The sequence below is a fragment of the Ammospiza nelsoni genome, chromosome 4 (assembly GCF_027579445.1).
Source record: "Ammospiza nelsoni isolate bAmmNel1 chromosome 4, bAmmNel1.pri, whole genome shotgun sequence".
Lineage (NCBI taxonomy): Eukaryota > Metazoa > Chordata > Aves > Passeriformes > Passerellidae > Ammospiza > Ammospiza nelsoni.
In genome coordinates this window covers 75,977,086-76,049,174 of record NC_080636.1, presented here as the reverse complement: position 1 = coordinate 76,049,174, position 72,089 = coordinate 75,977,086, and positions in this window count along the sequence as shown.

Below are 72,089 nucleotides of genomic sequence, written 5' to 3'. Positions count from 1 at the left end.
AACCAGAGGGTGGGTTCTCTCCACTAACAAGTCCATCCATTATTCTGACGGGATATTAAGTTATCATTAAACTTAGCACACCACATGACAGACATTCAGATATTATTTTTTGAGCACAGACACCATGGAGCACCCACACAGAACACCACTATTGACATTTTAATATGTTGGAAAGCATAGAGCATTCCATTTGAATTCCAGGACAGAGAAAACCTGCGTTGAATGTGTCTAACACACTTGAAAATGTCTGTAAGAATGCACAAAACTATAGGATGGGGATAGGTTTTCACATACTTTTTCCTATTCCACATCTACAAGAGTATGAAAGTCAGTGCTGAATAGTCCTTAAAAAAATTCCCTCAAAGCTTTCTTCTCATTCACATATATTATTTCCTTCATGACTCTTGCAGTCCATGGCAATCAAACTAATATAACTCACACTTCAGTGAGACCTTGTATACTATGTAGCCTTGGTCCTATAATTCAATGATAAAAATAGTAGTAGAGGCACCATTGATTGAAAAAGTCTGGTTCTGGGTAATTGTCAGAGAATCACAGAATTAAATAATTAATAAAATCTACTTTATTTTATAAAATTATAAAATAATTTCTAAACTTTTCCTGCTCTGTTTAGGTTGTAAGTCATCCAAGGAAAGAATAAAGAAGGAATTTAGTGTTTGCTTGTAAAATCACTGGAAACAGAAACCTGAGCCAACTGAAGTTTAACAGTAAAGAAATTTACTCACCACCACATTGCTACTGTTTAATTGTTTATTACTTTGAAAATGTACTCCCAATAGTAACATTAAAATCTGGTTCTAGGCCAACCCAGGCACACAAGGTAGAGCTGGAAAAGATCCAGTTAGTTTACAGCATCACATTTTGCAGTGTCAAAGCAGCAAAAATTTCCTTTAGATTCAAGGACATTATAATACCTTGTTTAAATTAAATGTTGAAAATATAAACAGACTTAGATAATTTTTCTCTTTTCTTTTTTTGGTTAGACTCATGATAGTGGAAACAGCTTCCAATATATGGATAAAACTAAACAGACACAGTGATATTATTCTGGGAAAACAAGCTCTTACCTTCAAGATCCTGTGCCTACCCTGCTGAGTCAGTTGAGAAGTTCAGCTGATTAAACTTCAGCAACCAAATTTAAAGAAAAACTTCCAAAAAAATGTCATCAATGCAAAACAGGTGTGGGGAAACCAACATTCACATAAAGAGCAATTTTCACAGGAAATGTAGGCTGTTTGACTGCCAATTCTATTTATGGCATCTGCAGGTTTCTCCCTATTCCATTCATACTAAAAGTACCAAGATTAGTGTTTGGTTGCCCAAATCAACTCCATGCCTTTTTGGAATCTTGTAAAGCAGTCTCCTAGGAGACAGCTGTGACATTTCCCTCAGCTCCTGATCTCACAATTCTAGTTACAAACAGAGACAATGTTCCTTGGCTCCAGTAACAATTTCTTCCCCAAAATGCTGGTATTAGCACCTCCACCATTTTCACAACACGGCATCAGAGCATGGTGGCTTGTCCACTGTGTGAAGAAAGCAAGCCATTCTTTGAACATCCATTTTGCTCCCAAGTTAAAAAATGTGTTGAGGAGTTCTTTGTGTAACATCATGTTCTGCAGTATATTTCATTCAACATATGGGCTGGCAAACATTCCCCAATACTTTTCATCGAGCTGTGGCTTCAGTTATTCTCAAAGAGCTTCTCTGTTCAGCTTCTTAATCTTCCCATGCGCCCATGGTGTTATACAGCCTTGTCCTAAGCAGTGAGACTGTTTCTATTCTATGGCTTAAATTGAATTTAACTGCACTCCTCTCCTCTGCTTGTTAGCCTGTGTCCTAGCCTGCAGTCTGTGGGAGAAACTGCATTCTTTTGTGGAGGGATAGCACTTTTTAATAATAATTACTAAACTACAGGACAAGGTTATATTTATTTTAGACCATATTATATTTTATGAAAGAACTTGACGTTTTTCTTAACGGCATTACTAGACACATGCCTGTACATGAATGGAATGTAAATACATGCAATTATTTTACCCATTTTTTAAAATCACAATATTCTGAATGATCTCAGCTTTCCAAACTGATCTAAAACGGTTTACCTGCTAAAACCACAGAAGAAACTCCTGTATCACAGAATGGACTAGCACAGCTTTCTTTTCCTGGTAAATTGTGTTTGTTCTGTACTATCAACAAAATATTTTATTCCACAATACTGCACTCTTAAGAATACATTAGCAAAGACACAATCTCTGTCTTCCAGCCAAAAAGCCCTTCAAGCCATTTAGAAGTTAGTATTGTATTTTCCCTTGGTTAATGCAGTATTTAGGGAGAGTGTTATTCAAAAGGTATCAAGCAGGAGCAAACGTCTCTGTCTTCAAGCCCCAGGAAATCATGATGGCATTAGGAGAAATTTGACATTTTAAAATGCTCCATAAAATCAATTCCTATAAAAATGTACCTAGAATTATAATTATGGAGAAACCATTCAGAACAGAACACAAAAAAGGACTGACAGAAGAAGTCTACACAGCATCTGCTGACTTTACAGAAAACCAAGCTGATGAGTCAGGAATAAAGAAGGGCAAAAAGAATCACAGTATATGGTGGAATAACAAACATTGCAATACTTGCTGGGTGCTGGCTGTTGTCACCTTAAAGCAAAAATTATTTAATTTTTATTTGACTGGATAAAGTGACTATCTTTGCAGAGATGTACCCTCATTTTTATTCACGTTTCAAACACACAGATCAAAAATCACTGTCATACTGTTCATGCACAGAGTTTGGTAAAACTGCCCTAGAAAGCTACACAGACTGATTGACATATCCTACAGCTGCCTTTGGCTGTCCCAAATGTCTTCTGTCCTGCTGCAAATGTTTAAATCTGTGCTAGAGGGGGCCAGGGAGTCACCCAGTGCTGATGTGGAGTCCTAAAATTCTTGTTTTCATTCCTACCTTGCATAGGTAGCATAGAGCTCAGAGGCTGAATTGGCCTGCAACGTAGGGTTTTAGGGCTTTCCTTTAACACACCAGCACATAATTCAGAGTGGAAAAAAAAAAAGGAAAAGTAAAATTTAAAATTTCAGCTGCTCTTGTAATAATCCTATTTCCCAGTTTACAGTACTGAAAAAATCCCCAAAAATCAGATGCCATACTGCTGTTGTGTCATGCAGGATGCTCCATATCAGAATACAAACCTTTTAAAGAGCAAAGATCAAAAATAGCAACTTTGTTTGGATTCACTGTGGAAAGCCACCATAGTTTATAGATCCCAAAAAAGCAAAATGTTGAAAGAGAGTGCCTACCTACAAGCATGTGATGTTACAGGCCTGGTGACATGCTGAAAGGCCAGTGCATGCTCGTGCACTTACTTTTGTCAACCTTTGAGTTTGCTACTCATGTGATAACTAGCACAAAAGACACTTCAGAACTGCGGTGAATTTTATTTTTATTTAGATATGATCCCCATATTTTCCTGCTGTTCTTATTCAGAAGATACACCTCTGTTGCTTCTGTGTACGCAGCATAAATCAAAGATGCCAAATGGTGGCTGAAAAGACACAACTTAGTGCTGAAAAATGCATGAAAAATGCATTCTAATATTTAGTCCTCCAATATTTTGTCCCATCCAGTTTCATCCACAAGGCAACCAATGTCATGAGTTTAGGAAGTGATTGAAGTTGCATGTGAGCTCAGGGCAATTGTGGTCTAAGGGGAAACAGAATCTTCTGACACCACATCCCTTGCGTTAGAAGTCACATTTATCATCTCCTTTCCCCTTGAGATGCGCTGTCTTTGAAAACAGAGGAAAGTACATTTATTAATGTTGCTGTAAATAACCTCAGCCATTCTCTTTGCTGTTCCTTAGCAATGAATCCTATTTTGATACTAAATTTAAGCAAACTCTTTAAGGGAAGAAGACCAGAGTACAGCAGGAAAAGTAGAAAGTGCCAAGTTGGAGGAAAACAATTTGAAATTATCTTTCTAGCTTAACTCAGAAAATCAGAAACATTGTTTAAGTCTGAATTTTCTTAACAGTATTAAGCAAAGATAAAGAATTCCAAACAAAACCCACAGAATATTAGAGACAGACTTTCTAAGATGCTTCCAAAGAAGCATTTGCTAAGCTCATACACACACTTCTTGCCTAAAAGCTCTCATGTTTACACAGATCATGACAGTGCACACTCCACACATAACAGGAGCTAATTTTTCATTTTAATCAGCCAACACACAAGATAGAACTCCAAAATGACAAGTTCATGTGGGGTTTTCAGTTGGTTTTTTCGTTTGTTTTGGGGTGGATATTTTTGGTTGTTTTCTCTGTTGCTGTTGTGTTCTGGGTTTTTATTTTTTCCAGTTTTGGTTTTTTTTTGTTTTTTGTAAGAAAAGAGGACATATCATTTGACCAAGTATTTCTCACATGAAGAAAAGAAGACCACAAGAAAGAGTTGGCCAAGGAGGTAAATAAGGCTGTTTCAGCCTCATTAAAGTCAGGTGCAGTTCATCCAACATCTTAATGCCAAAGTGGTGTTCTAGAATAAGTATGATGCACAGGATGATAGAAAAACATGATTTCAAGGATTTAAATAGAAATTAAATCCTGAATTTGCTATTTTATGAAAGAGCTCATAATGTTATTTAAAAGTTTGGTTCATAAATTGATTTTCATATCAGAATTTACTATGGGAATTAGAATTATGATTGAAGAACTTTGAAGGAAATACATTGTAATTCTATGAGGAAAAGGAAAAAATTTGCTTCATCTTCTTGCTTGCATGGGGGGGTTTCAGGTATTTTTCAGTAAATATGCAGTTTGACCAATTGATCAAATAATTCTTTTTTTTTTTTTTTACTGTAAATAGAAACTTATCTCTAGTTGGGACAGTCTCTCACCCTTTTTTTGGTCCTCCTTCAAGTTCTTTTTTTAGTCCCCAGAGATTAGGACTGGTTTCAGTCCAATCTTCTGAGAATCCTTTCATGTTACTCACATTTGTATGCAGTCATTACATAAAGATTTTCTCAACCCTTACCCCCTGATACCTAAGAAGAATTAGGAGCAGCTTTTCCATGAGGACTCCAGTCAGCTGTTCCTGCAGACCACTTTCTAATGTTTTCTAACCTTGTGTCATTCAGACTTCCCTCTCCAAACAGACTCATTTCAGTAAGTGGCTCATTAGCATCACACAGGAGAAGAATCCTTACTTTTTTTTTCCTTTTAAAACCACCATATCCTTAGCTATCTATCTCTGGTGTTTGTACTGATATTACAGCCACTTCAGTAAATTGAAGCTCTTCCACAGATCTCTACTCCAAATCAGCGCCAGCCTCAATTCTTTGGCTGAGGCAAATGCCAGACATTGTTTATACAGTGGTAATCAACATGGTAAATTTAGAATATACCAGAATAAATTATGATAAATTTGCTGCCTCAGGATAAAGATAACATACGGGTAGAGTCAGTGGTTATCTCTTAAAAAAAGGGGAAATTGATGAACAGACATTTTTTTTTCCTTCCAGGCTATCAGAATAAATGGGGTTTTTTCCCCTCTGGGATTTGTAGAAAAAGAAGATGGGACATGTGGATCTCATGAACTCTGATGCTAAATACAGCTACAACTTTTGAAAGGGTCTCTTCCCTATATTTCAAGTTGAACTCCATGTTCGCTCCTTAGCATTAAGAGTTGCTTTCTTCCTTTCTTTTTTTATCCCTGTCATCTCTCCAGAGGTCAGGAAATGAACTGTGTGTCATCAGAGAGCAAAGCAGTACAGAACCCAGGGGGCCTGATAGCAATGGTGCTTTTTTCCTCCCCACTTCAGCAGTTTGACTTGCTGTTCCCAGAGCAGGTTTCAGAATCATCAACTAGTGAAAAATCAGTGGCGGTGTTGGTTTTGGGGGTTTTTGGTGAGAGGTACTTTTCTCACCTAAGAAAATATAATTTTAAAAAAATTCATAACACATCTCTTCTTTCAGTGTGGGATTTCATTTCACTTTCCTTCTAAAACTTAGTACTTGAGAGCTTTTTTCAGCAAAATTTATTTACCTGCAGATAAATTTTCTGAAAAATATGTATTCCAAATGCAAACTATCTTCAGAATAGACCAACATTTCTCCCTCTCTGTCAAATACTTGTAGGGGGCCCAAAATTTGTAGAAGCAAATACACATTCTTTTGCCTAGCATGTAACTTTGGCAAATCACCTGGGTAATGAAGGCAATAAGGATCTAAATAAATCCTGATCTACTTGCAAAGATCTATGACAATCCTCTTACAGATATTAACTGCCTGTATCAGGACATTTGTGTAAGTAAAATACTGCAGCTAGAATCCACACACACACAGAGAGTGCACAGCCAGCCTTTTGTTAAACCAGCAGGCAGAGCTGCATTTCCTCCGTTTCATTTTCCACTCCTGCATTTCAGCTCCACCTCTGCCTTTCAACTTCACCAAACTTTCACTGTGTGTTTAAGTCCAACAGGCTTTCATAGGATTTAAACACATGCTTTGCCTCACTGAGGAGGAAGGGGGTCACTCACCTGCCTAGTCACTTAGGTTATGCACTTTGCTGGAGACTTCATGTCCTTTGACATCAGTACTGAGAGAAGGTGTGGTGGTGGAGGCCTGAAGTCTGATAGCAATTATTTGTTCATTCCCTGGGTCATAGTGAGGACAATGAGCAGATTTCACCATGGTGAGGCAGCAGATCTTCCTCTTCATCTTCCTCTTGGTATCTCTTTTGAGCAGGGGCTATCCCAGGCAGAACCCAAATGAACTGCAGAAGGACTGTGCTCCCCAGAACTACCTAGGAGATAAACTACTCACTGCCATTTGGTAGCCCATGCATCTTAGAAGCTGCTGGAGTATTAATTTTAATTTTAACTTCTAAAACGATGGAAGAGAAGCAAAATTCCATGATCATGTCTATTTTTGTTAAGTAAAATAGTTTTTCTCATTTTCTAGAATGTCCTCAACCATTAAGAAAATATTTGCTGCAGACAGCATGGTATGGTTACTGTAGAAGGGGTGTCTGGTGAGGACCTGCAGAGGACCCAATCATGTTGCTGTGCAGAGAGGCACAACTCCTGAACTTGCCTGAGCTCACCCCAGAGGGCTGTGGTGCTGAGTCTCTATGCCCACTGCAACCCAGAGACTCACAAAAACCCATCATCAATCACTGAGCCTGTTGGAGAGCAGCTAGAAGCGCTTACTTCTCAGTATCTCAGACTGCTCACTCTTTTCCCACATGCCTCATTCTCCTTTTTGCTCACTCGCTGCAGACACACAAAACATCCTAACGTTTCAGAAAGATATTTACAATCTCAGGCATCCAAGTGACCAGAGTTTCCCTGTGACCTCCTCACCCCATCAGGGAGCTGTCGAGCTTTTCTAGGTTATGTCCTCACAGAAATCTTTCTTAGGCTTCTGTGGCTTAAACAGAGCCATTCCAATGCTTGCACATGGAAAGTTTACATTTGTCTGGAGTGTGACTGCTCTGTGGGAGCAGGATACCAGTTACCTGGCACAAGGGCCTAACCCTGTAAAGCACAGTTTAATCTGGCAGCACAGAGCACTTGGGAGACATAACACATGACTGAGCTGTAGCAACGACTTCACATCCCCATTGATTCCTGTCTTTAACCAGGGAAATTGTTCAGTTGGCTGCCACCACTCCTAAAACTAAGGTATTTTTACTTTTCACCATATTGAAGCACAACAGATGAGTTTAAAGGTTTGGAAAAGGCTTTTTCTTGTGTTAATTGAGAAAAAATACCCTAGCCTTTGGAACCTATGTTTCCCATTAAAAAAGAAAATAATCGGAAACCCTCCCCAAAAACCAGGCAACCAACCAAACAAAAAACCCCAGAGTTTAAATTTACTCAGAAAAATAACTGAAATATGATATAAACAAACCACTTAGTGTGTACTTCAAAGATGGTTATTGCATTAGCATAAGCAGGACATTCAGGAGAAAAAAATGCCCCTAGAGTGAATTAAAAAAAAGGGATCAAAATGCAAAAATCTGATATTAAATGTATTTTCTTACTAAATTGTATTGGAGTGATAAAATTTGAAACACTTGAAGAAATAACGCAAGAGAACGCTGAAAATTTTCCCTGTGAGCCATGAATTTCAACAACCGTTTCCTGGTTTAAATGTTTATGTAAATACACATATATCTAGGTAGATAGATCCATTGCATTTAAGTAAGAAACCTGGAACTGCAACCCACTGATGGCTCTCACTGGCTTCACTTTCCCTGAGGAGTTGCTGGAGTTGCTACTGCTCCCAGGGACGCCAGCGCAGCTCCTGCCCTGCAGCTGCCCAGCCAGCATGGGTGCAGGATTGGCAGAGAGCCCTGCCATACTCCCTGAGGGGTACTGTCTCTTCCATCAGCTGTGCTCATTTTTTAGGGCAGAATCATTGCAATTGCTCATTCTGCAATTTGAAGTTTCAGTGTGAACAAGCCATACTCAGTTTGAAGAATGACCACTCACATTGCTTTCCTGTTCTATTTTACTGCTTGAAACGTGGCAGCGACTCAAAGTCTAAACCCAGCACGGGGCCTCCTCGGCTTAACTGAGGTAGATCCTCTTGTGGGAGGACAGGCTGAACCTCCAAGAAGTTTCAGGCTTTCAGAGGGATTTGCAGAGACAAAAGCCAGGTAAGTGCTTTGCTCTTCCTAAATACCCTCCACAAACAAGCACAAGACAGGGAATGCAGGTGCCACGGTGGAGCAGGCTATTTTATAGGCGGGCAACTGAGGCAGAAGAGCATTTTAAAAGTACCTCTTAAATGCTTTAAAGGTGTTGAAAATCTGAGCCTAAGCGAACTAGTCAAGGTTACAGAGGAAGGCTGTGCCTGAGTGTGAATATTAATGCATGTCTCCAAGTTCCATGTCAGGCTCCTAGCAGTCCTGTTCCCGGCCAATTTGTGCCTTAAAAATATTCACAGAAGCCTCCATTTGTAGGAAGTCAAAGTTTGAGATGGGCAGCTCTTGTGACTGAAAGACATACCAAGTCCAGGGGGATGAATCATTCACCAGAAAAGAGTTAGCAGCGTATTCACGGAGTAAAAATAGAATATATATCAAAGCCTTCACACTTCTTTCCATTCTGCAGTTTGCTCCATACTTTTAAAATGTGTTTAAACTGAGTGACCACGTATGCAAAGGAAAACTTTACAAGCAGATAAGTCTTCTAGAGCTGAGTTTCTGCCAAGGCAAAAGTGTGTGGTTTATTTTAAAAGGAGGAGTGGTTATCACTCAGAACACACTTTCTGTTGAAACAGAGAAGGAAAAAATTAATCCCCACGATTTTTATTTGTCATTAAAACAGAACTTTCAAGAAATAAAATCGCATTTTTTAGTCTATACTGGAATTTTAAAAAATTGCAAATTTTTATGGAGGAAAGTTTTTAATACAAGAGGAAGTATATTTTGAAAAACTGTTTCATGGAGAAGTGAAACTCTGATACAAGGAGCTCTTACATACAGGTGTTATGTATTATAATCTACATTACAGTACTGTACTATCCACATGAGACCAGGTACAATGAAAAGCTTCTGGACTTTATTCAGGTTTGTGGGTTTCAATCTAATTTAATTTACAGCAAGTCTTACCTCCATAGACATGAATACCTCCACTGGCTTCAGGGAAACCACAGATTTTATGGTGGCATAAGTATGAGGTATTAAGACTCTTACTCATTTCCATTTTAACTCTCAGATGTCAGCATGCAGGGGTGAAAGCCCATAAAAATTTTTACATTTACCATTATCAACAAAAAGCAAAGAAAAATTAAGACGTTATGTTTCTTACAGTTTATCTCAATGTTCCCTGTCACGACCAACATCGAGTTCTACTTCTTTATAGAAGAGTATAAGCAGGTTTTGCTCCAGAGATAAAAATGTATCAATTCAACAGAAATCAGTGAGATCTTCAGGAGACTAAAACTCAGTCAAGACAGAATCAAATCAAATCTACATAATCTGTTTCAAACAACAGCTGCAACAAAAAGCACACTTGTATGAACTTCTCTTTTTCAAAGTAATGTTCATTACTGAGTTACTGTATGGTTCGTAATTTATGTCAGCAGGGGGATATCTTAGTTACTCAAAGAATTTTTTTCTTCTTCTTATTTTTTTTTTTTTTTGTCCATATAATGAGGAAATTTAAATTCAAGCTTTCCTTTTTGTTACGTCTAAGAAGTTTAAAGAGCTGCACCTCTCTCTCCTGTCAGCTAACGAAAGCATTTGCTCCCGACAGCTGAGAAGCTTTTTGGGAGCCGGGACAGCGCACGGGGCAGGGGAGTCGCTAGGTGGCAATAGAAACCCCTCAAATAAATTACTTAAATTACTCCTCCCCGCAGTTTTTGTGCTACCCAAGAGCTGATAATTGCGGACAAGAAAGTGTTGATTCGAAAAGAAGCAAACAGAATTTCATACTGATCATTGAACCCCCTACGATTTCAGTAAAATTTTCTGTGGGATTAGTAGGAAATAAGTGATCTGTCCCTGTATTATGTTAATTTCTCCTACTTATTTTCATATTTTCTACCAAGATCATTATTGAACATGTCATACGGTAAAAGAAATGTTTTCAATTATGATTTCAGCATTATTGAAAATCTTGTGATCATTTCAGTTGTGCTTAATAAATTTTTCACTCTGCCATCACTATAGAAGTCAGAGGGCTGAAATTATTATTTTCTCAATTTGAATAGCATTAACAGGCTTAAACTACTATTGGCTTATCTTCTGATTGTATCACATACTTTTTTTTCTCAAGTTCTAAAATCTTGGTGATCCTTATAGGGGAATTAAGAAGAAAATTAACCTTCAAATTAGTTCTGAAGTTGCATTTCAAAAAGCAATGTCTTTCAAAAATGTCTTATAAAGACATCATTGTTTCAAATTCAGCACAAGTGTGTCTGTGCTGGCAAGTTCCTTGTTTGTATATGTGGACCTCACTACTATACTAAAAATGTCACACTAGTAATTTTCAGACTTGTGAGTTAGCAAAACTAAAAGTCACATCTTAATGCTCATGCACACTATAACAGGATTAGGATTGTAGAGTCCAGACTGCAAAAAAATATAAGTCTATGAATTTGGCGTTAGATTTTTGGTGTCAGAAGCATAGATTTTTTCAATTGTAGCATGTCTTCAATGTTGCTCTTGTATATAATTTGTAAGATTTATTTCTGTATGGACAACAAAACCTGCAGTGAACTCCTCCTTGCCATTATCACAGTGGTTCGACTGAGCACTGAAACTGATACCCCAAAGTGCCAGGGCTGCAGGGGCAGGACCAGCGCTGCTTTCTGGTCGGCGATGGCCACCAGTGCTCTTGATTTATCTCCTTTTTCCTCCTCCCTGTTCCACGGAGGAGGGGGGCAATCTGTATGTGTAGTGCCACAAGACATGGAAAGAAATTTAGAGGGGGCTGATGAGATTTCTGTGCCTCCAAGCCCCTCTGCTCCCCAGCTCTCACTCTCTCCCCTCTGCTGCTGCTCCCTTCGCTTTGCAGCACTGGGACCTTGGGGTTGTGCTGTTTGTTAACATCCCTGGGTGCCAGCATTTCCCCAGGGGATTGCCATACGGGGAGGCAAAGGGTAATAAAACTAGAATCCAGCTTGAATTAAATTCTAAAGGAAAAGAGCTGAAAAGTAACTGCTCTTTAGGTACTCTGCTGCTGGAGGATTTTCTTAAATGAGTCCTAACAGACACAGCAAATTATCTCCAAGAAAATAAATGCGCTGTGGAAAAACTCAGCCCGCCAGGAAACATTCTTATAATTTCTTACAGAACAAGTTCATCAGAGCGCAAATCCAAACACCCCAGTCAGGGAAAATGATGTGACAAGCCCAGGTGTCAATTGTGCCAAAATTTCACACACTAAATTAATCTCTAAAGGGGATAAAGGAAAATAAATTATCAACTATTGCAAAAATTGAGTCCAAATCTGGAGTTTGAAAGCTCAGCCTGTGTTCTGTTTACAATGCCACTTATTTTACATAGAAATATATATTTTTTATTAATATTTTTGCCTACAGCTTTGGAATATTAAGAAGCAAAATTAAACTCTTAGCAAAATAGAAATATATTCACAGATCTGCACATGAACACTGCCTGACATCTGCAGACTTTCCCCCAAAAATATGACTAAAAATGCATTTTAAGAAAATCTGGTTTAAAATTTGAAACCATTATTTTCCTGCCTTCAGATGGTACAGACATACACTTTTTATTCTTTACCAGAACAGTTAATTTTAGGGAGGACCTGAAGGTGACATAACTGAGTCATACTTTACCTACCTAACAAAAATAGGTAAAAGGATGCAGTAAACATAGGTATATCATTTTGTTTCCAAATATTTAAATAAAGTCTAAAGTGTTCGGGGTGTAACTACTTTTTCTTGTACCTCTCTACATAAACACAATGCAAGAAGATCTTTTACATATCCTTCCTGCCACTTCTATTTTTGTTTAGTCCCCCTGGTTGCTCAGGTCTTGTTGTTATGGAAATATACAACATCTAGGGATGCTGGTTCTAACCAAGACAAAAAATTATTCATCAAAGTTACTGTACAAGTGATGAATATAATAATAAATTAAATACTGGAAATGTTGCATAGGTTATTGAGACAAAGAGTAGCAAAACCCCATGAAACCAATATTTTCTTAGATTTGCATCAATCAGCTTAAAAATACACATATCTGACAAGTGGACGACAAGCCACACGAGGAGATCTTGTAGGCAAGAACTCATTGAAGTCTTCAAACAAGCTTGTAAATTCACTTGAAGTGTCACCTATAAACAGCCTTTGTTCAGCCCATGATCCTCTCCTTTCTCTGGGAGCACAAAGAAACTGATCCTAAGGAGAGGAAGCTTCTGGTTCTTAAGCTGAGATCAGCTAACATATTGTTAAAAATTTCTTATAATTATGCCCAATCCACAACTCAAAGAAAGAAAAATGAGGAGCGGAGTACTGCTGACCTTTTATAGTAGCATCTCTTTTCAAAATGCTTCAAAATGTAGAGCCTATAATCTCGTTTGCTGCATTCACTTTGTTCTCTACCAGAGCTCTTGGAGAAATTGGGGTAGGGGGAAATAAATTATAGTTCTTCATTGTCTTATATTTAATCACTGTCCCAGTAGGAATTCATTCTTCCTCGGACCTGGCAGGCAAAAAGCAATGGCAGGAAACAGAGCAAGAAAGAGAGAAGCAGAAGGAGCAGCTGTTCTCCAACCATCAGGCAAAGATGTTCCGTCTCTGTGACAACTGGAGTGATCTCAGGTGAGGAAGCACCTTCCTTCTTTAGGTAGGGATGGTGAATGGGTACTTGAGTGGTCCCTTGTGAGCAGAAGGTTTTGTCATAGCGTTTGCAGATCCAGCACATCTTCCAACATTAAATGTTTTCAATTTTTAGCCAGGTTATGGCGTTTTCTGCTCACTTAAATGGTGAAGAGCTTTCTAATTTGTGGGAGAGTTCTGTATATGTTTTCTTGCTGATAAAGAAAAGCTAACAAAACCTTTTGCTAAAGTGAACTAGCTCACAGGAGACAGGATAGAGAAGGATACTGAAATCTGAGCTCTGACCAGCTCAGTAGAGCAAGATCCCCAGTCTGTAGGTTGTGATACCACAAGCTGAGGGAGTTTCAGAGGTGACTGCCTCACCTGCCCACCTGCTTCTCTGCTTCCTTGGAAGCAAACCCTCCTCAGCAGAGCCCAGCTTCTCCACTGCTGCAACTCACAGCCCACTGTGTCAATTAAAACTAAGATCAGGCTGTTAGCCAGCTCCAGCACACACCTCTGGAGTTTGGCTGCAGCACTGTGGATTTCATAGGACCCCCTGGTGTGCCCTTCTCTCTCTGATAGAAAAAATTCAATTTAGAGACTTCTTTGCTTCTAAGAGGGTTTTAAAGGTTTGGGTTTCTTTCCGTTGGAGTCTGCAAGTTGTCATAAAAGGGAGATGTGTTCTGGAAGGAGGGGCTACAGGTGGTTTTCACCCAGCTTCTGCAGACCATCTTGCTTAATGCCCTCCAACCCTGCTTTTGCATCCCTTGAAGTCATTCTTGGAATAATATCCTGGCTGCTCTTAGAAGGGTTTGTTATTTTCTTCCTTGCACTCGGCATAAAACACAATGCACTTAACATTTTATTCTATTTTAAAGTTTATTAATTTATCTATTTATTTCTCGCTCAGAAAACATTCAGAACATTTCTCCAGTTCAATCTTTCATTTTGTTCTTCAGGGCTGGCCCAAATAAAGCATGTGCCTTTTCTTGAATGATATGACCTTTAGTTCCCTCTTCTTTTCAAGCACATTTCTTTTCTGCTTTGATTTATGTGAAAAGTAATGGAATGACAGCTTCCAAAAAAATTATCCAAAACCTATTGTAAATAAAGATTATTTTCAGCTAAAGAGCTTGAGTTCATTCTTTACATTGTCATTTCTATCTAATACAGTTCTTTAAATAGAATGGCACAGTTGCAATAGAAGAACAACTAAAACATGTTTTTGGCTTTCTGTTCATTTTGGAGTGAGCAAGACTTGGGAATTTATGGAAGTTCAGATATGACAAAAAAAGTTATTTACCTGTGGAGGAAAGGAGACATTTAGAAATAGTTCATCATCAGTTTTGGTAACTACTTGAGCTATTGTGGAAAAACTAAAATCCCACATATACAGCACTAATATAATTTACTTTTGATAATATATCCATTAAGAATGGTTTCACATGGTGGTAGACTGAATTTTCTGAAAAATACTTTTGGAGAAAATTTTGGCAGGGGAGAAAAAGTTAATTGTCTAATACAGACACTTTCCTTTGTCCAGCTTTTCATAGTTCTGACTGGTTTTGGCCTGATATCCCTTCACATACGAGTCTTGCATTTTGCATCCTCACAGTCTTTGGTGCAGTCAGGCCTGATTTACATCACTTGAGACCAAAGGTGGATACCTGGGTAAAATCCAGGCCATGTGGAAGCCAGCAGCAAAACTTCCACTGACTCTGACGGGGCTAAAATTTGATTCTTTTCTGTTTAAACAAAGGCTGTCCCCTGCTCCAGCTACCCCTCATGCCCCGGAGAAGCTTTAGCACCAGATCATCAGTTTCACAACAGTTTCACCAATTGAAATCGTATAAAATATCTAAAAAGTGTGGGGATGGAAGGTGAATTATTTAAAGCTATACCAAGTAAGTATGGGCTGAACTTTAGAAAGGTAATGTTTATAGGCAGGCTGTATGGAAAAGCATCCTGAGTGTACATTAATCAATCCACAATAGGAATATGAAACAAGGCAAACACTTTCAGGCTCAGATGCCTAAAGTTCAAGTCTTAAACAACATTTATTAATTTGGGTTTAAAACTACCTGGCTTGAAAACTGTGGTTCTAATCTGAATTTCTGTCTTCACGTTTTCCGGTGTACTTCACAAGCTTAAGAAAATTACTGATTTGACTGAACTCCTTACATTGCTATTTCAAAATAAACGCTGTAAGAGAACTCACATGATTTAACAGGACTTTCTCAGAAAATTGAATAACCACAACTGTTTCTCCAAACAACAACAGGCATGCACCAGACTTAGGAACATAGATCACTGCTGGGAAAATACTGCAGGGAAGCGGGAATAAAGGAGAACAATATTGTCATTAAAGTTTTACTTTTAATCTTAGCTATATAAAGAAACACAAAACTTGAAAGCATTGTGGTACTTCTCTGGAATTATGTGTCCTGATTCTTGAGAATAAATACTATTTTATATCTCCTTTTAAAAATATATCTTAAACATATTGTCATAATACACTATATTAAAGACATTTCCCAATTTAATAATAAAAATAACTCATATTAGTTTGAAAGTTGCAAGATGTTAACATCAGAAGGGAAGCAGTTTAAAAGACAAGTGCTAAAAATAACCTTTAAAATACTGTGTACATTGATGTTTCAAAGACGAGTGTAAGTTACACTTGGCAAGGGTGTTGGATCCCTTCATACACTGGATATGTTTAGCTTTGGTATTTTCTTAACAAATGGTTAGTATTGGGCCCTAGGTCCCTGGAGGAAAGACATCACCCGACAGTGACATGTTTCTATACAAACATACTCAAACCAAGGTCATCACTCACCTTCCTAAACCCTCAGTAACACAGGCCAACAACTTAATTTACAGAGAGAAGCTGTATGAAGTGTGGGACTAGCGGATCCCAGGGTCCCATCAAGGTCTGCCACTGAATTAAGGGAACAGATGGAGTGGCTCAAGCCAGAAGAGAATTTTTGTTTCCTACTTCACCCATATATTTTCACATCCATCCCTAACTCACGCTTAACCCTTTCTCATCCAGGGAGGCACATAAGCTGAAAGACAGCAACATCAGTTCACTTTGCTTCCACACAAGTCCTGACATTGTCTCTAAGCTGGTGCCCAGATACCAATGAATTCAAGCAACTTCATGAAAGTTTGAGACTCTGACCTCCCTGTTATAATTTGCAGAATAGCTTCTTATAAGTAAACCTGCCTGCTCAGAGTCTCCTAATCAGATCTTAAAAAGAGCAACAAGATCCAAACCAGATACAGTTTAGCCATGATTTAGATTCCTCCCTTTTTCTTATTTGTATCTGTCAGGTATATATTTGAGTTTCCAAACTATGTGATGCTGCAAGTTGGCATATGTTGGTCACTACTTGAAAGTGAAACTATTAATCTGAATTCTTTTAAGTTTTCCAATTTTTCAAAATTATAGCTACTGACAAAGCAAGACCGGAAATTCATAAACTACTAAAACCATATTTCTTATGTCCAACTATAGCTAAATTAAGTGTCTTTTCCCACAAGAAAGAAATTAATTTACTCAGTGATTAAAAATACACAAAATTGAAGTGGTTTGTCCTTCTCAAATTGAGTTTTAATTTTACCTTTAATACTAGATTAAACTAAAAATCAAAGTTGCAATTTGCCTGTTCAATTAGAATCAGCTATCAAGGTGGGTCAGTGAATTTTATACCCTGACACTGAGCACAGCAATCTCAGCAGTTTTACTAGATATAATAGGAATAAATTCAGATTTACACTTTGGGTATTTTACTTGATCTTGTCATCCAGCATGCCATAGCTTCTCTGAAGAGGGTGATATTATTTGCTCAGAAAATATCAGTGATGTATAAAGACTCCTTTTGTTTTCTGGCAAGAGGCTGCAGTCTTTCACAGCATCAAAGAGAATTCTGGAAAAACAGAATTCTGTAAATAAGCAGGTAAATATGGGCCAGTTGGTACCTTCTTGCATATGTGCCCTTTCACAGGAAAGCCTGGTGGTATAGACTTACAGTGTCTGATTGCACAGCAAAGGAGGGGTTGCCATGTCTTTCTTTTATTCCTGTAACATCTGCTACTGGTCATTGTTACAGGCACAGGCTTAGATCTAATCCAGAATGGCTATTCCTCTGTCCTTCATAAATGAAAGCCATAGCCTTTCCCTCGTCATTACTGTTAATTATGAACACCATTTAGTATTTTTATATAACATAGGATAAAGTTATCTGAGAACTATAACATACTAGTGGAAATTGTTGGAAATTAATTTTGGAATATTTAGTCAGTCTGATGTGCTTTACAAAGGGATGTAGCTCTTCAGTCCTGTCAAATTACTAATTGTTTCAAATTACTTTGTAAAATTACTCAGTTGTGAACATTTGTTGAGAAATCAGAACCCTGTCTATCTAGTATACATCATGAAAGATTAGTAATTTGCATTGGCAGTTGTCAGACAATCCCCTCTTAATCTAGTCAATATTTCCACTGGTAAGGAGTTATTTACCTCTCAGGAACTGTACTTCTTTGAAATGTGTTATGCACATGTAGTCCATTCTTGGACTGTACGTGCTCCCTGTGCCTGAGCTAGCCATGAGCACACACACAATAAAAATGGACTCCATGTGGACAGCTACTCAGTGAAGAGAAAAAGCTATTCAGGTAGTAAAGTCAAGGAGCAAAAAATTAGGAAACGCCAAATTTACTGTTTTCCGTGCGGTGGTGACCTCGGTGGAGAAGCACATTATTTACTGTCACAGTGCAAGAAGTTCAATCCCCTTTCCCAAGTAAAGGAACAACCTCTATCTTCTAAATGTCTTCTTGCCAAGTGCTGAAAATACATGTGGCTCAGACAGTGCCAGGAGTAGCATTTTGAAATTACTATTGCAAACTCAAAGGAAATAGCTTGTATCCTGTGGGGGCAGGGGATAAAACCCCTGGAGTAACTTTCACTCCCTCTCTGTAATTTATGTTGCCTTGATTTGCATTCTGTTGTTTTTCAAATGCATAAGATTCATTTTATATGGCTTTTCCTTCCTTGCATCCTGCTTGCTAGCTTGATGATTTGGTGCATTCTCATCCACTGAAAAATAGGTTCTCTGGCAGGACAGTAACAGGCCCCTCTTTATTCAGTATAATACTCCTGCTCTGCTCTGCTGAGTGAAGCCCCTCTCTAAATAGGAGGCAGTTTTTCCACACATGGTGTGCTTTCTTCTGCTCCATGTTACTAGAATTTCCCACTCTTAATCTTTAATTTTTTTTTTTGGTCAAAAATTTACCCAGTTTTTACTGAATTAATATCCCCATCTCCCTTTGCTTAGCTGATTCCCTCTACTGCTTGCTAGCTAAAATTTAATCTGGTTGACTTTCCTCCTCCCTTTATTCCTGTGCCTGGCTGTAGCTTCTTGGAAGCCTAATATTCTTTATGACAGCACCTACATAAAGAAGCTAGGGTGCATAGGGTGCATTTCTCATTTACTCCCTGTTTACCATGTGATAAATGCAGCGTGGAAACATGTCAGTGATAATATCTGTCTTGCTACACTGGGTTCCAATTTTCTGGCAAATTTCCTCATCTTCAATTATCTTTATCATAAAATAGAACATTTATATACATACATATACATATATATATATATACATATAAAAAGACAGAAATAACAATCAGACTTCTTTAGAGTAGAATATTTTGAATTTGGTCATAAGAGTATCGAGTATCGAGAACAAACATTCATTCTGTGTCTTGAGTATTTAAAGAAAGAATGACGCTTAAGGCAAAATTGTGATTTATCACAAAAATGTAAATAATCAGAACTTTTGCTTTTCATAATTTATTTTCTTGCCTTGAGAAAAGTGTCCAAACAAATAGATAGGAATTATTGTCATTCTGAATAGACACAACAGTCCTAATCCCTTGCATGTGTTCTCTTTGTGTAACTGGGTGACATCCACTGGCACAGAAATTCACATGCACAGGCCTATGATTCCTGTTTGGTTAAGGTGGATGCTTGAAAATGCCATGCAGTGTCACCAAGTGTGCTTGAACCAAGGACATGTAAGAAAAGTTAGAGCTCAAGATGAGATGTTAGTCCATCCTGTCCAGCTGTATCGCTCTTATTTTGGAAAGCACTGCACTTCACTCAGCTACTTCTGGGTGGAGTGCAATCTGAACTAAATCAGCTAATGCTTTTAATTGGGATACAGCCTCCCAAAAATTGACTGGTTTTGGCTTAAGCACAGCAAGAAAATAAACAAGTGCAGAAGGTACCAGTTCATTTGATAGATTTTTCTACTGCTCCCTCTTAGCAGCTGGGCCTCATTTTTAATTTGAGTTTGTCTCACTTTTACTTAAACTTTCTTAAATTAAAGCACTGCTTTCTCATTTTGAAGGAGCTAGTGTCATACTTTGCATGACAATCTTTTTGTTAGGTTTTTTTTTAATAATATAGATTCGACATTACAAGTTTCTCATTGTGAGACATATTCTTTGTAATACTTTTATATTTTAATTTTCAATATCTTTTTTTTCAAAGTGGAAATTAGGACTCATTTCAGTTTTCCATGATCAATATTGTCTCTACTCATGAAAAAATTGAGTAGTTCATTTCATCACCATGTTCTCAGCATATTCTTTTGTGTACTCATTTTGGCTCCCAATCCTTTTTGGGAACTGCTACTTTTCAGTACATAACGTCCTATTCTGCAAATACGGCTAGTTGCTAGACTTTTCTTTTAAATTTTGCACATTCCAGTGCATTTGTATTGTGCAAGAAAAACAGCTTATAGAGAGTTGTTTAGCGGCCATACAAAAATATCTCCGGCATGGATCAAGAGAAGGGATTTGTTTTCCCCTGTAATTTAGGGCCTTTACTTAATTATCTAACAACTATCTGGCCATCAACTTTTAATTGGGTAATAAAAGGCCTTTGTTGTCACCTTGTGAGACTGTCAGTGGATGAAATAGGGTTTTTAACTCTGAGATTAAAAAAAGGAAGAAGAAAGCAGACCTAGACAACCTTATACTACTCCTGGGACTATTGCTTTTCATGGAAAATTTACAGAAGACACAACTAAGATCAACAGACACTGGATTTTTTCTAAATTGTCATATTTCTAAATTGTCACATTGAGTGCTCTTGGGGACAGCCAAACAACCAAAGGGTCCAGTCCTGGGGCAATGTGAGTTCTCAGCTAGTACTGGAATCCAACTAACGAAGGGAGCAATGTTTTTTCCTAGTTATGGCTTTAAAGTACATTTATCATGCAGCTTATACTCTGGCAGAGAACCCATTCCTAATCTGTTTTAAAACAAATAGATTGTGTACAGCTGTCCCTATATCCAAGGCAAAATGATGATTTAATGTTGATTAAGAGAGAAGGCCTTTGAAGTGAGCGGGGCAGGAGCCCGTAGTATGTCTCTAGTGATCATTATCAGTCTTTCCCTGAAGGGTGACTTGGTGCCAAAAGCGCTTTCCCCAAACTGACTGAGGTGGATTCAGCAGCAAATGCTTTGTAAATTTAAAAAGACCTTCTCATTTGCAGGCCTCTGATGTCTTATTCCTTTAGCTGTATTAATGCCTGAGAATAAGCAGATGCAGTCTTTTTCACCAGTTAACTACAAAAAGGGGCAAGGTCCACTGCTCCACAGCACTGTGGGCATCACCAGAGGAGCAGCCGAGCATGGATCCTGCAGTAAAATCAAAGAAAACTTGCTGGGTTTCTCTGTTTTCCTTTTTTTAGTTTTTTTTCCCCACGTGAACAGCTGCTTTAACAAAAGAAAAAACATTTGGATTTAGCTTTTTACAGCTAAACGCTTTTGTGAATAATTTTGTGTATGTAAAAAACATACAAAAAGCACTCGGGTTCTGTCTCTCTCACTTCTTTGTCTCACACTGCTGGCCAAACACCAGCCACAGCACGTGTGAGTACAGGGCTACGCGCAAACATTGTACATTATATACACATACACACTCAGGCTTACCTCGCCATCTGAAATGAAACCACTGGCAGGTCATTCATGCTTGCATCGTATTTGTCTATCCATCTGGCTGTGATTTGGCTGAAAATTTCACAGCACCAGGGACAGATAAGAGCAATCCTGTGTTGTTTCATTCTAACAGCTGTAAAAAATGTAATTCTCATATAGCTGAAGGGATGACGGCGAGAAAAAAGAGACAAGAGAGAAAATGTTTTCTTGAGTGGCAATTACAATTTTCAGTCATTTAGAAAAATGCTGATTTTTTTTTCATTAAAAAAAAAAAACAACAAGGGGAAAAAGGACTAATAATTAACTCCAAATCATGGGAGTCTACAGTTTTACAAAACCGGAAAGCCATCCTTGCCTGTTTATTTCTTAGCATTCCATAAATAGTCATCATGTATGCTTTGCCTGAACTGTGTTTACTATCAAAGACTTCATAGCCACTATTTATAGCATCCCCATTACTAACATTCTTTCTCAAATATCATGGTACTAGGTAAAAGCAAAAATATGATTTCAAGCATAGAGCACTCTTCTGTAAGTACAACCAAGGCACTTTTTTCCCACTGCCTAGAAAGGGCATTCTGCTATTGACTTCAGGGCAAGGGTGGGGAAGGAAACCAATCCTTTGATGGAGAAAAGTTTTGTATAATTGTCTGTAATTTAAAAATTATGTAAATGCTTTACTGTGACAGCTGCCAGATTGACAATTCTGGGAATTTAAGTTGAGGGCAATAGCATGGGTTTCTCAACATTGCTCCATTATTGTGTTGCAAATCATGCCAGGAGGGAGATATGTCTTAAATATACATAACCAAGTGCAGAAGAGCACTTCTAGACCCATATTGTAAAATCTTAATTCTTCGTCAACCTCCTCCCTCCCAAATAACCAAAACCAGACAAGTTTTTGGCTGAAAATATTTTGTTTAGTGGCATTTTCATGAAAAGTTAAAAAGATAAACCATAGAAAAATATTTTATAGGAAATTTTCAACTATCCGTATTTTATTCAAAACTTTTCTGCAAAATCTATAGAAACAAAATTTAAGCTTGTTTTATATCTTCTCTTTTTAATGTGATTGATTTTTCATCTTTAATTCCTAATCTGTAGCAAAAAAATATCAAAACCTGGAAAAACTTGCACTTTAATATTATTTTCACATTGCCATTCACAGCAACAATTTTGTTAATGTCTGGCTATTCCATGGCTGGGTAAAGTGAGACATGGATAATACCACATCAAAATCTCTTTTGTGACAATCTCCTGTAAAACCTACAATTGTGAATTTGACAGCTAAAAACTTTGGTGGAAGCAGAATTGCAATGAAAGGTCAGATCATTCTGCAGGCCTGCTTAATCCTTGACCTTTGCTAAGACTGATGAAGGTGGCAATTAATCCCAATTACTGAGTTCGGTTTTGTGCAGTGTACAATATAAAATTTATTTAATGAAGTTTGTCTGATAAATTAGGCCTAGATTTAGTTGCTGACTGATTAGCCAGTGTCTCTAGCAAGGTGCCATTATTAGATTTAGTTAAGGGAATTATCTGGTTTAAATACAGATCCTTCAGGTTGTGAAATGACAGTCTGTAAACATGCCAGTCAAAAGTGGGGTTTTTTCCTGAATCTTTTCTCACCAAAATATCAGGACTTCTTTAACAATTCAGTGAGAATGTTGGTTTTGACATTTTCCATTGCTTGCATGTTTCTGTTTTGTTCCAGAGGGCAATAAAAATGAATGACCTGCAGCTTTGAGGTTTGTTTCTTTTCAAAAAAAAGTGACACTCTGCAAAACATCCACAATTTTGGAAAAAATAATTTTAAAATATGTAAGACCCCCATAAATACTTAGCTTTTCTACTTGACAGGTTTCTAGTAATTAAAGACATTTGAAAATCTGTGAAGTTATTGTTTCACCATCATAGTAAAGTATCTTATGTAGGTCTAAGGTATAACTGGCAAAACTTAACAGAAAGACCTCAAACAAAAATGTTTCAAGACATAAAAATGGGAAATCTTCAAACCCTGTGCAGTTCTGCCAAAAGCCCTGACTCTGCAAAAACTGCTTTTGCCATTTACCGCCTTGATCAGTTCTCCAGCAGTGGTGGGACTACTTATCATAGTAGCATACAAAATTCTTAGATGTTCAGTGACCTTAGTGTCCAGACATTTTTCTAAACCTACGTTCAGACTCCCTTTGTAACTCTTATGTATAATTAATTGATTCAAGTCTATTATTTTCTTTTCATGTCTGTGGCTGAGGAGCTTCTCATCTTCAAATTTTACATTTCTCAGCTTGTTTCAAAAAAATTCTTTTTTTTATGTGTCACAGTCATTTAGTATTTTAATTGTCCAAGTAAATTTTGGGCTAAAAATTGGTCCCATATTAAACCTATATGGTATGCAAATTAAAAATATTTATTTACAGAGTAGACTCTCACAGCAGTGAGAACAGCATAATCACACAGAGTAAAAACCCAATTATCTTATTTAAATACAGCTTAAAAAGAAGATTTATTCATGCTTGAATAGAAGAAGAATTGGTAACTTTGGTCTCTAAGAAAAATACCTGAACAGATCTTCATAAATGGCATGAACGACAGCTCTGTGCTCTAAGCCTTCTGTACTGCACTTTTTCATCTGATGTTAAACTGAGTTGATCTAATTTTTGCAATCCAAAAAATATGATGTTTTTCCATGGACAACTGAAAGAGAAGCTTGCTTTTCTAAATAGTATGGTTTTAAGATCTCAGTAACCAATATTTGAAGGACTAAAATTAATTAGATCTACCTATGGAAAAAATATGTGATCCATTCTTTAGTAAATTATTGGCCAACATAATGAGGCTGACAACAGAGTCCCTCGTAACCAGAGAATCAACTAATACTGAATTAATTCAGAATTAGTAGAGTGTGGAAAACTCTATGACCTTCACCAGAGATTTCAGTTTCTTTCAGGGAAGAATGACAGTGAGGAGACCAGGCACGAATGTAAACAGCACAAATAGAAATTGTTATGAATCCTAATTAATTAGAATGAATGTGGGACCACCATCAACAAAAAACCCAAAAGCATACATGATTGTACAGAGTACACGACTGTAATCTGACTTGCAGAAACTGCATAATGCAATTACAAATTAAATGCTAGATAATTGTGTGAGTCTCTTGAGAAAGGTGGAGTGTAGAATTTCATGCAGGATGGTCCTTGTCCCATTCTCTAAGTGATTTTTATCTCCATTTTCTCTTTTTCTCCCTTTTGCTATTTATATTGTCCTGACAATACATCTTATTAACAGAATTTCAGTGATGACTTTGCTACTAAGTAGAAAACCACATAAAATATCTTGAGATATTATTCTATTAACTTATTTCACTATATCTGTGGTATTCAGAATACTGCTAATAAATCTGGAAAAATAGGCTGAAGTATGTTGGTTACGAACCAGTTAAAAAAAATGAGCCAAAAATAACATCTGCACCAGCAACTCTGCACTGCTTAGCATAAGGTTTTAATTTTAAAATATTTACTCCTAAATTTTGAGAGCTGTGAGAGCTTTTAGATGTGTGCTTCTCATTAAAAAGATGCTGGCAGATAGTGTAGGCCAAATATTGGAGGAAGAAAGGTTTAGAGGAGACCTAATATTAGACCACATTTAGCCATCGATTTTTTAGGCAGAAATCTTCACTGAGTCCTATGAAAACTCACTTCAAGAAATTTCTGTTAATAACTGAAGCTCTCTCTTGCATTTTTTTCAGATAAATGTTTAACTACAGTATTAGCTGGAATTTTAATTTCATCTGGTAATTAACTAGAGCTAGGGTCTAGTTTAATCTAACGTTTAAACATTGTTAGACGTTTTAAAAAATGTCCTTTAAATGCAACATTAGGTATTTGAGTTTTTAGCCACTAATGCTGGCAAATAAGACTGCCTGTTAATTTCCTTGACTGTGGCCAGCCTTTCTAGAGAGGCAGTTATTTCTGCAGGTCCCAGATGTAAGAAGCAGCACAGGTCACTGTGAAGTGAAGGGGAACAGAGCAGTGAGACAGTGTGTCCCCACCAGGGCTAGGGCAGGGACACCATGCGTGAATGTGCAGCTGCACAGCTGTTTGCATCTCCTAGTCAAAAGCCAAAACCAGGACCCTTTCTGGCGGATCACAAGAACCATCTTTGACAGTGCCACTCGTGCCATCAATGTCTTGACAAGGATACATCTCTGTGCTGTCTGTTGCACCTCTTCCAACATCAGAGAATTTGGAGCCTTATTCTTATGTGCATTTTCACAGTGGCCTCAGTCTCTTCATGAGGGTAATGAAAGTCATACAGGACGCTCCTTAATCTTCCAAGAGTTTCAGCCAAATAGGCAATCCTGAAATGTTTCCTATTATAATTTGCCCTTGACTTAAATGGCTACAGTAAAGATAAGTTTACTTTAAAAATTCCTTTGAAATACCTAAAATTTGTGCGCTGAGCTGCCACCTGCCTGTATCACTATCCTATTATTTGAAAACATCTTTCTCATTAAAAGAAAATACAGAAGTAAAAACAAATTGGCGATGCTATAAAAAATTTTATGTGATTGTCTAAATTTAAATATTTCTGCAATTAAACATTCCTAACTATTGGTGATTTTGTTTCCTTTTTATGTAACTAGTTTTTCTACAAACTGCATTAAAAAATATTTTTAATTGTCCTGTGAAAAAGCCATCCAGTAACAGAAAAGACTACATCTGCTTCAACAGCAGACATATGAAACCTGTGTGACAAACACAATCATTAAACAATATAATTTTCTTGTTGGGAGGGTTTAATGCTGTTGGGTGTAGTATTAAAATGTAGAATTTGATAGTGTGTCTTAAAATTTTAATGATGTGTTCATGAATATAAAACATACTTCCATCAGTGACTTTATGACTTCTCCTCTGCATAATTAGTGGTATCTGTTTTATGAGCTTACTGTTGTTGCCTTGATCCCATGAAAATGTGAAACCACTGTAATAATTTACACCATTCCAGTGCTTTAAATATACAAGCTGGAATTTCTTCCTCTTTTCTCCCTGCATATACCCTTGCGTTTATCAAAACCGAATATTAAGTGGCCTTCTTGAAAGCTGGGCAAGGAATAAAAATTCAAGGACAACAATTAATTTTAAACATTTGTCATAACAGTGTATTTGTTGCCTCACTTAGATCTGTGTTATCTCCTGTTAGAGCATAAAATGAGCTTCTTACTACAAAGTTGGTAAATTGAAGTGAATTCAATCATTGAGGAATGTGGAAAGAAAAATGTGATTACCAGTGGGAAAAAAACACTATTCATATGATAATTATTCTGTGATCATAATCAGCTAACCTCTGAACTATCATTTATTGTGCAGTCTCTCTCCATTTTTCCTCCTCCAGACTTCAGCAACCACTGGACTCATATAAATAAAGTGTCTTTGATTTGTGAAAAGGAACACGGCATTATGTTTAGACACTTAGACCAAATATTAGGCAAGAAAGGCAGCAGTTTCTTCTTTGGTTTCACATCTGTAAATCAAGGCCGGTGCTGGTTAAAACAGTGATGGGTTATTGTGGCATTTAACAGGAATGACTAATTAATCTTCCTCTACTCATAGAAGATAGTGAGGTCGGGAGCCATATTTGCAGACACGTATTCTAAATGAGCACACGTGCTCCTGGAGGTTACTGAGAACCAGAAAATATGTCATTGTCAATGTTTTGTGCAAGGACCATCCACAGTCTGATTCTGAGCTGTTTCCCTTCAGAACAAAGAAAAAAAACCAAAAAACATTGACCACCAGAATATCAACTTTCAGTCCAAAAGGTCAGGTTTCTAGGGAGTTTTGTGTCATTCACAAAAACAAGCAAACAAACAAAGAGGTAAAATGCATGCTGAAAATAGATAAAGTTCCTAACCATGTTTTGGTAACAGGACTATAACCCTGGAAGCCAGCTGAGTCTCTCATCATTTTAACTGCATCAGTTTGCTATTTGTCTAGGGAGGGGAAACAAAGATAAAAGAAAATGTACTTAGTGGAAATCAGCCTTTCAGTGAAAATTGTATAAAGAATAAAGAAAATATTTTTATTGTCTGCTAAATGAATTTCCTTCTAAAGAACTCTGATTTGGTCACTTGAATCAGGGGAGGTTAGCATCTTTCTCTGGAGGTTATAAATGGAGATGTGTCATTGCCATAGGTGCTCTCACAGGAGTAGCACTTCTTGCTACACCTTCTAATATTCTCTTACCTCTTTATCTAAATACATTATATCAGGGTTTGAAAAGAAAAGTCATCCCACTGGAAAATCTGGACATGAGAATAATTTGGGCACAATGCATATGGGTCACTGCTCAAGAGGCAATGTAGCCTGATAAGCAAATGGAGTAAAAATAATCCGCTCTTAAAGTCATGTTTGTTAGGAATTGTTCCTTCAAAAACAAAAAGACAAAAACTCCCAACGAACCACAAAACATGAAGTTCCAAATTTCTTTATGATCTGGGATGGAAATAAATATCAGTGTATCGGAACACTTCAAGGGACCAAAGCTTCACTGCTCACTCAGTTACAATGCAAACAAGGACTCGGGTCCTGCTTATCTCAGTTCTTCCCTTTTGACAAACATCAAGCAATCCTAGCTGAAAGATCCTTGCTTCTCGCTGCCTTCCAAAGTGTCTGCCACAGAAGGGCTTATCTCTCCCTGCTTTTTCCCCCTAAAACACGGCTGTGGAGGTGGAACTCTGATTTAAATCAGACCCTTTGCTGCAGGACTAACTAGTTAAAGAGTTAAATCAATCTCAGTATTATAATTCTGTAAGCCAGTTCCAGTTTTGCACTCCCTATTTGAATTTTACTGGACTTTCTTCTGAAGAACATTTCTTCCTATCTTTCTTCAGTGGGAGGTTATCTCTTTCCTTTGAAGGTTATATTGTGATTGGCAGAGGGTCAGGAAACTTCAGTCACATTGGCCTGTTACGGAAATACTTTGAAAAATAAATGTGAAAGACAAATGTTAAGTAAAGAGAGTCCTTAATCAGCAACAGGTCCCTAAGACTTCAGACCCAGTGAGGTATCCACCAAAGTTTTGTTTACACAGTTTATTAATGCAGATATTTGGGAGCAACTGGAGGTTCTCTGTTGACTTTGATAGTCGAGCTGCAGATATATGCGAGGTTCACGCTTTGTTGGCAGGATGTTCACAAAGTAACAGGCTGAAACACAAACACACTAATTGGCCACCATCAAGATTTCACACACATTAGAAGACTTTTGTTATTAGACAGTGCTCTAGGATTCTCCTAAGCTTTTTCTTGCCTCCACTAATCTTGCTAAAAGTAGTATTCTCTCACTTTGTGATACAGCCAGCAAGATCAACACAGTACTGCAGTACTGCTTGAAATATGCTCTCACAATACAGAAGGGCTAGGATTTCTGATATTCTATTACATTTTAAAATGTTACAATTTCTAATTTTGCTCTCAATTTTTATCTACACAGACTAAAAGGAAGTGGGACAGAAATTAAAGAACAAATTCAGTATGCATTATATGATATACAATCCAAGAACACACAATTTTGTTTTGAAATGTCTGAGTGGATCTTGCACTTTCTAATGTATAACTCCAAAAGCAGTTATAAGTGGATAACAATATTAGAAACATTATAAATAATATCAAAGCTGGCTAGGAGCCCATTGTTTCTGGATAAATCCATGTTATTCTCACCAGTAGCAAAGAGAGCTGTGTGCAATCAGCAGAAGGGCATATATCCCTTGGATTTAAAGCTTGAGCTGTCATTATTTGATTCAGTTGGCCTCAATAGTCATGTTTGCAGGGAGTCCAATTAGCAGCTGGTTGTAACATACTGTACCATATGTGCTGGATCTCTAAGGCTCAAGTAGGAGCTTAAAGATGGAGGGTCAGTCTTTGCTGTCATTTTCATAAAAATTAACTTCCTTTAGGCATTTTAAAAGAAAAAATAGTAGCAAACACATTAGAACTGTGCTCCCTTTATGTGAAATAGCAATTTAACCAGCAGCCCATGTGTTTCGTTAGATCTAAATATTTTATGGCACTTCACAGATTTTCTCCATATTTTCTTCAGTACTCTGCACTATCCCCACTGTCCCTCACTGCTATAGGGTGCAGTCAGTCCAGGTGCCATTACCGGGATATCTTCCCTAGCATTGGTGCTGTGAAATCTGCATAAATCTAGAACAGGAAGTTAAGCCCCTGTAAAGCGGAGATTTGGACTCAATTAATTAATTCAACAGCAAAATGTGAAAAAGATGTTCATGCTCTTCCTGGTTTCCGCTACTTACTCTCTCAACCCCAGTTCCAATTTATTGCCTGCCCAGCTGTGCCAATGTAACTGTTTATATGGCTCTGCTCTATGTCATATCAGTGCGCTGGTATAAAGTGATATGAAAGACCAAAAAAAAAGGGCAAAAAAGCAATAATAATTTCCCCTTTATCTGACTTCCACTTTTTTTTTTTTTTTTTTTTAATTTGGTAACTGAAAATCATTTTGGAATAATTTCCAAATTATTTCCTTTTCTTGTTGCAATGTTTCCATTTCACATTTTTAGTTAGTGCTATGCCTTATTTTTCTCATTGCACTCCACTATTTGGGGATTCTAATGAGAGGAATAACACACTGGTGAAATTTCAGCACTATCTATGTGCGAAGTCGCCAAGGTTTGTTTGCTTTAGATGTATTTTTAGGCACAGACAAGTGAGAGAGACTTCCTGACCCACAGCTTCCATTCCAACAGCTGAGATCTCACCCTGAGGCAGGCTAGAGAGGGAATTTGTTGTGGTCAGGTCATTTGTCTGCCCAGCTCCAGCCTCTGGCACCTCTGAGTGCTCAGCAACAGCCTTATATTTAAACCTAAACTTAATAGAGAAACATCCTATTTACAGGACAGACTTTCATCTTTTTCAGAAGGGATGAATGGAATTTATTTATGCCTGACAAGACTTTATAGTTTCCAAAAAAGAAAAGTTTAGTACTAGGATAGGGAAAACTTTTTAATGGTTAAAGCCACTGATGTGTTAATTCTGATTGTGATTCCCTTATTCTTTTTCCCTACCATCTCAGCAGGTCATCAAGGATCACAAATGCACATCATGTGGCAACAGGGGACAGATGGAGTGAATGCAACTCCACACCTGCACGGCTCTTAGCTTGAGGATGATCTGCCTCACACACCAGCATGGTGGACGAGGGAAAGAAACACAACTTCTCATCCAAAACTCAATAAATTGGCTGAATTTGTGAATAGTTATACTGGCAAAATGAGCTTTTCAGCACACACTCAGGCCTTTCAGAGGTGAGTGAGGAAATCAAAGATTGTGGTAGCCTATAGGAGTTCGCTCAAGGCATGAAGGAGTCACGTCACAACACTAGGGTCCAAAACCAAAAAAGGAGCCCTGAACAGTCTGAATGAAGCCTAGTCTGCCAGCTGAAGATTTGCCCTGTGTCTGAAGGCAGGAGACATGAGAAGAAGGCAAATAAAACTTTCAACCAAAGTATATGATCAGTCACTTTAAAAAAATGTAATTGTCTTCTAGAGGAGCTTCTACTGGGAAAAAAAAGTAGCGTAATTTAGAAATTCAGTCTTGTATAAAATTAGAACAATGAGGAGGAGATGCATCCCTCCCTTCTATAGTTTCTTTCTGAATGATAGGCTGATTCTGGATTGTGAACAGGAGTGCTGCAACAGGAGGAAAGCAGCAGGATTTTGGTTGTGATGGAACTGTCTGAGAAAAACATGGTACACATATATGTTCCTCCTCTCTGTAATGCTTTATGAATAATGGGACCTTGACACCAATTCCTAAAAACAGCACAAAGTCTCAATGTAAAACTTTTTCCCTTCTGATAAGGTGTTTGGGTTTTTTTTTTTTTTATCATTGCTGCTAGGTTTCATGAAGAAAGAAATAGCTCGGCAAATGATTGAAAATAATTTGACTCAAGATTAATTAAGAGAGGTTTGGAGTAATTTGTGACATAATTGCACAAAACAACTGTCTATAGGCACAACCATATCCCTTTCAGAGTCTGTCTCTTAATAAAGGGTTTGAATAGCACCAAGCCACTTGAACTCTGTGAAGCTCAGACGTAGATATCTGCTGATATACATGCTGTAAAGAGAAACTGAGGCCTAGGGCAGGGCTTACTCTTGTTACAATGCTTTTAATCCTGCTTTTTAAATTATTGCTAATAAAGAAGGCATTAATAGCACCATTCACGGTCCTGTTATCAGAATCTGTGAGTCCTTTACAAACTTAAAAACCTTTGTTTCTGTGTAGCAAAAAAACCTCCTAATATTATCTGGAAGATCCAGGCAGGATTGAGACCAACATTTTCTAGATCTTCATATCTTCCATGGGTAAACCTGACTCCAGGGCTTCAAACTGTGGTTCTACCATCTGGATTCTTCTGGCAGTTGTATCAATGGAGTTTTTAATTTTTCTGTTTTCCAGATAGTCTCAAGTGATTTCATTTTGTTCATCCTTATTTTCTTCTCCTTTTAAGCAGTTATCAATTCAGCAATTACGCACAGAGCAAGCTCCTTGGAACAAGTGGTGGCAAAGCCAGTCTGGAGATGAAGCTGGATAAAAGGGAAGATCAGACAACGCTGGCAGCCAAGTAACCTTGTATCCTAGTCAGTTTTGGTTTTAAGTGCATTTAATTTGTAGTTGCAGCGCAAACTCTGTGGTGTTTGCAAAGTGGCCAATGCTGGCTTTGCAGACCTAAATTCCAAGATGTCAGTACAAAACAGAGATCTAATTTTAAACACTATTTAAAACCATAGAGAAGCCATCAGTGCCAAAATATATGTTAAAACATGTGATTCACAGCACAAGACGACTGACAATCTCTGTTGATACCTCGACTTTATCATGTGTAAATATCACATTCATGATCAATGTGGCATAAAGGTCTTTCAATGCCGGGACATTCAGACCTTCCCAATAACCAAATAGCTGACATTTGTCTCAGGCATCCTTTAAAAACTTTCACAACAACCTGAGTTCATCTCATTGTTGTGAGAAAATAGATGAGTTTCCTCACTTGCAGTCCAGAAGAAAATATAGTCACTGCCTGAACTCTTACAATTTCCAGATGTCTACTGACATACTACACAATTTTTTTCTTGACATTTAATCTCTGTGCCTGAAAAAGCTAGGAAAAACAATGTAACATATAGAAAAATCTAAGACTGTATTTTGATGTTTGTTCAAACAGTGCAATGTATATACATTATCTAATAATGTATACACATATATAATAATAGATATATACATTATAATTGCATATATACATACACACAATCATATATATACACATCACTTTCATGGGAGTGGCTGTTTAACTAAAGCAGACTGCACTTCTCTGCTTTATTCTAGTTTTTTCCCCCATCATTAAAATAAGCAATTTGAATCATTGTCACTGACAAATTTAAACAAAATGTTGTGAATACGATTATGAGGAATGACCCCTGCACTTGCTGATGAACATTAAATATTGATGTCTTCTATGTATTACAATATGGTTAGAAAATATCCGGAGAAAATAATTTATGGGTTTCTCAGTTTTCTAAGTGTCTGATGCTCAGAAGACAAATTGTTATAGGACTTGATTTCATGTATTCTTCACAAAACTCCTCTGTTTTATTATTCATATGAATAGGTTGAAGTGGACTAGCCTTTCTTGACTTGCACAGGAAGAAATAGTAAGCTGATTTAAGAAGCCACTGTACTTAGCTGTCTTAACATTATGGGGCAAATTCTCCATCAGTTATATGCACATGCAACTTTTATCAGTTTCTGAGGAAGCATATGGCTCTAAGCACAGCTCTCACATTTTAATTGCTGCCAAACACACATGCACACACACATACAGGCACAGTCCTGTCCCTTCCCCTTAGTTCAAAGCTAGGAAGGAGACTGTTTTGAGATTTCAAACACTTTCCTTGTCTGACTCAGAACAAAAATTTGAAATGTCAATTTTTTTCTTCAATGTGCATTTAAAACAAAAGCTTGGCTTGAGTTAATGAAAATACTAATTTCGTAGGATTTTTATTATTTCTAGATACTGATATTTGTCCTAAAGTGGGACAGAAAGAAAAAGAAGACTGAGAGAGAGATATGACATATTGAATTTTCTCAGAGGTTTTGCTTCTTTCTTTGTTATAAAAAACACAAACCGAACCAAATAATTTCTGTGGATTTTATTTCAATACCTTAGCGCTTCCTTCTAAATGAGCTTAGTAGAAAATCCGCTGGTCAGCTGTTACTCCTATGTTATATCAAAACTCAGAGCTGTCATTCTTTGCGTGGCAAGGATTAAAGCTGTTTCTCCGTGGGTGCTGGGACGATGGAGACAGCAGGGAAGTGGTGCTGTGTGGTGACTGGGCAAGGCTGTAGTCTGCATCCTCCTCCATGTCCTGCTGCCAACTGGATGCACAATCCTCAGCAGATTGTGTGGGTTTCATGCCTAAAGGATAGCTCTGGATGCTACCAGTGTTTAGCTGAAAAAGGATTCCTGTTGTCCTTTGCCAGAGTGATGCATTACAGTCCTTCACAGCTCAGGAGTGTAGTTCCCAGGGGTCACACCTTTCTATGCCCTGAAAAAAATTGCCTGGGCAGTAATTTGTGCTCCAGGCAGAAGTATCCTGTGTTTTCAAGCATGACAGGAAGGAGAACTTGGAAAAGCACGTTGTGGTATCTGTGCTCCTGCACAATTACCAGCATGTCTCTGGGCAGCAGCTCAGCACAGCTGGCTGACTTCCCAAAGTGGAAACCATCGCCCCTTGCCCACTGCAATGGGAGAAGTGGCTGAGCAGCTCTTGGGGAAACCAGGCTGCTCCAATGCGCTGCCTGAGAGACAATGATAGGCAGCAGCTTGGCTGCCTTCGCTTCGCATGGAGCTCTCTGATAAAATCTTGTCAGACTGAGGTGAAGACCGTGGGGATGGTTCCCTGGTTTTTTGTCTTGTTAATAAGGCCTTTGGATCGGTTACACTTATTTTATGTTGTCGCGCTGGTTCTCAATTTTTTCAGGAAATATAGGCTTGAGCAAAAGAATCTGGCTCTTCCACACCTCTTAAAATATAGCGTTTAGAGAACTTTCCAGCAAAGGAATGAGTGTTGTCAGCTAGTTAGCACAAGTCATTGGAAAAATCCCTCTACTCTGTATAGGCAGAATAATTACACACAAATGCATTCGGAAATCCTATGGAAAATGTAGTCCAGTGACCTGGCATGGTTACAGCACAATTTAGCAAGTATGTTAGAACAAATTACTCCTTTTAACCATAAGCCATTCTGTTTCACGCTTTTAATGAAGGCCTGTGCCACACACTAGAATACTTCTCACCTCATTACTACCCATAAAAAGCAATGATCCATTCAAAGGCTCCTCATATCTCCCAGATGAGATGTAAAAGAGCCCACTTTTTCTCAATCTGGCACAAAAGAGAACGGCTTCTTACTTCAGCCTTTGATGTTGATCATTAGGATGTTTACTAGATAAAAGAACTGAAAAATTTATCTGTGTGACTTCACTGATGTTGTGTGTTAGCGTTCTGCCTGCTGGCTCCTGGCTCCCTATTTATAAAAGTAAATCCCTTGTTGCTGTTTAGGAAAGGAAAAGGGGTTCAAGATTTCCGCAGAGCAATTATTTTTCTCTCTCTGTGCATGTATGTGTGTATTTATATATAAAAAATATACAACAAAAGGAAAGAAAAGGGTTGAGAGAGAAATATCCAGTAAACGTGAAGAATATAATGAGGCAGTAAAACAGAAACTATGAACTGAATAAAAATTAAATGTGACATGCTGTCTGATAAGCAAGTTTAAAAAAATTAATCATGTGTGAATTTAAGCTAGTTATTGCCAAAACACGTGGACACATACCACACATGCACTGCATTGTAGTTGTGTGTATTTTAAAATGTAACTTTTTGCGTATTTAAAATGTAATTTTGCTGCCAAAAAGATGTAAAACTAAAAAAAAAAATTAAAAGTCATGGTGCTATAAATAGCATTTTCTCAAACAGGAATGCTCTTATTTCTTAGTAAGCCCATATATATTTGGCTTACTAAAATGGATAGAGCAATGGTTAGAGGAGAGTTGAGCTGTACCAGTATGATACTCAGGTGTGCTACTCTTGTTCCATCAGTGGGGATGACCCCACTCCAAGTCTGTCACCAGAATAGTTTATTTAATTACTTTCTGATTCTGTCAAAGCAACTTGGCTGGCTTGGGGAGTTTTTAGCTAGTAAGGTTTTTCTTATTGGAATTATGTCCACTGAACCAAATCAGAACCACAAACTTTTAAATTTCATCCAAAAATATGAAAAACTGAAGTACCTAAGGGCTTGGCAAGGTGGGACACGCCTTAGCCATGCGATGTAGCCCCAGACAGATGTGTTGTGCATCGGTAAGACGTATGCAGAAGCGAAAGGGCTCATCTCCACCAGGCACTGGGGATCTAGCAACACACAGGAGTAAGATCTGCCATCCTCACTGAGGCAAGCACTTTGTTTAAACTGGTATCTTGTTCCAGCCAACACAGTGTGTGATACTTCAAAGTAACATGCAAACCACTCCACAACCACCAAAAGTAATAGCCAGCCTGTAGGAAAAAAAGTTTCCCTTTTAATCTCAAGCAGCTAGTTATGCCAGGAGGCTTGAATATTTTAAATCCCTTCTATCTTATCCTAGGTAAGTATGAATGTTTTATTATCTGTATAAATGTCTAATCATATTTAAGTTCTGGAAAGCCTATCTTTAAAGTGTTACAGCAGCATTAACTGATCATCCCTTAAAAGGGGAGGTGGGTAAATATGCTCTTGCCATCTCTCCCTATTCTTAAATATACAAAAATTAAAGTATGGAGTGCCTCAACTCTGCATTCAAGCCAAACAATGAGTGAATATAAAATCTGCAGTTAAAATACTGGAGCTCATGATTCATAGCACTCATGCATGCAATAGGTTTCAAAGTTCACATGCATATTGCTCACATTTATCTAGGAAATTTTAAGGCAATATTTTCTTGATTATTTTCTGCTTATCAACAGATTTATAGCAACTTATTAAAAATATCATTTGGTAGTGGTCAGACTGTTGCATTTTGGCATCTTTTTTTCAAAGTAACCTAGATGGACTCAATTAAACCTGTGATGGTTCTTCAAAGTTTTGGTGCAGAGAGCATTAAAAAAAATTAAAAAAAAGAAGGGCAACAAATCATTAAAAGGTGCATTGAATTGGTATTGCCTTTTGTTGTGTATCTCTCCAGTGACTGTAACAGCACTCCTGTGAGTTCAGAAACTCTGTAAATTACAATAATAAAAAGTAAGCATGAAAAATAAGCATGAAATGTAAGCATGAAAAAAGCACCCACCTACATTTTTAATGGATATGCTCAAATCCTATTTCTTCAGTGCTTTTTCTGAATACAGTATTCCATCACCTAGGGCAAAATCACAGGTAATGATACCAAACACCAAGAAACACTTAAGCTATACTGCTTCTAAATTAAATTCAGAAACATGAACTTGGCTTTAAGTATTTTGAACCTTGTTTAACTGCATTAAAGAAATTACAGTACTCAAGGAAAGTCAGAAACTTAAAAAGAAACCTACTTTTACAAGTGCGTGGCCTTTGGATAGAAGATGTAATGCTCTGTTTTATTTGGAAGCTTAAATCAAAACTGCTCATTTACCTGGTTAGAGATTTATCTCTCTTGAAAATAGAATCCTACCAGTCAGTAGTAAGTGGGAGGAGGAAGACTGTAGGCACGGTGACAGTGTTATTCAAACTTTTCAGTATCTTCCTGCTTGCATAAATTTGACTGTTGTTTATAAATTCCTTTCAAAAATAGTTCACAGTTCTTGTTGATTTAACCTGTTGATTGTAAAACCTATCCAAAAACATAGGAGAACAATTTGATATGCCATAAATTCTTCTTGATGCCAAACACTCCTGGCATTAACATCTGCACTTGAAAATTTACATTTATTTCATAATCTGGTGGTAAGAATGAAAAAGGCGCAAAGAGCACCAGCATGAAACATTTTCAATCACAATTTTCATTCACTGATAAAATTTTAAAAATCCCCCAAAGCCCCCAAAGTACAAATAATTGCCAGTGCTCCTCTCTCCTTTTGCTATCAGACTGCAATAAATTCTTAGATCAAGGTAGACTGATGAAAAATGTTGGGGGGGGGAAGGGAACCAAATAAATTCTTTTCGTACTTTATCACGGTTCAGTGGTATAGGTTCCCAAAACCAAGAACTTTTCATACTTGTTTCAAAACCAGTACATTCAGGTCTCAGCCTATCTTTTTTATGGCTGACGTGTGTATTATTTTGTAACAAAGAGACCTGTCAGCTGTATTGGACTGTTTATTGCTTTGACAACTTGATTTTGACTTTTTCTACATGATTTGCCAAGATTAGCTTTTATTTACAGGGGCTTATATTCTAAGATGAGGTGAAAGTAGGAACACCAAATATATCTTTTTCCCTGACATCTCCAATAATTTTACCTGGTCAAATGTTTGGATACATAGAGCTGCAGTAAAAATGCATGATTAGTACACTCCCCTGTGGATTATGAACAGAAAGCATGTGTTGGGCTTACACACAGAAGGTGATTTACTCGCAGTCACATATGAAGGTATTTGCTCTGTCTCTCCCGTGTCTTTAGTGCCCTTTTCTCATTAAAGAAGACAGATACCAACAGATAATGAAACAAGTCTGTTCTGCAAAATACAGATCTGGCTTTTGAAACAAACATACTGACTGTGCTAGAAGACAATTTTCAAAGACGATCCTGCGAGAGAAAAATATGCTGTTTATTTGTGACCATTGCTACATGAAATATCACAGTGATGGATTTTGTACTATCAGATAAAAGTATTAGCAGAAATAATTCTGTAATCTATTTTCAGATAATGGTTTTGAAGTCCCACGCATGCCATAAAATGGTAATAGCTGTATAACTACCGGCATGAAGCAGATTTTAACAAAGGCTAAATAGAAACTCCAATGCCATAAAAATACACTGTTTAAATTCAGAGTTAACAACCAAAATGACTACACAATAACTATTCATTTCATCCCATCTTCTAACAGTGTAAATAGCCAGTTTTCATTATGAATTTTGTTATTCTAAAATGCCTGTGCCAAAATGACCTTTTGCATCATGTCCATGCTCATCACAAAGCTGCTCGCTCTCACTTAGGACGCAGCAAATGGAATCACATAGTAATTTGAGCAAATGCAGCTCTTCCTGAAATGTCTTTTAATGAGTTTCATCAAATGCATGGATTTACTTTGGTCTTATGAGCTTTCCAGTTTGGCACACGGCGGAGAGGCTTCCGTGAGCAGCCTGTGGGATGCAGGAGGGGATGTGAGTGCCTCAGTAGATGGCACCCTTCTCTCTGTCTCAGAGAAGGAACCTGCACTCAGCCTCTCTGCTGCTGCTGCCCATCAGCTCCCACAAGGAAAAAAGCCAGAAAGCCACATAAACAAGGCTATTCTGGCTTTTTATCAGAAGGGGTTGTTGCTGGGGCTGGTGCTGAAGGCATGCCCTGCACTTGATGTGCAAGCCCAGTGAGAAATCCCAACAAGGCCCGTGAAGAGTCAGTGGACATCAACCAGCGTGACTTCTCACAGCATGAGAAGTTAATCACAAAGATCAGCCCTTGTTAGAGGCATCTCTGGGGCAAAATGGGGTCTAATTATGACTATAAAGCATGCAGCACAAAGCTTATACTGAAACCAGGATTTAGTCCTTATTCAGTGATACCTCTCTACTCTGTAAAGGCTACTCACAGATTGCAGATGGCAATATAGCAGTTGTTTGCTACTCTCACTAAATTATTGAGACTAAGATTTACCATTGCTCAAATACAGTCTTCTACCAATCACTGGATTACTGAACATTCGAAATTGGAGTCTCTTAAAGCAAAGATATATTAAGAAACAAAATAGATGTGTAATTTGTTATCATTTGTTTCTGTTAGTTTTATTGCAGTCTTCATGTACCAGTCACAGATTTTTTATCTGAGGCACTATATAGCTAATGTCTTCCTGACAGAGGTATATAAAATAATCGATAGTTTGTGATCATCTGGTTTTAGTAATAAGTGCCACGACAGTTTACATGTAAGGCAAGCATATTTTCAAACTAAAAAAGAAGCACTTTTGGGGCAGTATTTTCTACAGTCATGAAATGTCTCAAGTGCTCTGTATTCTGGCTTCTTTCTTTGATCTGTCTGCCTGGGTCAGAAAAGCTTCGACTGGAGCAGATCAAAGAAAGCCTGAGCAATGCCTCTTCCTCCTGAACTTCTCCCTCCTTCATTTCCCTCTGCTCTATGGTACTGGAAATCACATTAAAAAAAAGAAAAAGCAAAAGGGGGCAATATAAAGCATCCCACTCCGGCAGGCAACATCTCCTCCAACCTCAAGCACAGAATTTTATGTGCTTATCAAGCAGGATGATCAGACCACCGGGCTCATTCCCACTGCAGGGCTGGCACTGAACAGGCTATGCTGGGCTTTGGACGCAGAGTGCCGGAGAGCACAGGAGCCTCCTGCACTCACAATCATCACATCATCAGCTGGGCAAAGCCTTTGGGTCAGCCAGGATCACCCGCGGGCAGAAAACTGGCTACATGCAGTGGTCACTGTGAAATAGGAATATAGCAAATGTGTAATGTCTGTTCAAAGATCCACCTGACGGGAACACTGGGTAAAAAGATGGTGTGTGCCAGCAGTAAGACAAACAACCACAAAGCAAAATACATTATGTAAATGAAAATGGGAAATCTGACATTTTAAGCAATTGGAAGAGCTCATATATCAGAACAACTTAAAAACTCAGCTCTGTATCTATGAAATAGATCGTGATATCTGGTTATTTCAGGAAAAAAAAAAAGGATTATAAAATATTCTGATTTTTTCCAATGAAACAGCCTAAGTTACAGTAAAGGCTTTCTCATGTAAACCTTCTAGCAGAAATTAAGTCAAATATATCTTGGAAAGGATAGGGGAGTATAAAAATCTTTAGGCAAAAGAAGTTATATTTAAATGATTATTACAAATATAAGCAATAGAGGATGATAGACTTGCTGAAAAATGCATTTTCTAGGAAACATTTTAAATAATATTTTCAAATATAAAAAGAAATGTCATGCTGACATTTTTTTATATTTTCTATTCTTACTGCTAAATAAAATGAAAGTCTATTTAAATGTAAAAAAAATGATTCAATACTCTCAGAGTGCCTCAGATCTGTGAAACTCACAGAAAATTTTTGTAATATAACTTTAAAATGGCTTTGCTCCGGTCAGTCTGACAGCTTGACTGCTGGTGATAGATACCAGGTATCTCTCACTGGCAATTCCCCAGCTTCAAGGGAGCAGCAATGTGATAACGGCAACACGGGGCACATGCGACTGCTGGGCCGGCAGTGAAGCAGTTAACTGTGAGAGGGGAATTGCCTGCAGGAATGGGAACTGCTCAAAGGTGTCCCACTACTTCACAGAGGAGAACGCAAAGAAATGGAGGTTTCTTTAGCTCTGCCAGTGTTGAAGGCAGGCTTTCTTTACGCTGGCAATTGGTTTCGGTTTTGTGCATTGTTTTTAAAGCATCCTTCAATAGCAATGTAAAGAGAATTTATAAGCAATATTTCATCTGTATAAATAGTGCAAAAACTGATTTTAAATTACTCTTTCTTTTACATTAAATTTCAAATTTCAGAATACATACATATTTTAGGAATCCTCCTAAAATTATGTTATGGGATCCTCCTAAAATTATGTGTTATGCCTGTGTGAAGTCTTTGGGTCAAACTCTGCTTCTCTTCATAGTATTGTGAATACTGGGAAGTTCCATCATAGTCAAAACTACAGTTTGGAACATTCTCCCTCAGCCATTTGCTCTAAAGAGATATTGTGAGATTAAACCTCATTAAGCTTGTAGCTTTGAAATAACTATCAGGAAGACGCAAATTGCAAATATATGAATGAAATTGCATGTTCCATAGTGATATAAAAGCCATTCCCAGATGTTTCCTTTCTGAAAATTATGTGGGCACCTCCGTCCAGGAGGCTTGGATTTACCTGGATGTCAGCAGACCAGATGGGTGGTACTTGGGCTGCTATTGTTAATTTTTGATAAACTGATCATTATCCTCCTCTTTTACTAAACAGCTTTGTGCTGGTTGCAGCTTCCTTTCGTCTGCAAGGGACTGAAGGAGGTAGAGTGCTTCCATGCCTGATCTGAAATATATTGAACAGCAAATTCTCTGCTCGAGTCTATCTAAAAGAGGAGGTAGGTGAAATACTTGAAACTTCTGAGAATTGTATCTACAAAAGGGAACCCAGGCTTGCTTCTATTGTACAAATTGCTGGTTTGCATTAGCTTTTTTCTCCAAGAGTTGTTCCTTCTCTCTAGGAGTTATTTCAAAAGACATAAAGTACAGTATTTCTTGGAATAAATTTAATAAACAACATTGTGACATCTACGGAAAGTGTGCCACTGATGTGAAATTTCATTTCGATGTAAGAAATAACACTTAAATCAAGATATGATTGATTAATTTTGACTCTGTGTAAAACCTAGTAAGAGAGAGAGAAAAATAATGATAGATAATCATCACCTAAAAAAATGAAGATTATGATCACCTAAAAAAATCTCCACTGAAATAATTTTGTTACAAGTCTCTTTTTCACTTTTTTCAAATCCTGAAAGCCAAGCTTACTGTTTCACTTGATCCTTAAATATTTGGTTTTTTTTCTGTTCTGGTGATACCATTTAAAAGCCCCAAGAAGATTTTGCTAACCAACAGCATTAATGGCCTTTACTTAAGCATGATAGAGTGATAGCAGATGTCTGAACACCCTTTTACTGGCTATGCAAACCTAATAGTAGGGAATATTCCTTACATTCCTTCCATTTACTAAATTCAAATTTATATGCACCCAATTGGAAATTGAGAGACAAGTCATGATTTTTTTGTCATCCCAGGTCCTTAAAATTCCTCAAATTTCTGTTACAGAAACACTGTGCTTATTGCACCAAGCAGCCAGCAAATAAAATACTTGAACAGTTCAGAGAATAAGTGTATGACCCCGACCACCTCATCCTTGTCCCTAGCTGGGCTCCTTCTTGGTCTTTTTTGATTTCATCAGTTCTGCAATTCTAGATCTCTGGTGGCCATAGCTAACCTGGAAATTATCAGGCTGCTCTGCAGTCAAATGAGATGGGGGTTATCATTTATCCCAGGTCTGGGATAGATGACAACCCAGTTCTGCCCCTCTATAAGTGCTCTAACCTCTCAGCTGAAGCTAACAAGGGGGTTTGGGTACTTTCCTCTTGCTTAGGGTGGTTCTGTTCTAAACTTAAACAATCGACAAGTAAAGATATGAAATAACTTCCAGAAGCATAATTGCAAGCCACATTTTGGGGATGTCCCATTGGGTGGCTCCAGCACTGCTGTAGCTGCACACTTTGAGCCATTATGACTATAAAGAGATCCTTTCATGAATTTGGAATAAAGAACCTCCTTCTCACACTTCTGAGCAGCCCAAGTTTTATATACAGCATGGTGACACAGCTCCTTCAGAAGTGTAATCATGAGCTCTTTCCCAGGTACAGACCAGCTAAAGCTGCAGAGGACATCTGTGCCACTTCAGGGAATGAGTCCTTAAATGAGAGGACCTGAGAATGCACTTTTGAAGTCTGCATTTGTTTTCTGAGAAGGAAACCTCAGAGATGATTTTTGCAGTTTTTCTGGGCAATCTGTGTCACCAGGCAATTAAAGTCTTTTATTCCCACATGTTAAAGTGGTTTGTACAGTTCAACAGTACCACAACAATTCAGACACTTAGATCCCAGTATGCAGAGTCTGAGAAGCCTCAGCTCAGGCTGTTTCACTTTGGACTTGGGAAACTCTGGACTATATGTTTTGTCTGCTGACTGGTGCAGAGAGGCAGGCAGGACCTCGCACCCCTCCCAGCCCTAGCTCCTTGTGAATGCAGAGAGTGCCTTTGATTCCCAGAGTGGGTTTCCTGCTGCCATTGTGTATTATACAATAAACTGTTTACATAACAGCTTTTTGTTGCAGGTTTTAAATCTCAGGCCGCCAGTGTGAGGCAGAGGCTGCCAGCTGGCAGACACAGAGGTGCTTGTGCTCCGACTGTTGGAGGTAATTAACAGCCCAAACCGTCACAAGGTGACAGCCGGCAGAAAGTTCCTGCCCTGGGGTCACAGCTGTATTCCGGCAACTTGCTTCTTGATTTACCAGTAAAACTAATAACCTAAATAATATTGGTATTAAATTATCAAACAAGGGAGGCTGAGCCCAAGTTGTATTTTCTGCCCTCAAATTAACTGACAAAGAAGATTAGCATCAATATCTGGAAGCAAATAAGTAAGATGAATTACTTTGAGGGGAAAAAATTAGAAAAACTAGTCCACGGAAATTTGGTGGATATAAATACTAGGATGGTTGCAGACTATAATGCCGTTGGGTTCACATTTTCCTGAAATTGTAAAAAATTAAACTAATATTTAGCATTAGTAATTTGGGCAATGATTATCAGGCACAAACTTTTAATCAGTGGGGCTTTTGTTTTTATTATATCCTAAAGCTACCTTCATCTACTGTAAGGTGGTATAAATTGGCTTGTGGGAAACTATAATACTTGATGCTAGCTGAATATTTGGCGAGGATGTTAATTTGCAAATACAAGAAATACAAATTCTTCAGCAGTAAATTGGCTCTTACAGTGTTTTTTTTTTTTTTTTTTGTGATCCCAAGAACTTTGAAGATATTTTCCTGTAGCTTTAAATGATAGCCAGCAAAGTGATATTGTCCTACACACACCTTCACACAGACACACACATTTGAGAACTAAATTCCAGTTGTGCTGTAGCTTTCTATCCAAACTTTGACATGTGAATAGCAATGTATTAGGCTCTTCCTGTTTATGAAGTGCCTTGATATGCAAGAAAAATAAGTAATAATAACAAGTAAAGTTTCCAAAATCATAATCATTCTAAGCAGTAACAGTAAATCAGAAACAAGTGGAAACTTCAGAAGCAAACAAAAATACTTGAAGACAGTGTCCATTAGAAAAGGCAAAAGAAAGAATCTGAAGCTAAAGCTCTGCTTTGGTTTGTCATTATATGTCTGACTAAAGTGTGAGTCTCTTGTGCTTTGGACCCTTGTTCCCTTCACTGTGCAGACTGGAAGGCACAACAGTTCCCTCTTTCCTGGTGGGGTGTTCTGAACAGTCTGAGGTTCAGGCCATTGCCAGTGCTCACATCTCAGCCCAGGGGTGGGGATGGACTTCCAGACCCCATCACTCAAGGTATCTATTGAAATCTCATGAACATGGGCTGCAATCTACCAAACACAACTCCTCCATGGACAGGTATCCATCCTGAAAGCAAAGGTTTCCTGAGAAAATCTCCACACTTCTCTTAATTTTCAGGAGGATGGGAAATGGGAAAGGAATTTTGCAACATTTCCTGAAAATAATATAAGCGATCTAAATAGCTGCTGTTTTTCATATTTATGTTGTCCACCTTCATCCCTCCCTTCCTCTCCGTTCTCACGCACCCTTCGGTAATGTCACACAGCTCTAGGCAGAAGGTTTCACCAAAACCTACAGAGCCTCATAGAATCTAATTCCTTGATATTACCCCTACCCTAAATTTGCTGCTCTTATATGCTGCAGTCATGAGTCTTTTCCAACACTGCCCTGGGCCTTGGACAGCTGGCTTCAGAACTGGATCTCACTGATGGATGTTGCCCAGAGGTTCTGAGCAGGTGGATCCTCTCCTCACAGATAAATTTTCTAAGCAGTAAATTATCCACGGATGAAAAGCCCACAGTACTGTTAACAGTGCTAGATAATGCCAAGATGGGCAAAATGTTTAGTACTCTTTTGATTCATGGCTCACAAAAAAAAATAATGATCTGAGATCATTACAAATTGTATGATTGGCATTGAAAGCAATAAGGTTAAACTTCAGTCTTCAGTGAGTTACATAGGACTTCACACAGATATCTAAAAGGGAATCAAACTTAGAATAATTAGAAATCATTAGAATAATTAGAAATTAGAGAATCTGCAGAGGTCAAGGCACCAAAAAAAAAAAAAAAAGAGATAGAAATATACTGATTATTTCTAAAAGTGGGGAAAAGTACAGCCAAGGAACCATGTCATGACTTCAGACAGTTGAAAAACTGACAAAGCATCTATTTCTAAGTACTTAAAAATTAACCACTGAAAAAATATTAACCACAGCCAAAAATAATGTACTGCATCTTCACTTATTAAACAGTCTATGCTGCTTTGCATAAATATTAACTTAATTGGAAAAAACCCCAACCAAACAGGAAAATAACTTCTTTCCTTACACCTCGGTAACAAGGATGCAGAAGAGACTGGAAAACAGTATGTTGAAAGGCTGTATCAACAAGAGTTCTACTGAAATCTGTCTGGAGTCTGGTAGTGTGCAGTCATTTCATTAATGCTCTGGGCAGTACAACAGGCAATAAGTTTATTAAATTCTTATATGATAACCAGCTGGGAGGAATGCAAGCATTTTTGAGGACAAGGTTAGAATTCAAAATAAGGAAGACAAATGGCAGAAAGAAGCTATAATAAATAGAAAGCAATTCAATCAAGGCAAATAAAATATTTAAGTAAGAACAATCAGCTTCACAAATACTCTCTGAGAAATGTCTTGCCCAGATAGCAGTCCTACAGAAAAGGATCTGGATGTTATAGTGCATCACATGACTCACAGGTGTCTTAACACTTCAATAAAGAAAGCACCACAATGGGAAGTAGAAACACAAGAGCTGTACATACAGCACCAAGTTTTGCAATTGTGCTGTCAAAACTGGACAAGGCTCAGCACAGAACAAAACAGATGACTAGACATCACGTAAATATGATGTAACATATTTACATGTAACAAGAGCTAAAAAATAATAATTTCAGAGGAAAAAAAACACTAAGAAGAAATATGACATAATTGCATAGAAGAATAAATTATTCCCCATGTCTACTATAGAGAGAAAAATAATTGTATTAATTTGCATCAGCAAGAGTATTTAGTTTAGAACTTCCCTGCTATTATATCTCTGAAAGAGTACTGGAGTGGATAGTGGAATAGATTGCATGAGAAGGTTGTGGGATCTCTGTTTCTGAAATTTTTAAAGAATAGACTAGGTCAGCTTCTGTCATAAATGTTCTAGTTCTAGTTTATTTTTATAAATACTTTGGAGACCAGAATACATGACCTTTAAACATCTTTCTGTCACTCACTATTTATGAAAATGTGTCTATTAACTAAAGAGTTCAACATATGTAGTAAATATGTGAGATGCACAATTTACTATGCATATTTGCAATCAAAACAAGCAGTCATGTGAATTCCCACTGGAATTGCAAGAACTGTGTAAGAGTAAATTATGCTCTGTCCTGGATTATGAAAAGGGATTGCTCCTCCAAAGACCTTGAATTCTGTACAATGTGAAAAAGGCAGCCAGAACAAATTTATGGGGCCAAGCCATAATCCCATCACAGTCAGCAGCAAAGCTCTCATTGGTTTCAGAGGGACCGAGACTTGGATAGCTTTTTCTTTTAAGATCTGGCATTACATAATGCCACATGTCCATTGTTATTGAACAGATATGTGTATGTGCAAATGTTTCATATTGATATTTTGTTATCAGATTGTCATTTGGTGGAATTTAGGGTGGTCAGTTTAACAAACCAAAACGATACTAGTCAAGTAAATCTATCTGCAAGAAATATTTATGAAGAAGCCTGAATCTGAATTCCCTATTGTTTTTATGTCTTTACAAAGTCTTATAAATGAGGAAATAGCACCAAAGATCTATTAGTAATAGTTATTTCCTAATTGCAGTGGGAAGCATCCTGCATGTTTAAATAAATATTGTTAACTCTGACCTCTCGGTTTGCCAGGACTGATAAGACAATTGTTTGACCTATATGAAGCACATACAGTATACATGGACTGAAAGCAGCAGGAAAACAGGAAACAATAAATCAGAAATTAGAGCACTGATTGTTATAGCTAATTACATCAGACTTCTGCTTAATTTCTCACTCTGTCATTCTAACCTGATTTTCTTGCCAACAGACTTTGCAAATTGCTGGTGTCACGTACATACAGCATATAATAATCTTTAGTTACTGTGATTGACAAATGAATGAGAAGAAGAACATAGTTTATTATGGAAGAATGAGCAGTGACACACACCAGATACCTGCTCAGATGCTTTTTTAATTCACTTACCTAGATATGCTGCATGATACACTTTGCCAGGACCACAGGTTTGGCATCACAACATCATAATTGAATTTGTGTCATAGTTTGATAATGCTGGACAAAGAAGGAAAAATAAAGCTATAAAAGGAGAAAAGTGGCATAGATTGATCTCCACAGCAAGAGAGATAAAGTGGTTACGAGAAAAGTTAAATCAATTCTGAAAATTATATGCTTAGAATAATGCATATTAATCAGCATGTTTATTCTTGATGTTATTTTCCTCATACTGCACATCAGATAACATGGTGTCCTTATTATTTTGTCTTTCTACATTACTACACTTTCAAACTATAATATCTTTCTTTGTCCTGTTTCATCCCTGACACCAGGGTCTTCAGATGTCTTAAATCGTCACAGACACTTTACTGTAGCTAGAAATAGTTGGTAGAACAGAAACAATTAATTTGTAGATATCTAAATCACAATTTTGCCCTTCTGATCTGAGGAAAAAGTCATTAGCACGCTTGTTAATGCACTGTCTTTCTGTGAGATGCTTTCCTTTGGAGCAGCAGCTTGCTGACACTGTTTTGAGAGGTCAGGGCACACCGTGTCACAGGTAGTTTTTGATGGGGACAGATGCAGCTTTCACTTCCCTCAATGTCTCTTGGACTCCCATCAGCGTGAACTCAAGGTGAGTAGAGCCAAACAGACACACTGGAGAAGCACCAGAAGGATTAATATTATATCATCACTGCCGTTAACAGTCTGTGCCTTGTGTATTATGCATTCTGAAAATACCCATATGATTTAGCAAAGCAACATCTGGCTAAAAAAAAGGAAAGGACTCCAGGCCAATGTAATGTTTTATTCATGTGGTGTACCCATATATCATATTCCTTAATGTTATTTTGATACTTTTGGGATTTTTATTTGTAACTTTGTAAGGTTCAAGGCCTAGAAATCAAGCAAAAAACCAACATACTGATGTTTTTAGCTATACATCTGCAGAGTTCTTCCATTCTCCTCCCAGATGGCCAGCACATCACCTCAACTGACTGCCATGGTGCAAGCAGTTAATATTGGTCTGCAGGGCTTGTCAGGCTGAGGGACTTTCTAAGTGTTCTCTTCTCCCCAACTAGGAATCGTGAACCTGTCCTTCCTCACAAATTTCCTATACACCAGCAATGGCACCATGGTCCTTTGGTACTCTCCTTAAGAGTCCATTTTTGGACCAATATACATTCGTAAATCATTATGTGTGTCTATATGCAATTAAAGATTTAAATATTCAAGTTGGGGTTTGGTTTTTATTAAGTTATAATGTTTTACAATCCACAAATATTTATTCTTCAAAAGCATAACACATTTGTTTAGCCATTTCTGCCTGTCCTCTAGCTTGACAGTGGAATTACTGTTTTTTAGAACTGCTCTGTCTCTTTGCCTCATTTCTACTTTTTGTGCTGATAGATTGATGGGCTTGTTTAAAACAAAAAACAAGTAGCAAATCTTATGTCTTAATTATTCACAGAGAAGTAGGTTTTCCAGTGTCAGAGTAAATATAATATTTAATAGGCATTAAAACTTTCTGGAAAGGCTTTTCCTTTACCTATAATGATAAAGCAACTGGCTTCTTACAGCAACAGTACTGTGGCTTTATCACTACAGATAAAGCAATAACACTACACAACAACACAGCTCTCTGTTAGTTGTGGTGGGCCACATTAAAACATTTTATGTTGTTGGGAGAGCCAGCTGAGCCAGGGATACCCCCTGGTCTTTCAGCAATGTAAGTACCAAGCCAGGAAGCTGCTCCAGCTAGCAGTACAAAAAACTTAGGAGATACTAAGAGGGGTAGAAAAAGCCCTGTAAAAATTCCAGTTACTTTCTGATTTCGCTCATGTTATCTTGTTGAATTCCTGGCCTTGTTTTGGAGAAAGCCAGTTCATCCATCTCCATATAGAAGACAAGCACAGTTGTGTTTGCAGCATTGTTATCAAAGAGTAATGCATGGATAAAGCAAACAAACAAACCCTAATCCAAAGCTATTTTTACTGCAGCGTTAGAGCTAGGAAACCTACTGATTACCTCTTGTTATGCATGACAGCTATTGGGACTAATGATATATTTGAAGCATATTCTTAAAAATGTGTGATACAACCAAGCTTCTTTTTGCAAATGAGTGGGTCCACATCCCCTCTCTGTTGGTTCTCTTGTCACCTGGTTTAAGAAGATTTAAGTACAGCAAAATCGTGTTCTATTTTTTGACATGAAAAGAAGATAGAGACTGAGCAAACTTTGAGAAAATAGAAAAATTTCTTGTAATGAAGTGTCTGCAGAGAGTAGCCTAAGAGATAAACAGGGGAAAAGCCTTTAAAGTAATTCCATAAATTCCACAGAAATACAAACATCACACATGTTCCATTATATTTCTCTAGAATAAAATAATCCTGAGGCATACAGCAGGAATGCAATTTACTATTTTTCCTCATAACAAATAAATATAGTTTTCTCTCGGAACTCAATCTAATACCATCTCAGTTGCTTTTCAAAACTAAAAAAAAAGAAAACTGAGGAATTCATATATTTGGTGTATTTTTCTGTTTGTTGTGTGGTAACTCCCACCTGTTTGCCTCTTGCTATAGATTTTGACCTTTAACGCACAAAAATCTGCAATCTGCCCCTCTGCATCAGACCCTGTACAGAAGTCCTATAAGTAGACCACCCCTTCACAGGTAGGGAAAGCCATTAAACCCTGTGAATTTTCACAGTGGATAAACCTAGATTAATTTGACCCAGGTGTTTGCCTATGGCTGTGCATGGGAACCCTTGCAGTGTCCCCTAGCTTTTCTCCCGCGGTGGTCCAGCCTTAGTGCTCTCTGGACTCTAATCTAAACCATGTCAGAGTCCCAGCTGGCGCAGGACTTTGTAGACAGACTCTTGTTATGCTGTTTTTGTCACTTTGATGTATTCTTTTGCTTTACATATGAATGCTTGTACAAGTAGGAGGAAAGCATGAAGAGCCATGTGCTGGAGTTAAGTTACAAATGCCAATCCCTTATTTGACTTTACAAAAACGAGTCCTTGATTTTATGCTGCACATGCAAAGGGAAGTGGCATTATGAGCAATGCAGAAATTTAGAGGTAAATCCTTCCTCATTTGCACCTCTGCAACTCTTGATGAAGTGAGGCTGTTTGAGCAGCAGTAAGAGAGGTCTGAATCACTCCCATTAGTATTTATTTGCATGCAAGACATTTAGTTTAATTTCTATTTTATTTTAACACCAAACAATTAAATGAGCATTAATGGCTAAATAATTGTTTGCTAAGTCAATATGTGTATGTGAGAAGGCCAAGATGCCCATAATATAAAATGAGGTATTCTATTTTAAAAATTCTTTACTTTCAGCTCACTTTACTAGACTGAAATATGGAGAAGAATAACTTTTGCAGGTAAAAATATGAATTGCCCCACATACCCCAAACCTGTGCAATGAAAATGTTTCTAAAATTAAACATGGCTAAAGTATAGTACATGACGAAAAGGTGTTCTCACATGCCTGGCCTATGGGAGACACAATTTTATATTGGCAAGATTGAAAATAATGCGCATAGCAAAATTTTTCATAAGGGTAAGATGAATCTACAAGGTCTGATTATCCTCTCACAGCACTACAGATTGGCAGTTAATAGAATTAGGCTTGTTTTAAACATGCCTAACTGAATTGGGCCCTGGATAATCAGAAAGTTGGCATATCACAGACCAATTTTTTCGTTATGAATAACCCTGTGGAAATCCAGGGATACATCTGGAAACCCACATTGTAAGTGAGACGAGAATCAGGCCACCACTGAAAACTGTAATTCAACACAAAACAAAAGAAAAGACAATCTTTTTGAGTCGACTAAGCTGAGCTTGCTACATCTGTCAGATGCACAGCGAAATGACTGCTTACATCCCTTGGCATGGCAATGTGTAACAACTCTGTGGTCACACTTGTCTTGAGACTGTTTATGAAGATGTAATGCATACCATCAACACTCACATTTTGAGCGAAGTTTGAGACCATGCTAACATTAATATTAATGATACAGAACAGAATTACTCAAAACCACAACGAGAACTATCTCAGTTATCACAAACTCAGCCCGAGACTGTCAGAACAGCAAAACTTAGCCACTAGCAGTTGAAAACAAAGCTAGTAATCAAGCAATGATAACATTTCACCCAGACCAATTAATGATGAAAGCTGAAAATGCCTCTACATCGTTAGTCATCAAATCCAAATGTATATAATTGTTTATCAGCAGTGGAGATGTTGAATGCAAATGGATTTCAGGTACGGCACAGATCAGCCTCTGACTGCAAAGATTGGTTTAGTCCCATTTTGAAGCAGTTCTGAGGAGCCATTTTTCCAGAAAATGTTTAGGGAAATTAATGGTTTTTATACATCCTTGATTTTCTTATAATTCAATCTATTGCAAAGGAAAAAGCAATCTTTTCTACCCGATCTGAAATGCTAGTACCCAAAGAGATTTGTATTCCAAATTTATACCATCCCTTAAGTGAGATGCCTCATCCTGCCTTGAAGATAAGATTCCAGGCATTGCTCAGATACTTGGGTATAATTTATTGTAGCCACACAAAAGTCAGATCTAAATCCTTTTGGATCATGATGCCACAAAACAGCAGTTCAAAGTTCAAAGAGGGAGGCCGACAGATGCAATTAAGTTATCACTGTTGGGATAACTGTAACCCTTCCTGTGCTTTTAGAGCTTCTGGGATCCTGAAGACTGTGAAATTTAAGAAAAAAAATTCAAAAAGAGCATTCTCCTCAACACTACCTATATTTTCATTGCATAAATCACAGCAGCTGGAATAAAATCATCCAGTGAATTACTTCCTGCCACTAAGGGAAAAAAATCCAAAATCTTGTTTCCTGATGACTACAAACTTCTCTTGACAAACCTCCAGTGCCAAATGTGGTTTCCATTTACTGTTTTGGGATTTATTTGTCTATGCCAAAGTTCAGGTGTGCCAGCTCTTTGTAATAAGCCATTTGGATGAAAGCTTGGCTAGCTCAAAGGATTCTGATGTATTTTATTGCTGCCTTTTAAGATTATTGTTCAGAAATACCAACTCTAATTTTGAAATCAATTAGCCATGCAGTCTGATGAGGTGTTGGCCCAGCTCAGGTTCACACCCGCTGTCCGCAGATTATTGTTAAGTTGAGTCAGGTCCTTAGAGCTGCTCTGAGTTGCCGGCATCTGGTGTACACATGTTTGATGTCCTCACAAAATGACGCTGATGGCTTAAATGGCAAGGCTCTAATGAAGAAAGCCTAGCAAGTTTGCTGCTGTTTGCCAGCAAAACATGACTTTTACAGGGCAGCATAAAAGTCTTTTTTTCCCCCTTGTTTAACTCTTCAATGTCAGAAGAATATAAATCTTCCCTGGAAAGTGGAGATTCAGCAAAGGTGAGAAGAATGGGACCTGAGGGAAAATCATGCAGAAGGAAAATCCCTCTGGGATCTTGCACCTTCCTGGCACCTGCATGGCCTGTACAGCCATGCCATGAAGTGCTGCCTCCAGAGGGAAGTGTGTCTGCCTTTCCCCACAGAGAGAAAAATGCAGCACAGCCAGAAAGAAAGGCACCAAAACTTCTCCAGGGAGATGGAAGTGAATAATAGAATATTAAAATGTCTTGGGCTGGAATAGACCTTGAAGATCATCTTGGTCCATCTCTTCTGCTATCAGCAGGGGTGGCTTGCACTAGTCCAGGTGGCTGAAATCATCCACAATGGATTACATTGGTTGTGCCATGACATAATGTCTCGTGATAATCCAAACAAAGGATGAGCATATAAACTTGTTTTCCATTACATCTTTGCAGCCTAGGAAGTTTTTCTGCAGTTTCTCCAGTTTCATGCATGAGGTCTAAGAATACAACCTCAGAGGCAGAGGGAGAAGTACAAACTAAAAACACCCAACCAAAATAAAACCTATTTAACACATATAAGAGAGAATTAAGTACTTATTCCCTGAGATTTACTTCATCAAATTCACCTGTAGGAGCTGAATAACAGCAATATAAACCATACTGCACAAAGAGCTAAAGCAGTGAAGTGGGATGAGTTATTTGTGATCATTATTATGTTAGTCTGTCTTGATAGATGCTAAACTGCCAGTCTCATAATCTCAAAGGAATTTACAAATATTGCATCATGGCTTCAGAACTGGAATCATTTATTCAAATCAGCCTTCTGTTCAACCTGCAATATTTTGGAGAATATTAAGTACATGCAGACTGAATTTCATCTGCCTCTCTCTGTTTTTCAAAACCAAAAGTGTTTTGGTTTTTGCTTACATTAAATGTCACGGTCATGTGGTTATTTAGAACCATTATCCTCTACACTAAATAGAACCAAAAGTTACATACAAATGTATAACTTATGTAACCAAAAGTTACACATAAACAATTAATCTGGCTCAGAACAATCAGGTATGAAAAATCTAGCTCTTATCTGGTCAACAAAATGGATACAACAGCAATACAATCATGCTTGATAATTTCCTTCCTTATGCTGGAGGAAAAATTACTGTCTCTGGAATCCAAACATGGCTGTACAGAATATCAATATTCAATACATGAATTAGGTTCTTTCCATCTGCAATGTCCTCCTAATTAGAATGCTAAAAGGAGTGTATGTGACAAGAAGATGGAGAAAAGAAAGGAAGCCCAGAAGAGTAAGAAGGAGAGCTGGTTTAGAGGACAGCTTAGGAAGATGGGTTAATAATCAACAATAACCAAGGAGAATTTTCCTTCCCTTAAATCCTTGGAAATTAGGCATGACAAAAGTGTCATGGACTCAATGGTTTGTATAGTCCAGCATTCCACCTCCAGCAGTGGTCATGTAGGGAAATGAGAAACATGAGCAGAACAATCTGATACAATCTCTCCACTTTTAGCAATCATGGAGCAGTTTCCTACATGTTTTAGAGTCACTGATGGATCCATCTTCCAGAAATTAGTTTGGTACTGTTTGATTCCAAATACTTTTAATTTTGCTTTCCATTAACACCCTGTGGCTAACAACTCTGTACCACAGTACTCTGTGACCACGTTTTACTTATCTGGGGAGAGAAAAAAGGCCTTCTCTTGACACTGTTTTCATGTACTGAGTTCTTGTGTAAAGAAAAAGAAAATAAAGATCTTATATTCACCTCTTCCACGTACTTTTGATTTTGTAATACCTCCTCTATATAGACCACTGTCTTTTTGGTCACTGTTCTTGCAGTCATTGTTCCATACTTTTAACCCACCCTTATCAGTCTTTTTATCTGGTTCTGGTTTATAATTGTGGGAGTGCAATGAACAGACTCTGTACACCAGATTTCTTTTTAACATGGATCTCAACATTCTGGAAACCAGAGCCTGCAGATCAAAAGCTTGAAAAATCTTGCCTCCAGACTAGCCAGATCTGGCATCGCTCCGTATACCGTAAACAAATAGCATTTCTTTAACGTCCTGGAAGGTATATTAAGGGAAGTTCTGTTATCTAAAATATCATAAATTTATAGATGACTGAAGGGAAACGTGAAGTTCTGCCAAAATGCCACTTCTTTTAAATAATTTAATAACTTTCATTTTCATTGAGGCCAAAAAGAAAGGTATAAATGGAAGCAGTTTGGCTGCTCCTGAGTTAGCTGTGGATTAGTTTAGTCAATCTAACCAATTTCTGTTGGGTCTATCAAAAATAGGCATTTTTAATTAAGTTTATTATGATGTTTTGATATTTTATTATGAATATATCCTATTTGAGAGTAAATCCATTTATTTCTCTGTTAGCCAGGCATGTGATAGGTAACACCTATCTGCCTATAACTGGAAGACCTATTGATGCCTTGCAATAATATTAATGCCAGGAGTGCAGGCCAAATTGCCCTGGTTGAAGCTCTTCAACATAACAGGTATTAGCCAATTACATAATGCTTGAAGGTAAATGCTGGTAAAATTAAAGAAACCCATGATGATATCTCCTTAGTAGCATTTTTATACAGTCTGACATCTGAAAAAATACTTACTCTCCAACACATACCAGGGAGATGACCACCTGACTGTCTCTGTCATGAGTTCTTGTTTGGATCATCAGTGTTTGCAGCTTGGACTGTGCTTTAAAATACATGGTGCACTGGGCAGATACTGGTCAATAACAATTATGGGAGTAAATTTTTATGTGTTTCAATACATTTCAGCGAGGAGAAAATAAAATTCTTGTCATAGGAAGATTCCTTTTATTAATTAAAATAGTTTCTTTATAGTAAGTGACCAAGTTTATTGGCTCCACATCACACAGCAGCACTGATCATACCATTAAGAAAGACAGAAGCTGTGAGCCTTGCCTATCTATTAACTGTTGATATTTGAATGGAGATACACCGTGGAGATGAGAGACAATCTCTTAAATTGTTCATCCCACACTTAGTCCAGTTTCTGGATTGCCTGCAAGGCAAATATAACAAAGTAAATAAGAAGTCTAGAGTTACTCTTACACCAGACCCTTGTTAATGCTGCTGGTTTTTAAAATGGAGTCTGCCATTTAGGCCAGGTCTCAGGGCAATCCTACTCTTAGCCATATAATTCTTCTATTGTTCAGGGATTTTTTTCTTCTGAGAATTCTGCTACAGTGGGCTATTGGTTCCTGTGTTTCTACCTGACTTTTTTATCTACCTTCTTCTTCATTCCTCACGTTCATCTGGGATGTCTCAGACACTACCTACCCACTTTTGATTTCTCAGTTTGTTCCATCACCACCATTTTTTTATGAGAAAAATTATATTTTCCATCAGAATATGATTTTATGATATTAGGGATATTATATTTTATGATTTAGGACTTGGTTTGGGATTTTTTGGATTTGGTTTCTTTTCAGTTGGTTGGCTGGTTTTTGGGGATTCTTTTTTGAAACATTGAATGAACTGAGCTACACAGACATCATCAGCATGCATCATGAAGCCTTCCTTAAATCTTCTTATTGCTCTCTCTCATAACAGCTATTGCCACTGCAGTTACTGTACTCTCAATGGGTAACATGGTAGAGGATAGTAAATTGTTTAATCTGTAAACCATTACCTTTCTTGAATTTTAGAACTGTTGTTTAAAGAACTGATTGGACTCCAGCAAAATTCTAGCAAAATTTGCCTACATTGTGCAACTCTTCAAGACTTGTGTGGCCCAAGAGACAGGTTGCTTCTATCTGAATGGAATAATAAGATAAATACTAGGCAGTAAGCATTAAAAGCAGAAAAGCGTGTGAAAAATTAAAATGAAAATTTATTTAAGGCACACCTTATATAAGCCTGACCTTGTTCACATTGTAATAATTTCCAATCCTTCAATGATGTCAACCTATACAAAGCTGAGCCTCGTAAAAACGGAAAACGTGAAGGTTATGTGGCAATACACTGACAGGTTTTAATGCCACCTCTTTCATAGCAAATGGCCAGCATAGGTGCAGAACTGCCTGCTAGTGGTGTGTACTCACAGAATTGAGGGAAAGAAAAGGCAAAACTCAACAAGTATAGAACACAGGTCATGACACACACATTGAGAAGTCATGACCTTCAATATTAAGGCAACAATTCTGTCCTTAACTCTCTATATGTTATGAACAACAGCAGCTAGACTAAGGGACACTGTCACCATAAATTGAGAAGTCAGAGAGTGTTGTTGCTTTGCTCCAACCGTAATGTTACGCAAATGCTGTTTTCTTGTGCCTTTAATACAATAAAGGACTAATTCCTCAGAAATCAAGGGTATAAGTCAGGTAAATGAAAACTTGTAAATTATGTCAGTAATCCATAACTCATACAACTGATTTGGAAACCAGAGCCTTATGGTTCAGAAAAAAGTAATTGCTTTATTAACTCCCATTTATCAGTATAAAACTGGCTAATTTAACTGACTGACTGATTTATACATTGATACTTTAAATTTAGCTCAACATCCTAATTTAATAAGGAGATCACATATGGATGTTTAATAATATATTACCTTCTTGTTGGTTGATACTCTGAGCACGCTCTTATTAAGACAGATTATCTCCTTTCCCTTGTTCTTTTAAGAGAAGGACAAAACACATTATACATGTCATTTATTCTACCTGACAGAAAGGCCATGTTTCTATATAACCCCTTCTCTAGTAATATGTTGAATGCATGACTAACCACATCATTCATTCTCTTTTTAACATCCATGATGTCATAATCTTTTGCAACAGTAAGGGTATATTCCTGCCTGCAGACCTTTGGAAATCACCACAGGGAGTCAGACTACCGAAGCACAGTCAAGCAATAAATCTACCAGGTACACTTGAAACAAAAGTTGGAAAGAAAAATGAATATGTGTATATACACCTCTGATTCTCCAATAAGTAAGGTCTTGTGTACATTTAGCTGATCCTAAATTATACGTTAAGAACTCAAGTGTTCTCAGTAACTACCTTTAAATCATAAAATCGGGGCAGGGCTGTATTGCTTACTTTGAGTAAAATTATAGATATTGCCAACTATGATAATATGCTTTTCAGGGAGAGACATGGGTTAGGAGCCTAATGAGCACAGCTCTTAGGTATTGGTATTAAATAACTTGCAGCTGCAACAGTCACAAGCTATAATCCTTGTAAGCAAGGTTACAGACAGTATATGATGTACAGCCCTGACTATAATACATGTGCCAGAAGCAGAAGGGTGAGCTTTCTGTGTGTTTAACTTTCAACATTAACACACCTATGAAAGGTGGCACTATTAGGATAAGGCTGTGTGTGGATCAAGGTAGTTAGCTCAGAGACAGCTTTCATTCAGATAATTTGTTCAGATTTCTATTTGATAGCAAGTCAGAGAGCTGCCCAGCCAAATGCACACTTCACTATTAATATGTAGTCTGAAAACTTCAGTATTATGTGGGGTTTTGATCACAGAACTGGCCAATCTCCAAATAATAGGTCTAATATCAGATAATTTGTGTCAAATTATAGCTTGAAATGTCCCTTTTACATCTCATGCTATCATTCAACAAGCATTTTATTTTCCAGAACACATTTTAAAAATAGTGGGTATTGGTTAGGAAATCAAACCATTTTTATTTTGACTCTTCATTGTAGTGATTTGAGCTGATGATTCTTACAGACTTCAAATGTCAATAGCAGATGATTAGAGAAATGCAAAAATTCACTTCCTGAAGTCCAGCCAAGTTCTAAAAGGAATATTAACATTTTTTTTTAGCATAAACCAGAGTACGTGGTCTTGCTACTTAGAAACTACCAGAATGCTGTTTTGAAATACAGAAAATGTACCCCAATGCCCACGCATCACAGGCCTGTCTCCAGGGTGATTCCATTTCCACATATTTGGACTTAGTGTGCTTTACCTCTCTTGAAACTGGAGTTAAACGGTACACTTCTATAAAAGAATTAAGTTTTCCTTCTTTGTCATTTCATGACTACAGCGACATCTGATCAAGATGGGGCAAAAGAAATTTCAGTTTAGAATATTGAAAGTGAAAATTGCTGGGGTTTGAAGTCCATGTGTGCTCCTTCATCTTTGCAACCTCACAATGCTAAAATCATATAATGTAGCTGAATTCATTATCTATTATATTACATTACTCTCTCCATTTTATACAGCATTTATTATTCTTAGCCATATGGTACACACACAGCTCCCTTAACATATGTCGGGCAACCTTGTTTGGGGAATGTGAAAAATAAATGTCTGATTAGAACCAGAAAGACATTAATGAAACAAAATGGTCATTATTCCATAGAAAATAGTCACTGACATGATGTCCCTAATATGCTTCTTGAAGGGTATTTCCTCAGCAACAATGGGCTGATTGCTGAGATAGATGGGTAATTGAGAAAGCTGAAAAATGCTCAAAAGACTTAATGGTCAAGAAAAATGATGAAATTTTGGGTTTGCTCTGAAGACAACAGAAAGTGTTTGAGAGAAGGTTATAGTTTACCAGAAATACATTTTCTTTGTTTGTAGCAATTTTTGTTCTGTCTGATCCCATCTCACCACCAAACGTCTCCCTTACATTCAAGTGTTTTTCAATTCAAAGCTGGCTCTTCAGTCTCACAGCATTATTGCACTCACAGTGCAATGGACTCATCTTGTATTTATCAGGAGAGAACTGCTGCCAGCAGCTGAAAGCTTTGTGGTTTTAGTGAGTCCACTTCAATGCAGCCCATCATGTGGAGATTTTTAATGCCTATATTATTTTAAAGCACATGGGGTTTTCATTCATTTTTGTCCTAAAATCAGTCCAGAAATTGACCCATGAAATCTTTCTGATTGTTGAATCATTCTGTTTAATTAAGAGGGCACAGTGCTGCTACAACTAGTTGCAAATCTGTCCAGGAGAATTCCAAATGGTTTTGAATGTTTGTGCTCAACAGAATTTTCCGTTTGCTGTAGCTTTGTTAAACTTGAAAACAATTCTTAAAAATTGATGTGATACCTTTTGGAGGGACCTAGACAAACTTGAGGATTACAAAAGCTCAAGGGATACCTTATTACAGCTTTTCTGTAATTAAAAAACCTTTTAGCAAGGTCTATTGAAATGGGAGTGGGGACAATGGTTTTAAATTAAAAGAGAGTAGAGTCAGACAAAAAAAAATTGAACTAATTTTTGAAAGTGAGAGTGATTAAACACTGGAACACGTGGTCCTTGCAAATATTTAAGGTTGAGTTGAATGGGGCTCTGAGCAGCCTGATCTGGTTGAAAATGTCTCTGCTTATTGCAGGGGGATTGGATTAGAAGACCTTGAAATGTGTCTTTCAACCCAAATTATCCTATGATTCCATGCATAATAGCTCTTGGACAAATGAAAATATTGCTATGTTAAGCAAAACTCAGGCTGTTATTTTGATTCATAATACTTTTGTAGATTAATATATTCTTCTAAATCTATTTAAATAGAGATATATATTTTCTCTTCAGTTTTGCTGAATTCAAAATAGAAGGAAATTTGGTGAAAAAAATCTGTTTTCTCAGAGAAGATATATGTATGCTGAACAGCCATTTCTGTTAAGTCCTTGATCCCATGTGATCTCATTATTTCTACAGCCAAATAACATCCTATACTTTAAAGGATGCCTGCATTAACTCTCAGTGCAGAAGCAGGACCACATTTTCAATCCACATCCTGATTCATATTCCATTGAAATTAAACAAAGATGTCATTGGCTTCAGTGAGTTTTGGATGAGTCTTCAAAAGCATTTTAAACATAGGAATACTATATATACCAATTGGTTTACTGCATGAAAAACTGTACCTACTTAACTTGCAGAACTAAAGACATACATATGTTGAAGAAAAACAGCTCAGGAGAAATGAAAATCACAACTTTACAATGTTTGCTAGCAAAACATCAAGCACATGCAGAACAGAAAGATGATCTATTTGTTTAGGGTGTGCCTCAGGACTCAGAAGACAAAAATTCAAGACTTTGCAATACTGGAGTGTTCCTATGTGATAATATACATTTATCTGCTTCTGTTCTTCTGTAAGAAAGAGCAGTACTTCTGGGCATAAAAACCAAATAGATAAAAACTGTGGCATATTCTAATGTTGTGCAGCAAGAAGCACTTGGGGTGGGACCCAAACATAGGCTAAGAAGGTCTCTAGTTACATCAGTCATCTGGTATCTACCTACATCTTCTTCTGGTACCAAAAAAATCACAGTCCCACCATCTGCTTTGCCAATGCCAAAGCTCTGGAAGCCTTGGGTGGTTCTAGCTTTGGGGATCAGAACATAATTGTGGTGAGGAGAAAGGGATCTCGTCATCTCCTCTGAGGAGCAATAGGCTGGCACCAGCTGTAAGACCTAACTCCAGGTCTCTTCTTATCTGTCCCTGGTCTTGGTCCTGAACATTCACTGCTGGTCTGAGACAAGGGAATCACTGAGTTTCCTTAGCCAGGACAGGCCCTCTTCTGGGGGGTGATAAACTGAAAGAAATTAAATGTAGAAGAATACTCTACCAACAAGGAAATAATAAAAAAATGTACACCAACACCCTAATCATATATGCCAGCACTATATCTACCTTGAAAAAAATTTGCTGTGGTTGAATGCAGTATAACTGGCATGAGTTAAATACATTCAAAAGATACCTACCTCATCAGGCTCCCCAGAGAATTCAGTCACAGGGACATTTGGGTTGCCCATAAATGGTTCACAAGTAGCTATAAGCATGAAGTGAAAGACAGCTGCACACTTCAGACAACAGAGGGGCAAATCCTACCACAATCTTAGACACCCAAGTAACATTACCCAAGAAAACTTGAGGTTTCGCTCCTCCACTGTGGTTAGAGAGTCTTAAAAGTTTACTTTTGTATTCTGTTTAGTGAATAGTCAGAGTTTACTTAATTTTAAAACATACTTTTTCATACTTATGTAAAAGTATGTATGTAAAGTATGTAAACATACTTTTACATACTTATGTACACTCTCAGTGTACATAAGTTGTTCAAACTTATATATCCTTGTGACATCCTTACAGTGAATTATCTAACTCTCTAGCTACTGTAATTTTTTGTGTTAAAATATTTTATGATAATTTTGTAGGAATATTCATACGTTGTGTTATATACATTGACTCTCAATTATTAATTTAGAATCTAGAATGCACCATTATTTTAGCATATGTTGATATATGCATATTGATATTTGCACTGATTACAGCAGCCTAGCCTGATGAGATTTTCACAAATGCACATGGAGTGGTAATCAGCATTTGCCAGAAAACAATGACTCACTAAGGGAAAGAACCAGCCAAGTGTACAGCATGTCCAGACGGTAAAGATTGCCCAAGTGGTTTTCTTTCAGTGCCAGTGCAATCAAAATTGGTTTATTTTTCATTTGGTCAGTATCAACAGAATTTATTAGCCTTGAAATTCACCAGCAAAGAACTAACTGATTCTCTAGAGAGATACTGGACAAGGAATGCAACAAAAAAGTAAATATCTAAAAAAAAAAAAAAAAATTGGAGAAAGATCTCAAGCACAATCCTATTTTTCCCATGTTGCCCCATTTGTTTTTTTTTTTTTAGGCAGCTCTGACATGTATGTAGGCGGGCACTTTTTCTTTGCATTTTAATATAAAGAGCTCAGTATCTTTTACATATAAGTCAACATTTCTGGTCATGGAACTTCCATTGATGTACATGATGATGGCCAAACTTCTGTCTTTAAAATTCCTCAAGTCTCCATTCCTCCAGGCAGACCCAGTAGCCCTGGTGGAAGTCTCCTGTGCTGTTGATGCTCCCTCTGCTGACAGCGTTCAATCAGAGAGATGCATTGCAAGGGATTCAGTGAACAATGGGAAGAACAAACCCCTTGGATGGGGTTAATATAAGAAATAGAAACAATAGAGGAAATAACAGTGAGAAGGAGATAGGAAAAATCAGACACAAAGGAAAGGGGTAAAACCCTCTTTGGGCAGAAGATACAAAATCATCAAATCATTGACATGCTCCAAGCAATCTGCAGTGAAAACCTGATCTTTCTAGCCGAGTAGGAAGGCTGCAAAAGCTGAGATGGGTTTGAAAGAATTTACAGGAAGAGCAAGAATTTCTTTATGGCAGACAAATTCATATGTGATATGGGACATCAGGATTAGAGGCCAGGTATGCATCAGGCAGATAAGGGACTGAAACTGAGGGCCTGATAAGTGTCCTAAGGACCAAGTAAGTGATAATTTCCATTATGATTATATTTTCTTCCTTTTTATTTTTAATTTTTAAATTGAAAATACTTCTCTCGGATTCTGCTAGCATTTGTGTTCTCTGATGAAAGTTTTGTCAAAATCATGTTCTCTTCATCTCTTGACCCCCCTTCCACCTCTCAACAAAGTTTCACTCTAAGTGAACTCCAAGTACTCTATGAGTACTGGAACTTTAAAATTCTTTTAATTTCTATGAAAACCTCTGAAAATTAAAACTTTAAGAAGCCTTCTTTAGTGATTCACAAACAGGATGACACTTCCCCTTCATCTGCTATCATTAGTTCAATAGCTGAAGGACTATGTTATATTGTTAAAGAAGTTCAGTAGTATTGATGAATTTCTAAAGGATCAGCTTTCATTTTCCATGATCTTTTAAAAGCTTAAGAAATTACACAACTATACTAGCACTTCTCCTACAGCATTCCACCCACACCAAAGAACCATTGCATTTGACCTCCATGGCTGCCTTTGTCATGGCACAGTCCTCAATTGCATGGATGCTTTGTACTCCTGTCTCAAACACTGAGTAATTCATTCGCCTCCCAACAGAGAGCTGCATCTGTATGACAGATAAAGCCTGGTGTTGCTGTAATAAAATTGTCAACAGAGAGTGCAACACAATGTTTACTCCAATTAAGCAAATCTACCCTGGAGATTTGGGTCTTATTACCATCTTTGACGTGAAGGACTGTGGGCAATAAGCACCTCAAATTGTTCACAGCTGATCACTGTTCTCTTCTTTTTTGACAGGAAAAATCAAAGGCAGCATTTGTCAATTAATTAGTATTTATTTTGGGGGGTAAATGACACCCTACTTATCTCCACTGACAGTAGAGTAAATGTAAACACTCTTAATTCAGATGCAGACATTCGTTTCTGTTGTGCTTCTGGCAGTGGGATCTGAATTTCAGAGGTGAACACTCTCAAACACAACTGAAGCCACTCTCAAACACAACCAATTCCAACTCCTCTACATTACCGTGGCACAAGACAGCAGCATTCCATTATCCTAAGGATTCAGAGGGCATATGTTATTACTATAAAAGTACAAGTGCAGTAGAAGGCTCAACTTAGTTGACAGTGTGGATATTGGTAATTTTCTAATGAATGCTAAGGACAAGCAGAATTGTTGGTGCCTATAAAATCAACATATTGTACTATTGTACTTTGCATGTGGTTCACTGGTGCGTTTTTACCTACAGCATGCCTGTGGTCTGCAAGTAGTGTGTTACCAAATGCCTGCATAGCAAATGACTCCCTTTCAGCAAAGCTAAGTAGCTTCATTTTCCTTTTTCATAACTACTGATAGTCTTGTTGCTTTTTTTTTTTCATGCATAGCTAGCTGTATTAGCTATGACCTATGACTGAAAACTTTACAGAAGGAAATATTTTTTGTGAAAGTTAATGTACGTCATGAGAAGAGGTCAGTTTTTAATGAAGTTTCTTTAAGAATGGTCAAAATACAAGAACTCTGTCACCAAAACAGCACTGGTTCAGCCACAAGAGTAGTCAGCTCAGATCTAGAAGATCCTTTTTCAATGTCTTGCTCTGAAACAGGGCAGGACAGAATAGTAATTTGAACCTGAGCCTTTCACATTCCAGCTAAATGCCCAAAAATTTCCTGCCAGCTCTAATCTATCTGGAAAGAGACTAAGAGAGAGCACATTAACTATGTGTGGTTGCAATGAACAGTTTTATATATGGCAGTAAAATTGTGAGAGTCTTAGCTTAGACATACTTGACACAAACAGTCTAGTTTTGCAAAAATATGACTTTAAGAGAAGGGAGAAAATATGGAGCTGTGCTGTTTTTACAGACCATTCCACAAATTTAGCCCTAAAAACCTTTGGTGAGAAAGGTAAAATCTGTCTTTTGCTGTCACAATACTCTGCTACCATCAATGAATTTTGTTTAGAATAATATGGCCTTAATGCCCCCATCTCCTGTAGAATTGCTCAGACTGGTAGTTGATTAGAGTGGAGAGAGGTGCCAGTATTATCTGTGTTAGTGCTCCAGAGGTCATCCTACACTAACAAGCCCGCCCCAGTCAGGGATGACAGAATCCAGCTGTTGCGCCTTCAGCTGAATGAGAAGAATCCACTTAATGCCAGGGGTGCATCTCAAAAGATTAACTATTCTAACTAGTTACTTTCCACCTCTGAAAAAGTGTCTGGCTCATCATTATTGTCCTCTTTTTAGCAGAGGCCTATGGTATACATGAAACCATTTACCTTTTTAACCTCCTGAACTGTAAGGCACCAAATACACATTATTTTAAATGGATAAAACAAAGTTCTAACTTCACTGATATCTGCTTAGAGGTGAGCTCATGTAACAGAGGGTATCACTCTATTTCAAAGAAATATGCATGTGCGCATTTTAGGTGTTTAAGCAGAGTACTAGATGTGCTCCTTGGCATGTGAGTCGGGATCTGAAAGACAAGAGGAACACAGCACAAGCCTGCTTGCAGTCATTGCACTGCTACAATATACTCTGGAAATCTAACAAGCATCCTTAGGTAGAGGCTTAATATTTTTAAATGCTTTAATAACAACCTAGTGTTAAATATCTTCGTTAGGTCCTTTTTTATAGTACTCTCTTGGTAGCCTGAAACTTTTTCCTGACTAACACTTTCTCCATCGGTTTTTTGTTTTGCTCTTTCAGAGGATTCAAGCTAACGTGGCTCTTGCTTCCGAGCTGCTCACACGCTTGCATGTCAGCATCCGTGGGAATGTCATCTCGGCTCCGGGGCTACAGATTTATTGCTTGGCCAGCAGAGGGTACCAGAGTTTTCTGACTTCACAGACCCGAAGGAAAAAACAATGCTGAGGTCAAAGCATACCTATTGTTTCCTTCCATTTCCCTCCGAAGCTGATTGCTCTGGGTTAGTTTTTGATAAAGTGGTGGGAGTTTTTTGGTTCTTGAATCTTACATTAGACAGGACTGATCTCCAGTTCTCTTTCATTCAAGTGACCCTGCCTAACAGAAAAGAAATTTAGAATTCATTTTATAGTTGAGCGTGGTTTAACATGCAGAGGCTTTCTTGACATTGGAGCCCTTTCAAAAGCTTCAACAAACTTGGATTCTTTTAAATACTTGGCTTCTAGAGTGCTGAAAATAAGAATGTATTTTCCACACTCAAAAGAAATTTGTGAATTCCATCATGACTGAACCTGAGAATAAGAGAAAGGCCTCTATATTTTGGTAGGCATTATAATTTGTAGATTCACAGAAGTTCTATTTCAGAAATAGATTCTATTTCTTTTTATTAGCATTTTGATTTTGCTGATAAAGCTGATGCTTAATATACCAACCCAGCATAGATTCTCTGATTTATGTCCTGGAGATAACAGCATTAGTGTGAATGCAAAAACACAGACATACATTCCCTTCAGATCAATCCTGAAGTGGAATAAGCAGATTAAAGATGGTGGAAATTTCACAGGAAGTTTTCACAAAGTTTTGAGGGTTTTCCTTGTTTGTTCCATTAAAAATACAAACCTTGCCTACATTGTTTATCCAAAAGCTTGCTTCAGTGGCTGGAGATTGAGTGAAATTATCTCAATGCAAGAACCCAGGAAGTGAAATTTGATCAAATCAGATGTGATTTCATCTTCAGTTATTCAGAGATTTTAGTGACATAAGGGATCGTGCCACCATGTAGTCTGACTTCTTACGTAACAGAAACCATGGAATTTCACCCTGTAGCTCCTGTACTGTGTCCAATAAAAATATGGTTGAATTACAGCATCGTGTTTAGAAAGGCATCTGGTCTTGATTTTAGGAGTCCGGGTAAAATGTCTGCTCCTAATGCTCAGGTCATTCTAAAATGGGATGGGCACCTAATTCACTTAGACCTTTAATATTTTAGTTCTCTCTTTCAAAAATGCCTGCCATGATTGGTATGGAGCCATACAAACATACAACTAACTTATTGCCTAATGTTGCTGACAATGATTTCTGTAGAGAGGGAAAGCAACACAGACCTACTGAAGAGCTTACTGTTTCTTTAGTATTGTAAGCTTACTGTTTCTTTAGTATTGTAAGAATCTTCACCTCTCATTTATCTTTTCCAAATGCAATTTTTATTAGAAGAGATTAATAGTAATTTCTTGCAGTGTAATTAGAAAAATAAAAGTTTGAGTCAGAAAAACTGTGAAATACATCCTTAACATTTATATATTAAAAATTATTACAAAAACCAGATTAATAGAAGGCTCTAAACTTTGCCACTGTAGTACTGGTACTTTGGAAAACTTGAGTACCAAAGTTTTCAGCTGTGTACCAGGCCAGGCAATTTTGAGGACAGTATCTACATCCTCAGCAAGAAATTCATATGCTGTGATTTCTCTTTCTTTATGTAGTTTCTAATGATGCTTCCGCAGCCTTTGGTCAAAATTCTCAAAGTACTTTCCAGAGCTGTAATTGACCATGGATATGTGATCAACAATTCATATCTATGAAAACAGTATCTGAAAACTAAGGCTGGGAAAGGACAGAATAATATGCGAAATGATCTAATACCCTTTCTTATCTGCATCATCCAGTTGGAGGATTTCATGTTGAGAAGCATGAGTGCTAAACAGTAATCCTTAAACTCTACTCAGGTAGGGGGAAACCTATCCTTCATCTCACCATGCAGCTGGGCAGCCATCAAGGTACTGTCATTACCAAGTGCCTCTTATCTGTAGGTACAAAGAAGGGGACAGAAGATGAGAGGCACTGCCATCAACTTCACCATTGGTGAAGCCTTTTTTCCGTTCCTGCTGCAGCTGAGGTTGAGTAGAAGTCTCTGCTGGTGAGCTAACAAAAGGGCAGCGGGAGGAATGGCATCTGCTCACAGGGATGTCAGCTGGGGTGTGCCTGCACCTCAGCCTCACCTTCCAGATATTATCTCAGGGTTCCTCTGAAGACTTTGAACTAAAAGCAGTCCAATGTAACCTTTCTAGTTAGGTCTCATAGAAGGTCTCATAGAAGGATAGCAGCAAGCACCTGTGTAGAGTGAGGGAGCTAGCAACCCCCAAAACACTGTCAGATTGTTTGCAGAGTCAGAGCCCTCAACCAGTTTGTGCCTTAATTCTCTTAAATTGCCCATATCTAGGACATTCAATCATGAGACTATGCGTGTCAAAGAGGGAGAAATCCTTACAGCAAGCAGAAATAAGAGACTTTAACTTCTTATTCAGTGAGAAAGTGGCATGGAAAGAAATTTAAAAATTATTGCAGAGGAGAGATGCAGAGGAGGCATAAATGAGATTGAAATAGAAATTTTCAGTATGTAAAATAAGTTGCTAAAATATTCCTACCTACAAACAAATATATTGTATCTATCCTAACTCTGCTTCAAAGTGAGTAAAGAACTTCTGTTTTACATTGATGTTTTTGAAGATTTAGCCAGTTATTTTCATGGAGAATTGCTATGTCACCATTTAATCAGAACAAATAAGAGATCACAGAGCAGGCAAAGTTTGTTGTTTATTTCCTTAAGACTGGTAAGAATGCAACATGATAAGTAGGAAAATTAGACTGTTTAAAATGTTATTTCAATAAAGGACATCACATATTGTTTATGGATTGCAGTGAGGTTTTGCAATTATTTTTTTAATTGTTCCTGCATTACTTGTGGGCATGTGACATAATTTATGCTGTTATGTTGTCAGGCTTCTGATCATGGGAAGGGCTATTTGTTTAGACTGTGTAGCTCTTCACTTTAATTTACTCTGGCTCCAGTGTGACATGCTAAAACTGCTATCAATGGAAAATCCAAATTTCCCAGAAAGACTTAAAAGAGCGCCCTCGGTGAACTGAAATTATCTCCTCTTAAAGCTAATTACCTTGGTATACTTAAGAAAGTAGCACTATAGGAAATCTGTTTCTTTAGACTTTCTTCTATTTCTTTAAATGCCTCAGGTCAGCATGAATAATTATTGTTTGCTTTTATTGCACTTTCTTTCATTATTCATCTACATGCCTCTGAAAGGACATAAAACTAAAATAATCCAACAAATTAAGAGTAATTTTTTGAGACACACATTCATTATTAAAAAACAAACAGAAAATATTTTCACCTTTCAGTTTATTTTATTAGAAAGAAAGTACTGTGAGGTTTCTATTTAATAGGAAGCTTTAAAGCATTAATGAGTCTCACAGGGCAGTTATTGCAAGTAAATATGGAATGCGTCCAAAATTAAATACATTCTACAATTATCTGCTACCTAAGGGCTGGATGTAGGAGAAATATGCATCACAGGTTGCTTGCTGATGAAAGCAACACATGATTCTGCATTCTATGTCTTCTTTCAAGACAGTCCACCTACCATCAGCAGTGTGGCAATTTTCCCAGTCCACAAGAGTGGGCTTGGAGGAGTTTCCTTATTTTGACTCACCCAAACACAACTTTGGCAACAGTTTTAAAGCCCCACATCCCAAGGATTTTATGACCTCACAGGAGCTGCCTTTTATAAGGGCTAACCTGGGAGACAAATCAGGAAGCTCTCATACTCCAAAAACTTCAGTGTGGACTGGAGCAAATGGGCTGGCTTACATGCTACCAAGGTGGTAAGGATTTGTGAGGAGAGATTTCAACACAGCTCACTACCACCAATAGCCCACTTCCATTTATTTTTATATAAATTAGGCACTGCTTTCCCAGACTTATTATTAAGAGAGTTCTTTCCCTATAAGTGCTGTGTGATTCAGCTCATCCTTTGTGCAACTCAGGCATGAACTTATTCAGACTGGACCTGTGTTCATCCCTCTCTAGACAGGTACTATTGAGACACTGCCAAATGCACTTTGTCACAAACACCTTGTACTGATTTCATTTTAGCAGTCAAATGTAACAAACAGTTGAGACATGAAAATAAATAAGGAGTTATACAAAAAAGTTAATTTATTTGAAATGAATGAACAATAGGCCAGTATTCCTATACCTTTTCTAACCCTGGATTATCCATGTGGAAAATAACCATTATTCTCCTTCGTTGCCTATTTAGTAGAAGTTGAGGAAAAACAATGAAACAATTTTAAAGCAATTTTTTAGATACTGTCTTCCTTTTTGTTGTCATGGAAACAAAGAAAAGCACTGCCACAGCAAATAAAAACTCAAAGCACCTTCTGCAAGCAACCATAATTACTCACATATCTGCTTGTCTGTTCATCACCCCAGTATCATTTGTCAAGCTCTTTGGACAAAGATTAATTTTTGGCCCAAAAAGCAGCAAAATGAAATATCATTATAATTAAAGTAATCCTCCCAGTAATATTAATCCTTATCCTACACTTTGCTTATGTAGTGTTCCCTTTTTCTACACCAAGCTATTGATCATATTGTAAGGAGCTTGTCATGTTGAACCTCTCTCCCCTAGATTAGCTAGTTTAGAAATACTTTCCTTTTAAAGGTCAGTATTTATGTTTGGAAGAAAGAGGAAAAAAATTGGATGTAAAAAGCCTGCTGCAGAGAAAGGCATCTAGAAGAAAAGGGATTTTTAAATCTACCTTATTTTCAGAAATGAGCTAAAGATCAGCAGTCAAAGAGCTGCGAATCTCTTGTTATTTTAGCCCTAACTACACAGGATGTTTTCTATGGCCAAAAAATCTCTTAGGGAAAAAAACTCTTCATGAACTCCTGGCTACAGAGTCATCTTGCAAAATGGAATAACACTGCTAATTGCATAGGAAAATAATTCCCCTTATCAGTATCCCCTTTTGGTTCTATTCTTGTCTTTTTGGTTTAGGGATGAGAATAACACTTCCTAATAAGCTGCATTTAGTGTGCTTCTCAGTAACATGATAATGGAGAAATGGATTGATTTGCTGTGCCTTCCATAATGAAATCTACCTAGTTTTTATCTTATGTAACAATGATAATTATAAAATAATTTGCTTTAAACCCTTGTGACAATCCCTCTATTTTATCCAATAGCATATAATGATGAGCTTACCAGTTTATAAAATATTTTCTTTTCAGATGGATAATAGTCATCCTTCTGAAAAGAAACAGAAAAGCAATTTACATGGATAAGAATCAAAACTGCTTGAACCATAAGTTTAGAAAACAAGAAAATGTAGACTGTTTCTTCAAAGGCATAGTCCAGATGTGAGATGTAAAAGCTAAAATGCTCCCTGCTGCGGACAAGTCTAAATTGTTGTGTATAACAAGTGCACATTAATGTTTCCAGGAACCAGTTTGGGGGTTTTGGTTTGGGTTGCATTAGGGTTTTTTTATATTTTGTAATAATTAGCTAAGTTCTGTAGCAAAATTTTTAAAAATCCTGCAGTAAAAGTAGATTTCTTACCATTAAAAATCAACTGAAGAAAAATAGACCAGGGTACACTAGGAAGTAAAGTTATTTATCTGAATGCAGTTTGGGTTTAGCAGTTTAATTTTTTATCTTTTTTTTTTTTTAATTTGTGGGTACACACAAGCATTCTACAGGTACATATTTGAGCAACATAGCACATGTGTTCTAGTGATCAACATAAATGTAAGCTTAACATGTAATATTGTAAAAATGAACTAGGATATTAACTTACTAAAAGTTATTGGAAATTAGGACCCAGTGGAGTTCTATATACTAGTGTTGAGGTTAAAGACATGAGGAATCAAATATATACAGATGTACAAATTTT